Consider the following 71095-nt stretch of genomic DNA (forward strand, 5'->3'; position numbering starts at 1 on the left):
GACTGCAGAGTGCGTTACTTGTGACTGTCATGTGCGTTTCTTGTGACTGTCATGTGCGTTCCATGTGACTGCAGAGTCTGCAGAGTGCGTTCCTTGTGACTGCAGAGTGCGTTCCTTGTGACTGCAGTGTGCGTTCCTTGTGACTGTCATGTGCGTTCCTTGTGACTCCAGAGTGCGTTCCTTGTGACTGTCATGTGCGTTCCTTGTGACTGTCATGTGCGTTCCTTGTGACTGTCATGTGCGTTCCTTGTGACTGCTGTGTGCGTTCCTTGTGACTGCAGTGTGCGTTCCTTGTGACTCCAGAGTGCGTTCCTTGTGACTGCAGAGTGCGTTCCTTGTGACTGTCATGTGCGTTCCTTGTGACTGTCATGTGCGTTCCTTGTGACTGCAGTGTGCGTTCCTTGTGACTGCAGTGTGCGTTCCTTGTGACTCCAGAGTGCGTTCCTTGTGACTCCAGAGTGCGTTCCTTGTGACTGCAGTGTGCGTTCCGTGTGACTGCCGTGTGCGTTCCTTGTGACTGCAGAGTGCGTTCCTTGTGACTGTCATGTGCGTTCCTTGTGACTGCAGTGTGCGTTCCTTGTGACTGTCATGTGCGTTCCTTGTGACTGCAGTGTGCGTTCCTTGTGACTGCAGAGTGCGTTCCTTGTGACTGTCATGTGCGTTCCTTGTGACTGCAGAGTGCGTTCCTTGTGACTGCAGAGTGCGTTCCTTGTGACTGCAGTGTGCGTTCCTTGTGACTGCAGTGTGCGTTCCTTGTGACTCCCGTGTGCGTTCCTTCTGACTGCAGAGTGCGTTACTTGTGACTGTCATGTGCGTTCCTTGTGACTGTCATGTGCGTTCCTTGTGACTCCAGAGTGCGTTCCTTGTGACTGTCATGTGCGTTCCTTGTGACTGTCATGTGCGTTCCTTGTGACTGTCATGTGCGTTCCTTGTGACTGCAGTGTGCGTTCCGTGTGACTGCCGTGTGCGTTCCTTGTGACTGCAGAGTGCGTTCCTTGTGACTGTCATGTGCGTTCCTTGTGACTGCAGTGTGCGTTCCGTGTGACTGCCGTGTGCGTTCCGTGTGACTGCAGAGTGCGTTCCTTGTGACTGCAGTGTGCGTTCCTTGTGACTGCAGTGTGCGTTCCTTGTGACTGCCGTGTGCGTTCTGTGTGACTGTCATGTGCGTTCCTTGTGACTGCCGTGTGCGTTCCTTGTGACTGTCATGTGCGTTCCTTGTGACTGCCGTGTGCGTTCCTTGTGACTGCAGTGTGTGTTCCTTGTGACTGCAGTGTGCGTTCTGTGTGACTGCCGTGTGCGTTCCTTGTGACTGCAGAGTGCGTTCCTTGTGACTGCAGTGTGTGTTCCTTGTGACTGCCGTGTGCGTTCCTTGTGACTGTCATGTGCGTTCCTTGTGACTGCCGTGCGCGTTCCTTGTGACTGTCATGTGCATTCCTTGTGACTGCCGTGTGCGTTCCTTGTGACTGCAGAGTGCGTTCCTTGTGACTGCCGTGTGCGTTCTGTGTGACTGCAGTGTGCGTTCCTTGTGACTGCCGTGTGCGTTCTGTGTGACTGCAGAGTGCGTTCCTTGTGACTGCCGTGTGCGTTCTGTGTGACTGCAGTGTGCGTTCCTTGTGACTGCCGTGTGCGTTCCTTGTGACTGCCGTGTGCGTTCCTTGTGACTGCCGTGTGCGTTCCTTGTGACTGCAGTGTGCGTTCCTTGTGACTGCAGTGTGCGTTCCTTGTGACTGCCGTGTGCGTTCTGTGTGACTGCAGAGTGCGTTCCTTGTGACTGACGTGTGCGTTCCTTGTGACTGCAGAGTGCGTTCCTTGTGACTGCAGAGTGCGTTCCTTGTGACTGCAGTGTGCGTTCCTTGTGACTGCAGTGTGCGTTCCTTGTGACTGCCGTGTGCGTTCTGTGTGACTGTCATGTGCGTTCCTTGTGACTGCCGTGTGCGTTCCTTGTGACTGTCATGTGCGTTCCTTGTGACTGCCGTGTGCGTTCCTTGTGACTGCCGTGTGCGTTCCTTGTGACTGTCAGGTGCGTTCCTTGTGACTGCTGTGTGCGTTCCTTGTGACTGCCGTGTGCGTTCTTTGTGAATGTCAGGTGCGTTCCTTGTGACTGTCATGTGTGTTCCTTGTGACTGCAGTGTGCGTTCCTTGTGACTGCAGTGTGCGTTCCTTGTGACTGCAGAGTGCGTTCCCTGTGACTGTCATGTGCGTTCCTTGTGACTGCAGTGTGCGTTCCTTGTGACTGCAGAGTGCGTTCCTTGTGACTGCAGAGTGCGTTCCTTGTGACTGCAGTGTGCGTTCCTTCTGACTGTCATGTGCGTTCCTTGTGACTGCAGTGTGCGTTCCTTGTGACTGCAGTGTGCGTTCCTTGTGACTGCAGAGTGCGTTCCTTGTGACTGCAGAGTGCGTTCCTTGTGACTGCAGAGTGCGTTCCTTGTGACTGCAGAGTGCGTTCCTTGTGACTGCAGAGTGCGTTCCTTGTGACTGTCATGTGCGTTCCTTGTGACTGCCGTGTGCGTTCCTTGTGACTGCAGAGTGCGTTCCTTGTGACTGCAGTGTGCGTTCCGTGTGACTGCAGAGTGCGTTCCTTGTGACTGCAGAGTGCGTTCCTTGTGAATGCAGTGTGCGTTCCTTGTGACTGCAGTGTGCGTTCCTTGTGACTGCCGTGTGCGTTCTGTGTGACTGTCATGTGCGTTCCTTGTGACTGCCGTGTGCGTTCCTTGTGACTGCCGTGTGCGTTCCTTGTGACTGTCAGGTGCGTTCCTTGTGACTGCCGTGTGCGTTCCTTGTGACTGCCGTGTGCGTTCCTTGTGACTGTCAGGTGCGTTCCTTGTGACTGCCGTGTGCGTTCCTTGTGACTGCCGTGTGCGTTCTTTGTGAATGTCAGGTGCGTTCCTTGTGACTGTCATGTGTGTTCCTTGTGACTGCAGTGTGCGTTCCTTGTGACTGCAGTGTGCGTTCCTTGTGACTCCAGAGTGCGTTCCTTGTGACTGCAGAGTGCGTTCCCTGTGACTGTCATGTGCGTTCCTTGTGACTGCAGTGTGCGTTCCTTGTGACTGCAGAGTGCGTTCCTTGTGACTGCAGAGTGCGTTCCTTGTGACTGCAGAGTGCGTTCTTTGTGATTGCAGTGTGCGTTCCTTCTGGCTGTCATGTGCGTTCCTTGTGACTGTCGTGTGCGTTCCTTGTGACTGCAGAGTGCGTTCCTTGTGACTGCAGAGTGCGTTCCTTGTGACTGCAGTGTGCGTTCCTTGTGACTGCCGTGTGCGTTCCTTGTGACTGCAGAGTGCGTTCCTTGTGACTGTCATGTGCGTTCCTTGTGACTGTCATGTGCGTTCCATGTGACTGCAGAGTCTGCAGAGTGCGTTCCTTGTGACTGCAGAGTGCGTTCCTTGTGACTGCAGTGTGCGTTCCTTGTGACTGTCATGTGCGTTCCTTGTGACTCCAGAGTGCGTTCCTTGTGACTGTCATGTGCGTTCCTTGTGACTGTCATGTACGTTCCTTGTGACTGCAGTGTGCCTTCCTTGTGACCCCAGAGTGCGTTCCTTGTGACTGCAGAGTGCGTTACCTGTGACTGTAATGTGCGTTCCTTGTGACTGCAGTGTGCGTTCCTTGTGACTGCAGAGTGCGTTCCTTGTGACTGCAGAGTGCGTTCCTTGTGACTGCCGTGTGCGTTCCTTGTGACTGCAGACTGCGTTCCTTGTGACTGCAGTGTGCGTTCCTTGTGACTGCAGTGTGCGTTCCTTGTGACTGCAGTGTGCGTTCCTTGTGACTGCCGTGTGCGTTCCTTGTGACTGCAGTGTGCGTTCCTTGTGACTGCAGTGTGCGTTCCTTGTGACTGCCGTGTGCGTTCCGTGTGACTGCAGAGTGCGTTCCTTGTGACTGCAGAGTGCGTTCCTTGTGACTGTCATGTGCGTTCCTTGTGACTGCAGTGTGCGTTCCTTATGACTGCAGAGTGCGTTCCTTGTGACTGCAGAGTGCGTTCCTTGTGACTGTCATGTGCGTTCCTTGTGACTGCAGTGTGCGTTCCTTATGACTGCAGAGTGCTTTCCTTGTGACTGCAGTGTGCGTTCCTTGTGACTGCCGTGTGCGTTCCTTGTGACTGCCGTGTGCGTTCTGTGTGACTGTCATGTGCGTTCCTTGGGACTGCCGTGTGCGTTCCTTGCGACTGTCATGTGCGTTCCTTGTGACTGCCGTGTGCGTTCCTTGTGACTGCCGTGTGCGTTCCTTGTGACTGTCAGGTGCGTTCCTTGTGACTGCCGTATGCGTTCCTTGTGACTGCAGTGTTCGTTCCTTGTGACTGCAGTGTGCGTTCCTTGTGACTGCAGTGTGCGTTCCTTGTGACTGCAGTGTGCGTTCCTTGTGACTGCCGTGTGCGTTCTGTGTGACTGTCATGTGCGTTCCTTGTGACTGCCGTGTGCGTTCCTTGTGACTGTCATGTGCGTTCCTTGTGACTGCAGTGTGCGTTCCTTGTGACTGCCGTGTGCGTTCCTTGTGACTGCAGTGTGCGTTCCTTGTGACTGCCGTGTGCGTTCTTTGTGACTGCAGTGTGCGTTCCTTGTGACTGCAGTGTGCGTTCCTTGTGACTGCAGAGTGCGTTCCTTGTGACTGCAGAGTGCGTTCCTTGTGACTGTCATGTGCGTTCCTTGTGACTGCAGTGTGCGTTCCTTGTGACTGCAGTGTGCGTTCCTTGTGACTCCAGAGTGCGTTCCTTGTGACTGCAGAGTGCGTTCCCTGTGACTGTCATGTGCGTTCCTTGTGACTGCAGAGTGCGTTCCTTGTGACTGCAGAGTGCGTTCCTTGTGACTGCAGTGTGCGTTCCTTGTGACTGCAGAGTGCGTTCCTTGTGACTGCAGAGTGCGTTCCTTGTGACTGTCATGTGCGTTCCTTGTGACTCCAGTGTGCGTTCCTTGTGACTGCCGTGTGCGTTCCTTGTGACTGTCATGTGCGTTCCGTGTGACTGCAGAGTGCGTTCCTTGTGACTGCAGTGTGCGTTCCTTGTGACTGCAGTGTGCGTTCCTTGTGACTGCCGTGTGCGTTCCTTGTGACTGCCGTGGGCGTTCTGTGTGACTGTCATGTGCGTTCCTTGTGACTGCCGTGTGCGTTCCTTGTGACTGTCATGTGCGTTCCTTGTGACTGCCGTGTGCGTTCCTTGTGACTGCCGTGTGCGTTCCTTGTGACTGTCAGGTGCGTTCCTTGTGACTGCCGTGTGCGTTCCTTGTGACTGCAGTGTGCGTTCCTTGTGACTGCAGTGTGCGTTCCTTGTGACTGCAGTGTGCGTTCCTTGTGACTGCAGAGTGCGTTCCTTGTGACTGCCGTGTGCGTTCCTTGTGACTGCCGTGTGCGTTCTGTGTGACTGTCATGTGCGTTCCTTGTGACTGCCTTGTGCGTTCCTTGTGACTGCAGAGTGCGTTCCTTGTGACTGTCAGGTGCGTTCCTTGTGACTGTCATGTGCGTTCCTTGTGACTGCCGTGTGCGTTCCTTGTGACTGCAGAGTGCGTTCCTTGTGACTGCAGTGTGCGTTCCTTGTGACTGTTATGTGCGTTCCTTGTGACTCCAGAGTGCGTTCCTTGTGACTGCAGAGTGCGTTCCTTGTGACTGTCATGTGCGTTCCTTGTGACTGCAGTGTGCGTTCCTTGTGACTGCAGTGTGCGTTGCTTGTGACTCCAGAGTGCGTTCCTTGTGACTGCAGAGTGCGTTCCCTGTGACTGTCATGTGCGTTCCTTGTGACTGCAGTGTGCGTTCCTTGTGACTGCAGAGTGCGTTCCTTGTGACTGCAGTGTGCGTTCCTTGTGACTGCAGAGTGCGTTCCTTGTGACTGCCGTGTGCGTTCCGTGTGACTGCAGAGTGCGTTCCTTGTGACTGCAGAGTGCGTTCCTTGTGACTGTCATGTGCGTTCCTTGTGACTGCAGTGTGCGTTCCTTATGACTGCAGAGTGCGTTCCTTGTGACTGCAGAGTGCGTTCCTTGTGACTGCCGTGTGCGTTCCTTGTGACTGCAGAGTGCGTTCCTTGTGACTGCAGTGTGCGTTCCTTGTGACTGCAGTGTGCGTTCCTTGTGACTGCAGTGTGCGTTCCTTGTGACTGCAGAGTGCGTTCCTTGTGACTGCAGTGTGCGTTCCTTGAGACTGCAGAGTGCGTTCCTTGTGACTGCCGTGTGCGTTCCTTGAGACTGCAGTGTGCGTTCCTTGTGACTGCCGTGTGCGTTCTGTGTGACTGTCATGTGCGTTCCTTGTGACTGCCGTGTGCGTTCCTTGTGACTGTCATGTGTGTTCCTTGTGACTGCCGTGTCGTTCCTTGTGACTGCCGTGTGCGTTCCTTGTGACTGTCAGGTGCGTTCCTTGTGACTGCCGTGTGCGTTCCTTGTGACTGCAGTGTGCGTTCCTTGTGACTGCAGTGTGCGTTCCTTGTGACTGCAGTGTGCGTTCCTTGTGACTGCCGTGTGCGTTCTGTGTGACTGTCCTGTGCGTTCCTTGTGACTGCCGTGTGCGTTCCTTGTGACTGTCATGTGCGTTCCTTGTGACTGCAGTGTGCGTTCCTTGTGACTGCCGTGTGCGTTCCTTGCGACTTTCAGGTGCGTTCCTTGTGACTGCAGTGTGCGTTCCTTGTGACTGCCGTGTGCGTTCCTTGTGACTGCAGTGTGCGTTCCTTGTGACTGCAGTGTGCGTTCCTTGTGACTGCCGTGTGCGTTCCTTGTGACTGCAGAGTGCGTTCCTTGTGACTGCAGTGTGCGTTCCTTGTGACTGCAGTGTGCGTTCCTTGTGACTGCAGAGTGCGTTCCTTGTGACTGCAGTGTGCGTTCTTTGTGACTGCAGTGTGCGTTCCTTGTGACTGTCATGTGCGTTCCTTGTGACTGTCATGTGCGTTCCTTGTGACTGCAGTGTGCGTTCCTTGTGACTCCAGAGTGCGTTCCTTGTGACTGCAGTGTGCGTTCCTTGTGACTGCAGTGTGCGTTCCTTGTGACTGCAGTGTGCGTTCCTTGTGACTCCAGAGTGCGTTCCTTGTGACTGCAGTGTGCGTTCCTTGTGACTCCAGAGTGCGTTCCTTGTGACTGCAGAGTGCGTTCCTTGTGACTGCCATGTGCGTTCCCTGTGACTGTCATGTGCGTTCCTTGTGACTGCAGAGTGCGTTCCTTGTGACTGCAGAGTGCGTTCCTTGTGACTGCAGTGTGCGTTCCTTGTGACTGCAGAGTGCGTTCCTTGTGACTGCAGAGTGCGTTCCTTGTGACTGCCGTGTGCGTTCCTTGTGACTGTCATGTGCGTTCCTTGTGACTCCAGTGTGCGTTCCTTGTGACTGCCGTGTCGTTCCTTGTGACTGTCATGTGCGTTCCGTGTGACTGCAGAGTGCGTTCCTTGTGACTGTCATGTGCGTTCCTTGTGACTCCAGTGTGCGTTCCTTGTGACTGCCGTGTGCGTTCCTTGTGACTGTCATGTGCGTTCCGTGTGACTGCAGATTGCGTTCCTTGTGACTGCAGTGTGCGTTCCTTGTGACTGCAGTGTGCGTTCCTTGTGACTGCCGTGTGCGTTCTGTGTGACTGTCATGTGCGTTCCTTGTGACTGCCGTGTGCGTTCCTTGTGACTGTCATGTGCGTTCCTTGTGACTGCCGTGTGCGTTCCTTGTGACTGCCGTGTGCGTTCCTTGTGACTGTCAGGTGCGTTCCTTGTGACTGCAGTGTGCGTTCCTTGTGACTGCAGTGTGCGTTCCTTGTGACTGCAGTGTGCGTTCCTTGTGACTGCAGAGTGCGTTCCTTGTGACTGCAGTGTGCGTTCCTTGTGACTGCCGTGTGCGTTCTGTGTGACTGTCATGTGCGTTCCTTGTGACTGCCGTGTGCGTTCCTTGTGACTGTCATGTGCGTTCCTTGTGACTGCCGTGTGCGTTCCTTGTGACTGCCGTGTGCGTTCCTTGTGACTGTCAGGTGCGTTCCTTGTGACTGCCGTGTGCGTTCCTTGTGACTGCCGTGTGCGTTCCTTGTGACTGCAGTGTGCGTTCCTTGTGACTGCAGTGTGTGTTCCTTGTGACTGCCGTGTGCGTTCTTTGTGAATGTCAGGTGCGTTCCTTGTGACTGCAGTGTGCGTTCCTTGTGACTCCAGAGTGCGTTCCTTGTGACTGCAGAGTGCGTTCCCTGTGACTGTCATGTGCGTTCCTTGTGACTGCAGTGTGCGTTCCTTGTGACTGCAGAGTGCGTTCCTTGTGACTGTCATGTGCGTTCCTTGTGACTGCAGAGTGCGTTCCTTGTGACTGTCATGTGCGTTCCTTGTGACTGCAGTGTGCGTTCCTTGTGACTCCAGTGTGCGTTCCTTGTGACTGCCGTGTGCGTTCCTTGTGACTGTCATGTGCGTTCCGTGTGACTGCAGAGTGCGTTCCTTGTGACTGCAGTGTGCGTTCCTTGTGACTGTCATGTGCGTTCCTTGTGACTGCCGTGTGCGTTCCTTGTGACTGCCGTGTGCGTTCTGTGTGACTGTCATGTGCGTTCCTTGTGACTGCCGTGTGCGTTCCTTGTGACTGTCATGTGCGTTCCTTGTGACTGCCGTGTGCGTTCCTTGTGACTGCCGTGTGCGTTCCTTGTGACTGTCAGGTGCGTTCCTTGTGACTGCCGTGTGCGTTCCTTGTGACTGCAGAGTGCGTTCCTTGTGACTGCAGTGTGCGTTCCTTGTGACTGCAGTGTGCGTTCCTTGTGACTGCAGAGTGCGTTCCTTGTGACTGCCGTGTGCGTTCCTTGTGACTGCCGTGTGCGTTCTGTGTGACTGTCATGTGCGTTCCTTGTGACTGCCGTGTGCGTTCCTTGTGACTGTCATGTGCGTTCCTTGTGACTGCCGTGTGCGTTCCTTGTGAATGTCAGGTGCGTTCCTTGTGACTGCCGTGTGCGTTCCTTGTGACTGCAGTGTGCGTTCCTTGTGACTGCAGTGTGCGTTCCTTGTGACTGCAGTGTGCGTTCCTTGTGACTGCAGTGTGCGTTCCTTGTGACTGCAGTGTGCGTTCCTTGTGACTGCAGAGTGCGTTCCTTGTGACTGTCATGTGCGTTCCTTGTGACTGCAGTGTGCGTTCCTTGTGACTACAGTGTGCGTTCCTTGTGACTGCAGAGTGCGTTCCTTGTGACTGTCATGTGCGTTCCTTGTGACTGCAGAGTGCGTTCCTTGTGACTGTCATGTGCGTTCCTTGTGACTGCAGAGTGCGTTCCTTGTGACTGTCATGTGCGTTCCTTGTGACTGCAGAGTGCGTTCCTTGTGACTGCCGTGTGCGTTCCTTGTGACTGCAGAGTGCGTTCCTTCTGACTGTCAAGTGCGTTCCTTGTGACTGTCATGTGCGTTCCTTGTGACTGCAGAGTGCGTTCCTTGTGACTGCAGAGTGCGTTCCTTGTGACTGCATAGTGCGTTCCTTGTGACTGCAGTGTGCGTTCCTTGTGACTGCAGAGTGCGTTCCTTGTGACTGCAGAGTGCGGTCCTTGTGACTGCAGAGTGCGTTCCTTGTGACTGTCATGTGCGTTCCTTGTGACTGCAGAGTGCGTTCCTTGTGACTGCAGAGTGCGTTCCTTGTGACTGCAGTGTGCGTTCCTTGTGACTGCAGTGTGCGTTCCTTGTGACTGTCATGTGCGTTCCTTGTGACTGCAGTGTGCGTTCCTTGTGACTGTCATGTGCGTTCCTTGTGACTGTCATGTGCGTTCCTAGTGACTGCCGTGTGCGTTCCTTGTGACTGCAGAGTGCGTTCCTTGTGACTGTCATGTGCGTTCCTTGTGACTGTCATGTGCGTTCCTTGTGACTGCAGAGTGCGTTCCTTGTGACTGCAGAGTGCGTTCCTTGTGACTGCATAGTGCGTTCCTTGTGACTGCAGTGTGCGTTCCTTGTGACTGCAGAGTGTGTTCCTTGTGACTGCAGTGTGCGTTCCTTGTGACTGTCATGTGCGTTCCTTGTGACTGCAGAGTGCGTTCCTTGTGACTGCAGTGTGCGTTCCTTGTGACTGCAGAGTGTGTTCCTTGTGACTGCAGTGTGCGTTCCTTGTGACTGTCATGTGCGTTCCTTGTGACTGTCATGTGCGTTCCTTGTGACTGCAGTGTGCGTTCCTTGTGACTGTCATGTGCGTTCCTTGTGACTGCAGAGTGCGTTCCTTGTGACTGCCGTGTGCGTTCTGTGTGACTGTCATGTGCGTTCCTTGTGACTGCCGTGTGCGTTCCTTGTGACTGTCATGTGCGTTCCTTGTGACTGCCGTGTGCGTTCCTTGTGACTGCCGTGTGCGTTCCTTGTGACTGTCAGGTGCGTTCCTTGTGACTGCCGTGTGCGTTCCTTGTGACTGCCGTGTGCGTTCCTTGTGACTGCAGTGTGCGTTCCTTGTGACTGCAGTGTGCGTTCCTTGTGACTGCCGTGTGCGTTCTTTGTGAATGTCAGGTGCGTTCCTTGTGACTGCAGTGTGCGTTCCTTGTGACTGCAGTGTGCGTTCCTTGTGACTGTCATGTGCGTTCCTTGTGACTGCCGTGTGCGTTCCTTGTGACTGTCAGGTGCGTTCCTTGTGACTGCCGTGTGCGTTCCTTGTGACTGCCGTGTGCGTTCCTTGTGACTGCAGTGTGCGTTCCTTGTGACTGCAGTGTGCGTTCCTTGTGACTGCCGTGTGCGTTCTTTGTGAATGTCAGGTGCGTTCCTTGTGACTGCAGTGTGCGTTCCTTGTGACTGCAGTGTGCGTTCCTTGTGACTCCAGAGTGCGTTCCTTGTGACTGCAGAGTGCGTTCCCTGTGACTGTCATGTGCGTTCCTTGTGACTGCCGTGTGCGTTCCTTGTGACTGCAGTGTGCGTTCCTTGTGACTGCAGTGTGCGTTCCTTGTGACTGCAGTGTGCGTTCCTTGTGACTACAGTGTGCGTTCCTTGTGACTGCAGTGTGCGTTCCTTGTGACTGCAGAGTGCGTTCCTTGTGACTGTCATGTGCGTTCCTTGTGACTGCAGTGTGCGTTCCTTGTGACTACAGTGTGCGTTCCTTGTGACTGCAGAGTGCGTTCCTTGTGACTGTCATGTGCGTTCCTTGTGACTGCAGAGTGCGTTCCTTGTGACTGTCATGTGCGTTCCTTGTGACTGAAGAGTGCGTTCCTTGTGACTGTCATGTGCGTTCCTTGTGACTGCAGAGTGCGTTCCTTGTGACTGCCGTGTGCGTTCCTTGTGACTGCAGAGTGCGTTCCTTCTGACTGTCATGTGCGTTCCTTGTGACTGTCATGTGCGTTCCTTGTGACTGCAGAGTGCGTTCCTTGTGACTGCAGAGTGCGTTCCTTGTGACTGCATAGTGCGTTCCTTGTGACTGCAGTGTGCGTTCCTTGTGACTGCAGAGTGCGTTCCTTGTGACTGCAGAGTGCGGTCCTTGTGACTGCAGAGTGCGTTCCTTGTGACTGTCATGTGCGTTCCTAGTGACTGCCGTGTGCGTTCCTTGTGACTGTCATGTGCGTTCCTTGTGACTGCAGTGTGCGTTCCTTGTGACTGTCATGTGCGTTCCTTGTGACTGCAGAGTGCGTTCCTTGTGACTGTCATGTGCGTTCCTCGTGACTGCCGTGTGCGTTCCTTGTGACTGCAGAGTGCGTTCCTTGTGACTGTCATGTGCGTTCCTTGTGACTGTCATGTGCGTTCCTTGTGACTGCAGAGTGCGTTCCTTGTGACTGCAGAGTGCTTTCCTTGTGACTGCATAGTGCGTTCTTTGTGACTGCAGTGTGCGTTCCTTGTGACTGCAGAGTGTGTTCCTTGTGACTGCAGTGTGCGTTCCTTGTGACTGTCATGTGCGTTCCTTGTGACTGTCATGTGCGTTCCTTGTGACTGCAGTGTGCGTTCCTTGTGACTGTCATGTGCGTTCCTTGTGACTGCAGAGTGCGTTCCTTGTGACTGCCGTGTGCGTTCTGTGTGACTGTCATGTGCGTTCCTTGTGACTGCCGTGTGCGTTCCTTGTGAATGTCAGGTGCGTTCCTTGTGACTGCAGTGTGCGTTCCTTGTGACTGCAGTGTGCGTTCCTTGTGACTGCCATGTGCGTTCTGTGTGACTGTCATGTGCGTTCCTTGTGACTGTCATGTGCGTTCCTTGTGACTGCCGTGTGCGTTCCTTGTGACTGCCGTGTGCGTTCCTTGTGACTGTCAGGTGCGTTCCTTGTGACTGCCGTGTGCGTTCCTTGTGACTGCCGTGTGCGTTCCTTGTGACTGCAGTGTGCGTTCCTTGTGACTGCAGTGTGCGTTCCTTGTGACTGCCGTGTGCGTTCCTTGTGACTGCAGTGTGCGTTCCTTGTGACTCCAGAGTGCGTTCCTTGTGACTGTCATGTGCGTTCCTTGTGACTGCAGAGTGCGTTCCTTGTGACTGTCATGTGCGTTCCTTGTGACTGCAGTGTGCGTTCCTTGTGACTCCAGTGTGCGTTCCTTGTGACTGCCGTGTGCGTTCCTTGTGACTGTCATGTGCGTTCCGTGTGACTGCAGAGTGCGTTCTTTGTGACTGCAGTGTGCGTTCCTTGTGACTGCAGAGTGCGTTCCTTGTGACTGCCGTGTGCGTTCCTTGTGACTGCCGTGTGCGTTCTGTGTGACTGTCATGTGCGTTCCTTGTGACTGCCGTGTGCGTTCCTTGTGACTGTCATGTGCGTTCCTTGTGACTGCCGTGTGCGTTCCTTGTGACTGCAGTGTGCGTTCCTTGTGACTGCCGTGTGCGTTCCTTGTGACTGTCAGGTGCGTTCCTTGTGACTGCCGTGTGCGTTCCTTGTGACTGCAGTGTGCGTTCCTTGTGACTGCAGAGTGCGTTCCTTGTGACTGCAGTGTGCGTTCCTTGTGACTGCAGAGTGCGTTCCTTGTGACTGCCGTGTGCGTTCCTTGTGACTGCCGTGTGCGTTCTGTGTGACTGTCATGTGCGTTCCTTGTGACTGCCGTGTGCGTTCCTTGTGACTGTCATGTGCGTTCCTTGTGACTGCCGTGTGCGTTCCTTGTGAATGTCAGGTGCGTTCCTTGTGACTGCCGTGTGCGTTCCTTGTGACTGCAGTGTGCGTTCCTTGTGACTGCAGTGTGCGTTCCTTGTGACTGCAGTGTGCGTTCCTTGTGACTGCAGTGTGCGTTCCTTGTGACTACAGAGTGCGTTCCTTGTGACTGTCATGTGCGTTCCTTGTGACTGCAGTGTGCGTTCCTTGTGACTACAGTGTGCGTTCCTTGTGACTGCAGAGTGCGTTCCTTGTGACTGTCATGTGCGTTCCTTGTGACTGCAGAGTGCGTTCCTTGTGACTGTCATGTGCGTTCCTTGTGACTGCAGAGTGCGTTCCTTGTGACTGTCATGTGCGTTCCTTGTGACTGCAGAGTGCGTTCCTTGTGACTGCCGTGTGCGTTCCTTGTGACTGCAGAGTGCGTTCCTTCTGACTGTCATGTGCGTTCCTTGTGACTGCAGAGTGCGTTCCTTGTGACTGCAGAGTGCGTTCCTTGTGACTGCAGTGTGCGTTCCTTGTGACTGCAGAGTGCGTTCCTTGTGACTGCAGAGTGCGTTCCTTGTGACTGCAGAGTGCATTCCTTGTGACTGTCATGTGCGTTCCTTGTGACTGCAGAGTGCGTTCCTTGTGACTGTCATGTGCGTTCCTTGTGACTGCAGAGTGCGTTCCTTGTGAATGTCATGTGCGTTCCTAGTGACTGCCGTGTGCGTTCCTTGTGACTGCAGAGTGCGTTCCTTGTGACTGTCATGTGCGTTCCTTGTGACTGCAGTGTGCGTTCCTTGTGACTGTCATGTGCGTTCCTTGTGACTGCAGTGTGCGTTCCTTGTGACTGCCGTGTGCGTTCCTTGTGACTGTCATGTGCGTTCCTTGTGACTGCAGTGTGCGTTCCTTGTGACTGTCATGTGCGTTCCTTGTGACTGCAGAGTGCGTTCCTTGTGACTGCCGTGTGCGTTCCTTGTGACTGTCATGTGCGTTCCTTGTGACTGCAGTGTGCGTTCCTTGTGACTGTCATGTGCGTTCCTTGTGACTGCAGAGTGCGTTCCTTGTGACTGCAGAGTGCGTTCCTTGTGACTCCAGAGTGCGTTCTTTGTGACTGCAGTGTGCGTTCCTTGTGACTGCAGTGTGCGTTCCTTGTGACTGTCATGTGCGTTCCTTGTGACTGTCATGTGCGTTCCTTGTGACTGCAGAGTGCGTTCCTTGTGACTGTCATGTGCGTTCCTTGTGACTGCAGAGTGCGTTCCTTGTGACTGCAGAGTGCGTTCCTTGTGACTGCAGTGTGCGTTCCTTGTGACTGCAGTGTGCGTTCCTTGTGACTGTCATGTGCGTTCCTTGTGACTGCAGTGTGCGTTCCTTGTGACTGCAGTGTGCGTTCCTTGTGACTGTCATGTGCGTTCCTTGTGACTGCAGTGTGCGTTCCTTGTGACTGTCATGTGCGTTCCTTGTGACTGCAGAGTGCGTTCCTTGTGACTGTCATGTGCGTTCCTAGTGACTGCCGTGTGCGTTCCTTGTGACTGCAGAGTGCGTTCCTTGTGACTGTCATGTGCGTTCCTTGTGACTGTCATGTGTGTTCCTTGTGACTGCAGAGTGCGTTCCTTGTGACTGCAGAGTGCGTTCCTTGTGACTGCATAGTGCGTTCTTTGTGACTGCAGTGTGCGTTCCTTGTGACTGCAGAGTGTGTTCCTTGTGACTGCAGTGTGCGTTCCTTGTGACTGTCATGTGCGTTCCTTGTGACTGTCATGTGCGTTCCTTGTGACTGCAGTGTGCGTTCCTTGTGACTGTCATGTGCGTTCCTTGTGACTGCAGAGTGCGTTCCTTGTGACTGCCGTGTGCGTTCTGTGTGACTGTCATGTGCGTTCCTTGTGACTGCCGTGTGCGTTCCTTGTGACTGTCATGTGCGTTCCTTGTGACTGCAGTGTGCGTTCCTTGTGACTGCCGTGTGCGTTCCTTGTGACTGTCAGGTGCGTTCCTTGTGACTGCCGTGTGCGTTCCTTGTGACTGCAGATTGCGTTCCTTGTGACTGCAGTGTGCGTTCCTTGTGACTGCAGAGTGCGTTCCTTGTGACTGCAGAGTGCGTTCCTTGTGACTGCAGTGTGCGTTCCTTGTGACTCCAGAGTGCGTTCCTTGTGACTGTCATGTGCGTTCCTTGTGACTGCAGAGTGCGTTCCTTGTGACTGTCGTGTGCGTTCCTTGTGACTGTCATGTGCGTTCCTTGTGACTGCCGTGTGCGCTCCTTGTGACTGTCATGTGCGTTCCTTGTGACTGCCGTGTGCGTTCCTTGTGACTGTCGTGTGCGTTCCTTGTGACTGCAGAGTGCGTTCCTTGTGACTCCAGAGTGCGTTCCTTGTGACTGCAGAGTGCGTTCCTTGTGACTGTCATGTGCGTTCCTTGTGACTGCAGAGTGCGTTCCTTGTGACTGCAGAGTGCGTTCCTTGTGACTGTCATGTGCGTTCCTTGTGACTGCAGAGTGCGTTCCTTGTGACTGTCATGTGCGTTCCTTGTGACTGCAGAGTGCGTTCCTTGTGACTGTCATGTGCGTTCCTTGTGACTGTCATGTGCGTTCCATGTGACTGCCGTGTGCGTTGCTTGTGACTGTCATGTGCGTTCCTTGTGACTGCAGAGTGCGTTCCTTGTGACTGCAGAGTGCGTTCCTTGTGACTGCAGAGTTCGTTCCTTGCGACTGTCATGTGCGTTCCTTGTGACTGCAGAGTGCGTTCCTTGTGACTGCAGTGTGCGTTCCTTGTGACTGCAGAGTGCGTTCCTTGTGACTCCAGAGGGCGTTCCTTGTGACTGTCATGTGCGTTCGTTGTGACTGTCATGTGCGTTCCTTCTGACTGCCGTGTGCGCTCCTTGTGACTGTCATGTGCGTTCCTTGTGACTGCCGTGTGCGTTCCTTGTGACTGTCGTGTGCGTTCCTTGTGACTGCAGAGTGCGTTCCTTGTGACTCCAGAGTGCGTTCCTTGTGACTGCAGAGTGCGTTCCTTGTGACTGCCGTGTGCGTTCCTTGTGACTGCAGAGTGCGTTCCTTGTGACTCCAGAGTGCGTTCCTTGTGACTGCAGTGTGCGTTCCTTGTGACTGTCATGTGCGTTCCTTGTGACTGCAGAGTGCGTTCCTTGTGACTGCAGTGTGCGTTCCTTGCGACTGTCATGTGTGTTCCTTGTGACTGCAGAGTGCGTTCCTTGTGACTGTCATGTGCGTTCCTTGTGACTGTCATGTGCGTTCCATGTGACTGCCGTGTGCGTTCCTTGTGACTGCAGAGTGCGTTCCTTGTGACTGTCATGTGCGTTCCTTGTGACTGCCGTGTGCGTTCCTTGTGACTGCAGAGTGCGTTCCTTGTGACTGTCATGTGCGTTCCTTGTGACTGCCGTGTGCGTTCCTTGTGACTGCAGAGTGCGTTCTTTTGACTGCAGAGTGCGTTCCTTGTGACTGCAGACTGCGTTCCTTGTGACTGCAGTGTGCGTTCCTTGTGACTGCCGTGTGCGTTCCTTGTGACTGCAGAGTGCGTTCCTTGTGACTGCAGTGTGCGTTCCTTGTGACTGTCATGTGCGTTCCTTGTGACTGTCGTGTGCGTTCCTTGTGACTGACGTGTGCGTTCCTTGTGACTGCAGAGTGCGTTCCTTGTGACTGTCATGTGCGTTCCTTGTGACTGCAGAGTGCGTTCCTTGTGACTGCAGTGTGCGTTCCTTGTGACTGCAGAGTGCGTTCCTTGTGACTGCAGTGTGCGTTCCTTGTGACTGTCATGTGCGTTCCTTGTGACTGTCATGTGCGTTCCTTGTGACTGTCATGAGCGTTCCTTGTGACTGCAGAGTGCGTTCCTTGTGACTGCAGTGTGCGTTCCTTGTGACTCCAGAGTGCGTTCCTTGTGACAGCAGAGTGCGTTCCTTGTGACTGCAGAGTGCGTTCCTTGTGACTCCAGAGTGCGTTCCTTGTGACTGTCATGTGCGTTCCTTGTGACTGCAGAGTGCGTTCCTTATGACTGCAGTGTGCGTTCCTTGTGACTGCAGTGTGCGTTCCTTGTGACTGCAGAGTGCGTTCCTTGTGACTGCAGTGTGCGTTCCTTGTGACTCCAGAGTGCGTTCCTTGTGACTGCAGTGTGCGTTCCTTGTGACTCCAGAGTGCGTTCCTTGTGACTGCAGTGTGCGTTCCTTGTGACTGCAGTGTGCGTTCCTTGTGACTCCAGAGTGCGTTCCTTGTGACTGCAGTGTGCGTTCCTTGTGACTGCAGTGTGCGTTCCTTGTGACTCCAGAGTGCGTTCCTTGTGACTGCAGTGTGCGTTCCTTGTGACTCCAGAGTGCGTTCCTTGTGACTGCAGTGTGCGTTCCTTGTGACTCCAGAGTGCGTTCCTTGTGACTCCAGAGTGCGTTCCTTGTGACTCCAGAGTGCGTTCCTTGTGACTGCAGTGTGCGTTCCTTGTGACTCCAGAGTGCGTTCCTTGTGACTGCAGTGTGCGTTCCTTGTGACTCCAGAGTGCGTTCCTTGTGACTCCAGAGTGCGTTCCTTGTGACTGCAGTGTGCGTTCCCTGTGACTGCAGAGTGCGTTCCTTGTGACTCCAGAGTGCGTTCCTTGTGACTGCAGAGTGCGTTCCTTGTGACTGCAGAGTGCGTTCCTTGTGACTGTCATGTGCGTTCCATGTGACTGCCGTGTGCGTTCCTTGTGACTGTCATGTGCGTTCCTTGTGACTCCAGAGTGCGTTCCTTGTGACTGCAGAGTGCGTTCCTTGTGACTGCCGTGTGCGTTCCTTGTGACTGCAGAGTGTGTTCCTTGCGACTGTCATGTGCGTTCCTTGTGACTTTCATGTGCGTTCCTTGCGACTGCCATGTGCGTTCGTTGCGACTGCAGTGTGTGTTCCTTGCGACTGTCATGTGCGTTCCTTGTGACTGTCATGAGCGTTCCTTGTGACTGCAGAGTGCGTTCCTTGTGACTGCCGTGTGCGTTCCTTGTGACTGCAGAGTGTCTTCCTTGCGACTGTCATGTGCGTTCCTTGTGACTGTCATGAGCGTTCCTTGTGACTGCAGAGTGCGTTCCTTGTGACTGCAGAGTGCGTTCCTTGTGACTGCAGAGTGCGTTCCTTGTGACTGCAGTGTGCGTTCCTTGTGACTCCAGAGTGCGTTCCTTGTGACTGCAGAGTGCGTTCCTTGTGACTGCAGAGTGCGTTCCTTGTGACTCCAGAGTGCGTTCTTTGTGACTGCAGTGTGCATTCCTTGTGACTCCAGAGTGCGTTCCTTGTGACTGCAGAGTGCGTTCCTTGTGACTCCAGAGTGCGTTCTTTGTGACTGCAGTGTGCGTTCCTTGTGACTGTAGAGTGCGTTCCTTGTGACTGCAGTGTGCGTTCCTTGTGACTGCAGAGTGCGTTCCTTGTGACTGCAGAGTGCGTTCCTTGTGACTGCAGAGTGCGTTCCTTGTGACTGCAGAGTGCGTTCCTTGTGACTGCAGTGTGCGTTCCTTGTGACTGCAGAGTGCGTTCCTTGTGACTGCAGTGTGCGTTCCTTGTGACTGTCATGTGCGTTCCTTGTGACTGCAGAGTGCGTTCCTTGTGACTGCAGATTGCGTTCCTTGTGACTGCAGTGTGCGTTCCTTGTGACTGTCATGTGCGTTCCTTATGACTGCAGAGTGCGTTCCTTGTGACTGCAGAGTGCGTTCCTTGTGACTGCAGAGTGCGTTCCTTGTGACTGCAGTGTGCGTTCCTTGTGACTGTCATGTGCGTTCCTTGTGACTCCAGAGTGCGTTCCTTGTGACTGCAGAGTGCGTTCCTTGTGACTGCCGTGTGCGTTCCTTGTGACTGCAGAGTGTGTTCCTTGCGACTGTCATGTGCGTTCCTTGTGACTTTCATGTGCGTTCCTTGCGACTGCCATGTGCGTTCGTTGCGACTGCAGTGTGTGTTCCTTGCGACTGTCATGTGCGTTCCTTGTGACTGTCATGAGCGTTCCTTGTGACTGCAGAGTGCGTTCCTTGTGACTGCCGTGTGCGTTCCTTGTGACTGCAGAGTGTGTTCCTTGCGACTGTCATGTGCGTTCCTTGTGACTGTCATGAGCGTTCCTTGTGACTGCAGAGTGCGTTCCTTGTGACTGCAGAGTGCGTTCCTTGTGACTGCAGAGTGCGTTCCTTGTGACTGCAGTGTGCGTTCCTTGTGACTCCAGAGTGCGTTCCTTGTGACTGCAGAGTGCGTTCCTTGTGACTGCAGAGTGCGTTCCTTGTGACTCCAGAGTGCGTTCTTTGTGACTGCAGTGTGCGTTCCTTGTGACTCCAGAGTGCGATCCTTGTGACTGCAGAGTGCGTTCCTTGTGACTCCAGAGTGCGTTCCTTGTGACTGCAGTGTGCGTTCCTTGTGACTGCAGAGTGCGTTCCTTGTGACTGCAGTGTGCGTTCCTTGTGACTGCAGAGTGCGTTCCTTGTGACTGCAGAGTGCGTTCCTTGTGACTGCAGAGTGCGTTCCTTGTGACTGCAGAGTGCGTTCCTTGTGACTGCAGTGTGCGTTCCTTGTGACTGCAGAGTGCGTTCCTTGTGACTGCAGTGTGCGTTCCTTGTGACTGTCATGTGCGTTCCTTGTGACTGCAGAGTGCGTTCCTTGTGACTGCAGATTGCGTTCCTTGTGACTGCAGTGTGCGTTCCTTGTGACTGTCATGTGCGTTCCTTGTGACTGCAGAGTGCGTTCCTTGTGACTGCAGAGTGCGTTCCTTGTGACTGCAGAGTGCGTTCCTTGTGACTGCAGTGTGCGTTCCTTGTGACTGTCATGTGCGTTCCTTGTGACTGCAGAGTGCGTTCCTTGTGACTGTCATGTGCGTTCCTTGTGACTGCAGAGTGCGTTCCTTGTGACTGCAGAGTGCGTTCCTTGTGACTGCAGAGTGCGTTCCTTGTGACTGTCATGTGCGTTCCTTGTGACTGCAGAGTGCGTTCCTTGTGACTGTCATGTGCGTTCCTTGTGACTGCAGAGTGCGTTCCCTGTGACTGTCGTGTGCGTTCCTTGTGACTGTCATGTGCGTTCCTTGTGACTGCAGAGTGCGTTCCTTGTGACTCCAGAGGGCGTTCCTTGTGACTGTCATGTGCGTTCGTTGTGACTGTCATGTGCGTTCCTTGTGACTGCCGTGTGCGTTCCTTGTGACTGCAGAGTGCGTTCCTTGTGACTCCAGAGTGCGTTCCTTGTGACTCCAGAGTGCGTTCCTTGTGACTGTCGTGTGCGTTCCTTGTGACTCCAGAGTGCGTTCCTTGTGACTGTCGTGTGCGTTCCTTGTGACTGCAGAGTGCGTTCCTTGTGACTGTCATGTGCGTTCCTTGTGACTGCAGAGTGCGTTCCTTGTGACTGCAGAGTGCGTTCCTTGTGACTGTCGTGTGCGTTCCTTGTGACTGCAGAGTGCGTTCCTTGTGACTGTCATGTGCGTTCCTTGTGACTGCAGAGTGCGTTCCTTGTGACTGCAGAGTGCGTTCCTTGTGACTGCAGTGTGCGTTCCTTGTGACTGCAGTGTGCGTTCCTTGTGACTGTCATGTGCGTTCCTTGTGACTGCAGTGTGCGTTCCTTGTGACTGCAGTGTGCGTTCCTTGTGACTGTCATGTGCGTTCCTTGTGACTGCAGTGTGCGTTCCTTGTGACTGTCATGTGCGTTCCTTGTGACTGCAGAGTGCGTTCCTTGTGACTGTCATGTGCGTTCCTAGTGACTGCCGTGTGCGTTCCTTGTGACTGCAGAGTGCGTTCCTTGTGACTGTCATGTGCGTTCCTTGTGACTGTCATGTGTGTTCCTTGTGACTGCAGAGTGCGTTCCTTGTGACTGCAGAGTGCGTTCCTTGTGACTGCATAGTGCGTTCTTTGTGACTGCAGTGTGCGTTCCTTGTGACTGCAGAGTGTGTTCCTTGTGACTGCAGTGTGCGTTCCTTGTGACTGTCATGTGCGTTCCTTGTGACTGTCATGTGCGTTCCTTGTGACTGCAGTGTGCGTTCCTTGTGACTGTCATGTGCGTTCCTTGTGACTGCAGAGTGCGTTCCTTGTGACTGCCGTGTGCGTTCTGTGTGACTGTCATGTGCGTTCCTTGTGACTGCCGTGTGCGTTCCTTGTGACTGTCATGTGCGTTCCTTGTGACTGCAGTGTGCGTTCCTTGTGACTGCCGTGTGCGTTCCTTGTGACTGTCAGGTGCGTTCCTTGTGACTGCCGTGTGCGTTCCTTGTGACTGCAGATTGCGTTCCTTGTGACTGCAGTGTGCGTTCCTTGTGACTGCAGAGTGCGTTCCTTGTGACTGCAGAGTGCGTTCCTTGTGACTGCAGTGTGCGTTCCTTGTGACTCCAGAGTGCGTTCCTTGTGACTGTCATGTGCGTTCCTTGTGACTGCAGAGTGCGTTCCTTGTGACTGTCGTGTGCGTTCCTTGTGACTGTCATGTGCGTTCCTTGTGACTGCCGTGTGCGCTCCTTGTGACTGTCATGTGCGTTCCTTGTGACTGCCGTGTGCGTTCCTTGTGACTGTCGTGTGCGTTCCTTGTGACTGCAGAGTGCGTTCCTTGTGACTCCAGAGTGCGTTCCTTGTGACTGCAGAGTGCGTTCCTTGTGACTGTCATGTGCGTTCCTTGTGACTGCAGAGTGCGTTCCTTGTGACTGCAGAGTGCGTTCCTTGTGACTGTCATGTGCGTTCCTTGTGACTGCAGAGTGCGTTCCTTGTGACTGTCATGTGCGTTCCTTGTGACTGCAGAGTGCGTTCCTTGTGACTGTCATGTGCGTTCCTTGTGACTGTCATGTGCGTTCCATGTGACTGCCGTGTGCGTTGCTTGTGACTGTCATGTGCGTTCCTTGTGACTGCAGAGTGCGTTCCTTGTGACTGCAGAGTGCGTTCCTTGTGACTGCAGAGTTCGTTCCTTGCGACTGTCATGTGCGTTCCTTGTGACTGCAGAGTGCGTTCCTTGTGACTGCAGTGTGCGTTCCTTGTGACTGCAGAGTGCGTTCCTTGTGACTCCAGAGGGCGTTCCTTGTGACTGTCATGTGCGTTCGTTGTGACTGTCATGTGCGTTCCTTCTGACTGCCGTGTGCGCTCCTTGTGACTGTCATGTGCGTTCCTTGTGACTGCCGTGTGCGTTCCTTGTGACTGTCGTGTGCGTTCCTTGTGACTGCAGAGTGCGTTCCTTGTGACTCCAGAGTGCGTTCCTTGTGACTGCAGAGTGCGTTCCTTGTGACTGCCGTGTGCGTTCCTTGTGACTGCAGAGTGCGTTCCTTGTGACTCCAGAGTGCGTTCCTTGTGACTGCAGTGTGCGTTCCTTGTGACTGTCATGTGCGTTCCTTGTGACTGCAGAGTGCGTTCCTTGTGACTGCAGTGTGCGTTCCTTGCGACTGTCATGTGTGTTCCTTGTGACTGCAGAGTGCGTTCCTTGTGACTGTCATGTGCGTTCCTTGTGACTGTCATGTGCGTTCCATGTGACTGCCGTGTGCGTTCCTTGTGACTGCAGAGTGCGTTCCTTGTGACTGTCATGTGCGTTCCTTGTGACTGCCGTGTGCGTTCCTTGTGACTGCAGAGTGCGTTCCTTGTGACTGTCATGTGCGTTCCTTGTGACTGCCGTGTGCGTTCCTTGTGACTGCAGAGTGCGTTCTTTTGACTGCAGAGTGCGTTCCTTGTGACTGCAGACTGCGTTCCTTGTGACTGCAGTGTGCGTTCCTTGTGACTGCCGTGTGCGTTCCTTGTGACTGCAGAGTGCGTTCCTTGTGACTGCAGTGTGCGTTCCTTGTGACTGTCATGTGCGTTCCTTGTGACTGTCGTGTGCGTTCCTTGTGACTGACGTGTGCGTTCCTTGTGACTGCAGAGTGCGTTCCTTGTGACTGTCATGTGCGTTCCTTGTGACTGCAGAGTGCGTTCCTTGTGACTGCAGTGTGCGTTCCTTGTGACTGCAGAGTGCGTTCCTTGTGACTGCAGTGTGCGTTCCTTGTGACTGTCATGTGCGTTCCTTGTGACTGTCATGTGCGTTCCTTGTGACTGTCATGAGCGTTCCTTGTGACTGCAGAGTGCGTTCCTTGTGACTGCAGTGTGCGTTCCTTGTGACTCCAGAGTGCGTTCCTTGTGACAGCAGAGTGCGTTCCTTGTGACTGCAGAGTGCGTTCCTTGTGACTCCAGAGTGCGTTCCTTGTGACTGTCATGTGCGTTCCTTGTGACTGCAGAGTGCGTTCCTTATGACTGCAGTGTGCGTTCCTTGTGACTGCAGTGTGCGTTCCTTGTGACTGCAGAGTGCGTTCCTTGTGACTGCAGTGTGCGTTCCTTGTGACTCCAGAGTGCGTTCCTTGTGACTGCAGTGTGCGTTCCTTGTGACTCCAGAGTGCGTTCCTTGTGACTGCAGTGTGCGTTCCTTGTGACTGCAGTGTGCGTTCCTTGTGACTCCAGAGTGCGTTCCTTGTGACTGCAGTGTGCGTTCCTTGTGACTGCAGTGTGCGTTCCTTGTGACTCCAGAGTGCGTTCCTTGTGACTGCAGTGTGCGTTCCTTGTGACTCCAGAGTGCGTTCCTTGTGACTGCAGTGTGCGTTCCTTGTGACTCCAGAGTGCGTTCCTTGTGACTCCAGAGTGCGTTCCTTGTGACTCCAGAGTGCGTTCCTTGTGACTGCAGTGTGCGTTCCTTGTGACTCCAGAGTGCGTTCCTTGTGACTGCAGTGTGCGTTCCTTGTGACTCCAGAGTGCGTTCCTTGTGACTCCAGAGTGCGTTCCTTGTGACTGCAGTGTGCGTTCCCTGTGACTGCAGAGTGCGTTCCTTGTGACTCCAGAGTGCGTTCCTTGTGACTGCAGAGTGCGTTCCTTGTGACTGCAGAGTGCGTTCCTTGTGACTGTCATGTGCGTTCCATGTGACTGCCGTGTGCGTTCCTTGTGACTGTCATGTGCGTTCCTTGTGACTCCAGAGTGCGTTCCTTGTGACTGCAGAGTGCGTTCCTTGTGACTGCCGTGTGCGTTCCTTGTGACTGCAGAGTGTGTTCCTTGCGACTGTCATGTGCGTTCCTTGTGACTTTCATGTGCGTTCCTTGCGACTGCCATGTGCGTTCGTTGCGACTGCAGTGTGTGTTCCTTGCGACTGTCATGTGCGTTCCTTGTGACTGTCATGAGCGTTCCTTGTGACTGCAGAGTGCGTTCCTTGTGACTGCCGTGTGCGTTCCTTGTGACTGCAGAGTGTCTTCCTTGCGACTGTCATGTGCGTTCCTTGTGACTGTCATGAGCGTTCCTTGTGACTGCAGAGTGCGTTCCTTGTGACTGCAGAGTGCGTTCCTTGTGACTGCAGAGTGCGTTCCTTGTGACTGCAGTGTGCGTTCCTTGTGACTCCAGAGTGCGTTCCTTGTGACTGCAGAGTGCGTTCCTTGTGACTGCAGAGTGCGTTCCTTGTGACTCCAGAGTGCGTTCTTTGTGACTGCAGTGTGCATTCCTTGTGACTCCAGAGTGCGTTCCTTGTGACTGCAGAGTGCGTTCCTTGTGACTCCAGAGTGCGTTCTTTGTGACTGCAGTGTGCGTTCCTTGTGACTGTAGAGTGCGTTCCTTGTGACTGCAGTGTGCGTTCCTTGTGACTGCAGAGTGCGTTCCTTGTGACTGCAGAGTGCGTTCCTTGTGACTGCAGAGTGCGTTCCTTGTGACTGCAGAGTGCGTTCCTTGTGACTGCAGTGTGCGTTCCTTGTGACTGCAGAGTGCGTTCCTTGTGACTGCAGTGTGCGTTCCTTGTGACTGTCATGTGCGTTCCTTGTGACTGCAGAGTGCGTTCCTTGTGACTGCAGATTGCGTTCCTTGTGACTGCAGTGTGCGTTCCTTGTGACTGTCATGTGCGTTCCTTATGACTGCAGAGTGCGTTCCTTGTGACTGCAGAGTGCGTTCCTTGTGACTGCAGAGTGCGTTCCTTGTGACTGCAGTGTGCGTTCCTTGTGACTGTCATGTGCGTTCCTTGTGACTCCAGAGTGCGTTCCTTGTGACTGCAGAGTGCGTTCCTTGTGACTGCCGTGTGCGTTCCTTGTGACTGCAGAGTGTGTTCCTTGCGACTGTCATGTGCGTTCCTTGTGACTTTCATGTGCGTTCCTTGCGACTGCCATGTGCGTTCGTTGCGACTGCAGTGTGTGTTCCTTGCGACTGTCATGTGCGTTCCTTGTGACTGTCATGAGCGTTCCTTGTGACTGCAGAGTGCGTTCCTTGTGACTGCCGTGTGCGTTCCTTGTGACTGCAGAGTGTGTTCCTTGCGACTGTCATGTGCGTTCCTTGTGACTGTCATGAGCGTTCCTTGTGACTGCAGAGTGCGTTCCTTGTGACTGCAGAGTGCGTTCCTTGTGACTGCAGAGTGCGTTCCTTGTGACTGCAGTGTGCGTTCCTTGTGACTCCAGAGTGCGTTCCTTGTGACTGCAGAGTGCGTTCCTTGTGACTGCAGAGTGCGTTCCTTGTGACTCCAGAGTGCGTTCTTTGTGACTGCAGTGTGCGTTCCTTGTGACTCCAGAGTGCGATCCTTGTGACTGCAGAGTGCGTTCCTTGTGACTCCAGAGTGCGTTCCTTGTGACTGCAGTGTGCGTTCCTTGTGACTGCAGAGTGCGTTCCTTGTGACTGCAGTGTGCGTTCCTTGTGACTGCAGAGTGCGTTCCTTGTGACTGCAGAGTGCGTTCCTTGTGACTGCAGAGTGCGTTCCTTGTGACTGCAGAGTGCGTTCCTTGTGACTGCAGTGTGCGTTCCTTGTGACTGCAGAGTGCGTTCCTTGTGACTGCAGTGTGCGTTCCTTGTGACTGTCATGTGCGTTCCTTGTGACTGCAGAGTGCGTTCCTTGTGACTGCAGATTGCGTTCCTTGTGACTGCAGTGTGCGTTCCTTGTGACTGTCATGTGCGTTCCTTGTGACTGCAGAGTGCGTTCCTTGTGACTGCAGAGTGCGTTCCTTGTGACTGCAGAGTGCGTTCCTTGTGACTGCAGTGTGCGTTCCTTGTGACTGTCATGTGCGTTCCTTGTGACTGCAGAGTGCGTTCCTTGTGACTGTCATGTGCGTTCCTTGTGACTGCAGAGTGCGTTCCTTGTGACTGCAGAGTGCGTTCCTTGTGACTGCAGAGTGCGTTCCTTGTGACTGTCATGTGCGTTCCTTGTGACTGCAGAGTGCGTTCCTTGTGACTGTCATGTGCGTTCCTTGTGACTGCAGAGTGCGTTCCCTGTGACTGTCGTGTGCGTTCCTTGTGACTGTCATGTGCGTTCCTTGTGACTGCAGAGTGCGTTCCTTGTGACTCCAGAGGGCGTTCCTTGTGACTGTCATGTGCGTTCGTTGTGACTGTCATGTGCGTTCCTTGTGACTGCCGTGTGCGTTCCTTGTGACTGCAGAGTGCGTTCCTTGTGACTCCAGAGTGCGTTCCTTGTGACTCCAGAGTGCGTTCCTTGTGACTGTCGTGTGCGTTCCTTGTGACTCCAGAGTGCGTTCCTTGTGACTGTCGTGTGCGTTCCTTGTGACTGCAGAGTGCGTTCCTTGTGACTGTCATGTGCGTTCCTTGTGACTGCAGAGTGCGTTCCTTGTGACTGCAGAGTGCGTTCCTTGTGACTGTCGTGTGCGTTCCTTGCGACTGTCATGTGCGTTCCTTGTGACTGTCATGTGCGTTCCTTGTGACTGCAGTGTGCGTTCCTTGTGACTGCAGAGTGCGTTCCTTGTGACTGCAGAGTGCGTTCCTTGTGACTGCAGAGTGCGTTCCTTGTGACTGCAGAGTGCGTTCCTTGTGAATGTCATGTGCGTTCCTTGTGACTGCCGTGTGCGTTCCGTGTGACTGCAGAGTGCGTTCCTTGTGACTGTCATGTGCGTTCCTTGTGACTGCCGTGTGCGTTCCTTGTGACTGCAGAGTGCGTTCCTTGTGACTGTCGTGTGCGTTCCTTGTGACTGCAGAGTGCGTTCCTTGTGACTGCAGTGTGCGTTCCTTGTGACTGTCATGTGCGTTCCTTGTGACTGCCGTGTGCGTTCCTTGTGACTGCAGAGTGCGTTCCTTGTGACTGTCGTGTGCGTTCCTTGTGACTGTCATGTGCGTTCCTTGTGACTGTCATGTGCGTTCCTTGTGACTGCAGAGTGCGTTCCTTGTGACTGTCGTGTGCGTTCCTTGTGACTGCCGTGTGCGTTCCTTGTGACTGCCGTGTGCGTTCCTTGTGACTGCAGAGTGCGTTCCTTGTGACTGTCGTGTGCGTTCCTTGTGACTGTCATGTGCGTTCCTTGTGACTGCAGAGTGCGTTCCTTGTGACTGCAGAGTGCGTTCCTTGTGACTGCGGAGTGCGTTCCTTGTGACTGCAGAGTGCGTTCCTTGTGACTGCAGAGTGCGTTCCTTGTGACTGCAGAGTGCGTTCCTTGTGACTGCAGTGTGCGTTCCTTGTTAGTGCAGAGTGCGTTCCTTGTGACTGCAGTGTGCGTTCCTTGTGACTGCAGAGTGCGTTCCTTGTGACTGCAGAGTGCGTTCCTTGTGACTTTCGTGTGCGTTCCTTGTGACTCCAGAGTGCGTTCCTTGTGACTGTCATGTGCGTTCCTTGTGACTGCCGTGTGCGTTCCTTGTGACTGTCATGTGCGTTCCTTGTGACTGCAGAGTGCGTTCCTCGTGACTGCAGAGTGCGTTCCTTGTGACTGCCGTGTGCGTTCCTTGTGACTGCAGAGTGTGTTCCTTGCGACTGTCATGTGCGTTCCTTGTGACTTTCATGTGCGTTCCTTGCGACTGCCATGTGCGTTTCTTTGCGACTGTCATGTGCGTTCCTTGTGACTGCCATGTGCGTTCCTTGTGACTGCAGTGTGCGTTACTTGTGACTGCAGAGTGCGTTCCTTGTGACTGTCATGTGCGTTCCTTGTGACTGCAGAGTGCGTTCCTTGTGACTGCAGATTGCGTTCCTTGTGACTGCAGTGTGCGTTCCTTGTGACTGCAGTGTGCGTTCCTTGTGACTGTCATGTGCGTTCCTTGTGACTGCAGTGTGCGTTCCTTGTGAATGTCATGTGCGTTCCTTGTGACTGCAGTGTGCGTTCCTTGTGACTGCAGTGTGCGTTCCTTGTGACTGCAGTGTGCGTTCCTTGTGACTGTCATGTGCGTTCCTTGTGACTGCAGTGTGCGTTCCTTGTGACTGCAGTGTGCGTTCCTTGTGACTGTCATGTGCGTTCCTTGTGACTGCCGTGTGCGTTCCTTGTGACTGTCATGTGCGTTCCTTGTGACTGTCATGTGCGTTCCTTGTGACTGCAGTGTGCGTTCCTTGTGACTGCAGAGTGCGTTCCTTGTGACTGCAGTGTGCGTTCCTTGTGACTGCAGAGTGTGTTCCTTGCGACTGTCATGTGCGTTCCTTGTGACTTTCATGTGCGTTCCTTGCGACTGCCATGTGCGTTCGTTGCGACTGTCATGTGCGTTCCTTGTGACTGTCATGTGCGTTCCTTGTGACTGTCATGTGCGTTCCTTGTGACTGCAGTGTGCGTTCCTTGTGACTGCAGTGTGCGTTCCTTGTGACTGCAGAGTGTGTTCCTTGCGACTGTCATGTGCGTTCCTTGTGACTTTCATGTGCGTTCCTTGCGACTGCCATGTGCGTTCGTTGCGACTGTCATGTGCGTTCCTTGTGACTGCCGTGTGCGTTCCTTGTGACTGTCATGTGCGTTCCTTGTGACTGTCATGTGCGTTCCTTGTGACTGCAGTGTGCGTTCCTTGTGACTGCCGTGTGCGTTCCTTGTGACTGTCATGTGCGTTCCTTGTGACTGTCATGTGCGTTCCTTGTGACTGCAGAGTGCGTTCCTTTTGACTGCAGTGTGCGTTCCTTGTGACTGCAGAGTGCGTTCCTTGTGACTGCAGTGTGCGTTCCTTGTGACTGCAGAGTGCGTTCCTTGTGACTGTCATGTGCGTTCCTTGTGACTGCAGAGTGCGTTCCTTGTGACTCCAGAGTGCGTTCTTTGTGACTGCAGTGTGCGTTCCTTGTGACTCCAGAGTGCGTTCCTTGTGACTGCAGTGTGCGTTCCTTGTGACTGCAGAGTGCGTTCCTTGTGACTGCAGAGTGCGTTCCTTGTGACTGCAGAGTGCGTTCCTTGTGACTGCCGTGTGCGTTCCTTGTGACTGCAGAGTGCGTTCCTTGTGACTGTCGTGTGCGTTCCTTGTGACTGTCATGTGCGTTCCTTGTGACTGCCGTGTGCGTTCCTTGTGACTGCCGTGTGCGTTCCTTGTGACTGCAGAGTGCGTTCCTTGTGACTGTCGTGTGCGTTCCTTGTGACTGTCATGTGCGTTCCTTGTGACTGCAGAGTGCGTTCCTTGTGACTGCAGAGTGCGTTCCTTGTGACTGCAGAGTGCGTTCCTTGTGACTGCAGTGTGCGTTCCTTGTGACTGCAGAGTGCGTTCCTTGTGACTGCAGTGTGCGTTCCTTGTGACTGCAGAGTGCGTTCCTTGTGACTGCAGAGTGCGTTCCTTGTGACTGTCATGTGCGTTCCTTGTGACTGCAGAGTGCGTTCCTTGTGACTGTCATGTGCGTTCCTTGTGACTGCAGAGTGCGTTCCTTGTGACTGCAGAGTGCATTCCTTGTGACTGTCATGTGCGTTCCTTGTGACTGCCGTGCGCGTTCCTTGTGACTGTCATGTGCGTTCCTTGTGACTGCAGAGTGCGTTCCTTGTGACTGCAGAGTGCATTCCTTGTGACTGCCGTGTGCGTTCCTTGTGACTGCAGAGTGTGTTCCTTGCGACTGTCATGTGCGTTCCTTGTGACTTTCATGTGCGTTCCTTGCGACTGCCATGTGCGTTCGTTGCGACTGTCATGTGCGTTCCTTGTGACTGCCATGTGCGTTCCTTGTGACTGCTGTGTGCGTTCCTTGTGACTGCAGAGTGCGTTCCTTGTGACTGTCATGTGCGTTCCTTGTGACTGCAGAGTGCGTTCCTTGTGACTGCAGATTGCGTTCCTTGTGACTGCAGTGTGCGTTCCTTGTGACTGCAGTGTGCGTTCCTTGTGACTGTCATGTGCGTTCCTTGTGACTGCAGTGTGCGTTCCTTGTGAATGTCATGTGCGTTCCTTGTGACTGCAGTGTGCGTTCCTTGTGACTGCAGTGTGCGTTCCTTGTGACTGCAGTGTGCGTTCCTTGTGACTGTCATGTGTGTTCCTTGTGACTGCAGTGTGCGTTCCTTGTGACTGCAGTGTGCGTTCCTTGTGACTGCAGTGTGCGTTCCTTGTGACTGTCATGTGCGTTCCTTGTGACTGCCGTGTGCGTTCCTTGTGACTGTCATGTGCGTTCCTTGTGACTGTCATGTGCGTTCCTTGTGACTGCAGTGTGCGTTCCTTGTGACTGCAGAGTGCGTTCCTTGTGACTGCAGTGTGCGTTCCTTGTGACTGCAGAGTGTGTTCCTTGCGACTGTCATGTGCGTTCCTTGTGACTTTCATGTGCGTTCCTTGCGACTGCCATGTGCGTTCCTTGTGACTGTCATGTGCGTTCCTTGTGACTGTCATGTGCGTTCCTTGTGACTGCAGTGTGCGTTCCTTGTGACTGCAGTGTGCGTTCCTTGTGACTGCAGAGTGTGTTCCTTGCGACTGTCATGTGCGTTCCTTGTGACTTTCATGTGCGTTCCTTGCGACTGCCATGTGCGTTCGTTGCGACTGTCATGTGCGTTCATTGTGACTGCAGAGTGCGTTCCTTGTGACTGCAGAGTGCGTTCCTTGTGACTGCAGATTGCGTTCCTTGTGACTGCAGTGTGCGTTCCTTGTGACTGCAGAGTGCGTTCCTTGTGACTGTCATGTGCGTTCCTTGTGACTGCAGTGTGCGTTCCTTGTGACTGTCATGTGCGTTCCTTGTGACTGCAGTATGCGTTCCTTGTGACTGCAGTGTGCGTTCCTTGTGACTGCAGTGTGCGTTCCTTGTGACTGCAGTGTGCGTTCCTTGTGAATGTCATGTGCGTTCCTTGTGACTGCAGTGTGCGTTCCTTGTGACTGCAGTGTGCGTTCCTTGTGACTGTCATGTGCGTTCCTTGTGACTGCAGTGTGCGTTCCTTGTGAATGTCATGTGCGTTCCTTGTGACTGCAGTGTGCGTTCCTTGTGACTGTCATGTGCGTTCCTTGTGACTGCAGTGTGCGTTCCTTGTGACTGCAGTGTGCGTTCCTTGTGACTGCAGTGTGCGTTCCTTGTGACTGTCATGTGCGTTCCTTGTGACTGCAGTGTGCGTTCCTTGTGACTGTCATGTGCGTTCCTTGTGACTGCCGTGTGCGTTCCTTGTGACTGTCGTGTGCGTTCCTTGTGACTGCAGTGTGCGTTCCTTGTGACTGCAGAGTGCGTTCCTTGTGACTGTCATGTGCGTTCCTTGTGACTGCAGTGTGCGTTCCTTGTGACTGCAGAGTGCGTTCCTTGTGACTGCAGTGTGCGTTCCTTGCGACTGCCGTGTGCGTTCCTTGCGACTGTCATGTGTGTTCCTTGTGACTGCCGTGTGTGTTCCTTGTGACTGTCATGTGCGTTCCTTGTGACTGCAGTGTGCGTTCCTTGTGACTGTCATGTGCGTTCCTTGTGACTGCCGTGTGCGTTCCTTGCGACTGTCATGTGTGTTCCTTCTGACTGCAGAGTGCGTTCCTTGTGACTGTCATGTGCGTTCCTTGTGACTGCAGAGTGCGTTCCTTGTGACTGTCATGTGCGTTCCTTGTGACTGCAGAGTGCGTTCCTTGTGACTGTCATGTGCGTTCCTTGTGACTGCAGAGTGCGTTCCTTGTGACTGTCATGTGCGTTCCTTGTGACTGTCATGTGCGTTCCTTGCGACTGTCATGTGTGTTCATTGTGACTGCAGTGTGCGTTCCTTGCGACTGCCGTGTGTGTTCCTTGTGACTGTCATGTGCGTTCCTTGTGACTGCAGTGTGCGTTCCTTGCGACTGCCGTGTGTGTTCCTTGTGACTGTCAGGTGCGTTCCTTGTGACTGTCATGTGCGTTCCTTGTGACTGCCGTGTGTGTTCCTTGTGACTGTTATGTGCGTTCCTTGTGACTGCAGAGTGCGTTCCTTGTGACTGTCATGTGCGTTCCTTGCGACTGTCATGTGTGTTCCTTGTGACTGCAGAGTGCGTTCCTTGCGACTGCCGTGTGTGTTCCTTGTGACTGTCAGGTGCGTTCCTTGTGACTGTCATGTGCGTTCCTTGTGACTGCCGTGTGTGTTCCTTGTGACTGTCATGTGCGTTCCTTGTGACTGCAGAGTGCGTTCCTTGTGACTGTCATGTGCGTTCCTTGCGACTGTCATGTGCGTTCCTTGTGACTGCAGTGTGTGTTCCTTGTGACTGTCATGTGCGTTCCTTGTGACTGCAGAGTGCGTTCCTTGCGACTGTCATGTGCGTTCCTTGTGACTGCAGAGTGCGTTCCTTGTGACTGTCATGTGCGTTCCTTGTGACTGCAGAGTGCGTTCCTTGTGACTGTCATGTGCGTTCCTTGTGACTGCAGAGTGCGTTCCTTGTGACTGTCATGTGCGTTCCTTGTGACTGCCGTGTGTGTTCCTTGTGACTGTCATGTGCGTTCCTTGTGACTGCAGAGTGCGTTCCTTGCGACTGTCATGTGTGTTCCTTGTGACTGCAGAGTGCGTTCCTTGTGACTGTCATGTGCGTTCCTTGCGACTGTCATGTGTGTTCCTTGTGACTGCAGTGTGCGTTCCTTGCGACTGCCGTGTGCATTCCTTGTGACTCCAGTGTGCGTTCCTTGTGACTCCAGAGTGCGTTCCTTGTGACTGCAGTGTGCGTTCCTTGTGACTGCCGTGTGCATTCCTTGTGACTCCAGTGTGCGTTCCTTGTGACTGCAGTTTGCGTTCCTTGTGACTGTCGTGTGTGTTCCTTGTGACTGTCATGTGTGTTCCTTGTGACTGCCGTGTGCGTTCCTTGTGACTGCCGTGTGTGTTCCTTGTGACTGTCATGTGTGTTCCTTCTGACTGTCATGTGTGTTCCTTGTGACTGTCATGTGTGTTCCTTGTGACTGCCGTGTGCGTTCCTTGTGACTGCCGTGTGCGTTCCTTGTGACTGCCGTGTGCGTTCCTTGTGACTGCCGTGTGCGTTCCTTGTGACTGTCGTGTGTGTTCCTTGTGACTGCCGTGTGCGTTCCTTGTGACTGTCATGTGTGTTCCTTGTGACTGCAGTGTGCGTTCCTTGTGACTGTCATGTGCGTTCCTTGTGACTGCAGAGTGCGTTCCTTGTGACTGTCATGTGCGTTCCTTGTGACTGCAGTGTGCGTTCCTTGTGACTGCAGTGTGCGTTCCTTGTGACTGTCATGTGCGTTCCTTGTGACTGCAGTGTGCGTTCCTTGTGAATGTCATGTGCGTTCATTGTGACTGCAGTGTGCGTTCCTTGTGACTGTCATGTGCGTTCCTTGTGACTGCAGTGTGCGTTCCTTGTGACTGCAGTGTGCGTTCCTTGTGACTGTCATGTGCGTTCCTTGTGACTGTCATGTGCGTTCCTTGTGACTGTCATGTGCGTTCCTTGTGACTGCAGTGTGCGTTCCTTGTGACTGCAGAGTGCGTTCCTTGTGACTGTCATGTGTGTTCCTTGTGACTGTCATGTGCGTTCCTTGTGACTGCAGTGTGCGTTCCTTGTGACTGTCATGTGCGTTCCTTGTGACTGCCGTGTGCGTTCCTTGCGACTGTCATGTGTGTTCCTTCTGACTGCAGAGTGCGTTCCTTGTGACTGTCATGTGCGTTCCTTGTGACTGCAGAGTGCGTTCCTTGTGACTGTCATGTGCGTTCCTTGTGACTGCAGAGTGCGTTCCTTGTGACTGTCATGTGCGTTCCTTGTGACTGCAGAGTGCGTTCCTTGTGACTGTCATGTGCGTTCCTTGTGACTGTCATGTGCGTTCCTTGCGACTGTCATGTGTGTTCCTTGTGACTGCAGTGTGCGTTCCTTGCGACTGCCGTGTGTGTTCCTTGTGACTGTCATGTGCGTTCCTTGTGACTGCAGTGTGCGTTCCTTGCGACTGCCGTGTGTGTTCCTTGTGACTGTCAGGTGCGTTCCTTGTGACTGTCATGTGCGTTCCTTGTGACTGCCGTGTGTGTTCCTTGTGACTGTTATGTGCGTTCCTTGTGACTGCAGAGTGCGTTCCTTGTGACTGTCATGTGCGTTCCTTGCGACTGTCATGTGTGTTCCTTGTGACTGCAGAGTGCGTTCCTTGCGACTGCCGTGTGTGTTCCTTGTGACTGTCAGGTGCGTTCCTTGTGACTGTCATGTGCGTTCCTTGTGACTGCCGTGTGTGTTCCTTGTGACTGTCATGTGCGTTCCTTGTGACTGCAGAGTGCGTTCCTTGTGACTGTCATGTGCGTTCCTTGCGACTGTCATGTGCGTTCCTTGTGACTGCAGTGTGTGTTCCTTGTGACTGTCATGTGCGTTCCTTGTGACTGCAGAGTGCGTTCCTTGCGACTGTCATGTGCGTTCCTTGTGACTGCAGAGTGCGTTCCTTGTGACTGTCATGTGCGTTCCTTGTGACTGCAGAGTGCGTTCCTTGTGACTGTCATGTGCGTTCCTTGTGACTGCAGAGTGCGTTCCTTGTGACTGTCATGTGCGTTCCTTGTGACTGCCGTGTGTGTTCCTTGTGACTGTCATGTGCGTTCCTTGTGACTGCAGAGTGCGTTCCTTGCGACTGTCATGTGTGTTCCTTGTGACTGCAGAGTGCGTTCCTTGTGACTGTCATGTGCGTTCCTTGCGACTGTCATGTGTGTTCCTTGTGACTGCAGTGTGCGTTCCTTGCGACTGCCGTGTGCATTCCTTGTGACTCCAGTGTGCGTTCCTTGTGACTCCAGAGTGCGTTCCTTGTGACTGCAGTGTGCGTTCCTTGTGACTGCCGTGTGCATTCCTTGTGACTCCAGTGTGCGTTCCTTGTGACTGCAGTTTGCGTTCCTTGTGACTGTCGTGTGTGTTCCTTGTGACTGTCATGTGTGTTCCTTGTGACTGCCGTGTGCGTTCCTTGTGACTGCCGTGTGTGTTCCTTGTGACTGTCATGTGTGTTCCTTCTGACTGTCATGTGTGTTCCTTGTGACTGTCATGTGTGTTCCTTGTGACTGCCGTGTGCGTTCCTTGTGACTGCCGTGTGCGTTCCTTGTGACTGCCGTGTGCGTTCCTTGTGACTGCCGTGTGCGTTCCTTGTGACTGTCGTGTGTGTTCCTTGTGACTGCCGTGTGCGTTCCTTGTGACTGTCATGTGTGTTCCTTGTGACTGCAGTGTGCGTTCCTTGTGACTGTCATGTGCGTTCCTTGTGACTGCAGAGTGCGTTCCTTGTGACTGTCATGTGCGTTCCTTGTGACTGCAGTGTGCGTTCCTTGTGACTGCAGTGTGCGTTCCTTGTGACTGTCATGTGCGTTCCTTGTGACTGCAGTGTGCGTTCCTTGTGAATGTCATGTGCGTTCATTGTGACTGCAGTGTGCGTTCCTTGTGACTGTCATGTGCGTTCCTTGTGACTGCAGTGTGCGTTCCTTGTGACTGCAGTGTGCGTTCCTTGTGACTGTCATGTGCGTTCCTTGTGACTGTCATGTGCGTTCCTTGTGACTGTCATGTGCGTTCCTTGTGACTGCAGTGTGCGTTCCTTGTGACTGCAGAGTGCGTTCCTTGTGACTGTCATGTGCGTTCCTTGTGACTGCAGTGTGCGTTCCTTGTGACTGCAGAGTGCGTTCCTTGTGACTGCAGTGTGCGTTCCTTGTGACTGCCGTGTGCGTTCCTTGCGACTGTCATGTGTGTTCCTTGTGACTGCCGTGTGTGTTCCTTGTGACTGTCATGTGTGTTCCTTGTGACTGCAGTGTGCGTTCCTTGTGACTGTCATGTGCGTTCCTTGTGACTGCCGTGTGCGTTCCTTGCGACTGTCATGTGTGTTCCTTGTGACTGCAGAGTGCGTTCCTTGTGACTGTCATGTGCGTTCCTTGTGACTGCAGAGTGCGTTCCTTGTGACTGTCATGTGCGTTCCTTGTGACTGCAGAGTGCGTTCCTTGTGACTGTCATGTGCGTTCCTTGTGACTGCAGAGTGCGTTCCTTGTGACTGTCATGTGCGTTCCTTGTGACTGCCGTGTGTGTTCCTTGTGACTGTTATGTGCGTTCCTTGTGACTGCAGAGTGCGTTCCTTGTGACTGTCATGTGCGTTCCTTGCGACTGTCATGTGTGTTCCTTGTGACTGCAGTGTGCGTTCCTTGCGACTGCCGTGTGTGTTCCTTGTGACTGTCATGTGAGTTCCTTGTGACTGCAGTGTGCGTTCCTTGCGACTGCCGTGTGTGTTCCTTGTGACTGTCATGTGCGTTCCTTGCGACTGTCATGTGTGTTCCTTGTGACTGCAGAGTGCGTTCCTTGCGACTGCCGTGTGTGTTCCTTGTGACTGTCAGGTGCGTTCCTTGTGACTGTCATGTGCGTTCCTTGTGACTGCCGTGTGTGTTCCTTGTGACTGTTATGTGCGTTCCTTGTGACTGCAGAGTGCGTTCCTTGTGACTGTCATGTGCGTTCCTTGCGACTGTCATGTGCGTTCCTTGTGACTGCCGTGTGCGTTCCTTGCGACTGCCGTGTGTGTTCCTTGTGACTGTCATGTGCGTTCCTTGTGACTGCAGAGTGCGTTCCTTGCGACTGTCATGTGCGTTCCTTGTGACTGCCGTGTGCGTTCCTTGCGACTGCAGTGTGCGTTCCTTGTGACTGTCATGTGCGTTCCTTGTGACTGCAGAGTGCGTTCCTTGTGACTGTCATGTGCGTTCCTTGTGACTGCAGTGTGCGTTCCTTGTGACTGCAGTGTGCGTTCCTTGTGACTGTCATGTGCGTTCCTTGTGACTGCAGTGTGCGTTCCTTGTGAATGTCATGTGCGTTCCTTGTGACTGCAGTGTGCGTTCCTTGTGACTGTCATGTGCGTTCCTTGTGACTGCAGTGTGCGTTCCTTGTGACTGCAGTGTGCGTTCCTTGTGACTGTCATGTGCGTTCCTTGTGACTGCCGTGTGCGTTCCTTGTGACTGTCATGTGCGTTCCTTGTGACTGTCATGTGCGTTCCTTGTGACTGCAGTGTGCGTTCCTTGTGACTGCAGAGTGCGTTCCTTGTGACTGTCATGTGCGTTCCTTGTGACTGCAGTGTGCGTTCCTTGTGACTGCAGAGTGCGTTCCTTGTGACTGCAGTGTGCGTTCCTTGTGACTGCCGTGTGCGTTCCTTGCGACTGTCATGTGTGTTCCTTGTGACTGCCGTGTGTGTTCCTTGTGACTGTCATGTGCGTTCCTTGTGACTGCAGTGTGCGTTCCTTGTGACTGCCGTGTGCGTTCCTTGCGACTGTCATGTGTGTTCCTTGTGACTGCAGAGTGCGTTCCTTGTGACTGCCGTGTGCGTTCCTTGCGACTGTCATGTGTGTTCCTTGTGACTGCAGAGTGCGTTCCTTGTGACTGTCATGTGCGTTCCTTGTGACTGCAGAGTGCGTTCCTTGTGACTGTCATGTGCGTTCCTTGTGACTGCAGAGTGCGTTCCTTGTGACTGTCATGTGCGTTCCTTGTGACTGCAGAGTGCGTTCCTTGTGACTGTCATGTGCGTTCCTTGTGACTGCCGTGTGTGTTCCTTGTGACTGTTATGTGCGTTCCTTGTGACTGCAGAGTGCGTTCCTTGTGACTGTCATGTGCGTTCCTTGCGACTGTCATGTGTGTTCCTTGTGACTGCAGTGTGCGTTCCTTGCGACTGCCGTGTGTGTTCCTTGTGACTGTCATGTGCGTTCCTTGTGACTGCAGTGTGTGTTCCTTGTGACTGTCAGGTGCGTTCCTTGTGACTGTCATGTGCGTTCCTTGTGACTGCCGTGTGTGTTCCTTGTGACTGTTATGTGCGTTCCTTGTGACTGCAGAGTGCGTTCCTTGTGACTGTCATGTGCGTTCCTTGCGACTGTCATGTGTGTTCCTTGTGACTGCAGTGTGTGTTCCTTGCGACTGCCGTGTGTGTTCCTTGTGACTGTCATGTGCGTTCCTTGCGACTGCCGTGTGTGTTCCTTGTGACTGTCAGGTGTGTTCCTTGTGACTGTCATGTGCGTTCCTTGTGACTGCCGTGTGTGTTCCTTGTGACTGTTATGTGCGTTCCTTGTGACTGCAGAGTGCGTTCCTTGTGACTGTCATGTGCGTTCCTTGCGACTGTCATGTGTGTTCCTTGTGACTGCAGAGTGCGTTCCTTGCGACTGCCGTGTGTGTTCCTTGTGACTGTCATGTGCGTTCCTTGTGACTGCCGTGTGTGTTCCTTGTGACTGTTATGTGCATTCCTTGTGACTGCAGAGTGCGTTCCTTGTGACTGTCATGTGCGTTCCTTGCGACTGTCATGTGCGTTCCTTGTGACTGCCGTGTGCGTTCCTTGCGACTGCCGTGTGTGTTCCTTGTGACTGTCATGTGCGTTCCTTGTGACTGCAGAGTGCGTTCCTTGCGACTGTCATGTGCGTTCCTTGTGACTGCCGTGTGCGTTCCTTGCGACTGCCGTGTGTGTTCCTTGTGACTGTCATGTGCGTTCCTTGTGACTGCAGAGTGCGTTCCTTGCGACTGTCATGTGCGTTCCTTGTGACTGTCATGTGCGTTCCTTGTGACTGTCATGTGCGTTCCTTGTGACTGCAGAGTGCGTTCCTTGCGACTGTCATGTGCGTTCCTTGTGACTGCCGTGTGCGTTCCTTGCGACTGCCGTGTGTGTTCCTTGTGACTGTCATGTGCGTTCCTTGTGACTGCAGAGTGCGTTCCTTGCGACTGTCATGTGCGTTCCTTGTGACTGCAGAGTGCGTTCCTTGTGACTGTCATGTGCGTTCCTTGTGACTGTCATGTGCGTTCCTTGTGACTGTCATGTGCGTTCCTTGTGACTGCCGTGTGTGTTCCTTGTGACTGTCATGTGCGTTCCTTGTGACTGCAGAGTGCGTTCCTTGCGACTGTCATGTGTGTTCCTTGTGACTGCAGAGTGCGTTCCTTGTGACTGTCATGTGCGTTCCTTGCGACTGTCATGTGTGTTCCTTGTGACTGCCGTGTGCGTTCCTTGCGACTGCCGTGTGCATTCCTTGTGACTCCAGTGTGCGTTCCTTGTGACTCCAGAGTGCGTTCCTTGCGACTGCAGAGTGCGTTCCTTGTGACTGCCGTGTGCATTCCTTGTGACTCCAGTGTGCGTTCCTTGTGACTCCAGAGTGCGTTCCTTGCGACTGCAGAGTGCGTTCCTTGTGACTGCCGTGTGCGTTCCTTGTGACTGCAGTGTGCGTTCCTTGTGACTGTCGTGTGTGTTCCTTGTGACTGTCATGTGTGTTCCTTGTGACTGCCGTGTGCGTTCCTTGTGACTGCCGTGTGTGTTCCTTGTGACTGTCGTGTGTGTTCCTTGTGACTGCCGTGTGCGTTCCTTGTGACTGCCGTGTGCGTTCCTTGTGACTGCCGTGTGCGTTCCTTGTGACTGCCGTGTGCGTTCCTTGTGACTGTCGTGTGTGTTCCTTGTGACTGCCGTGTGCGTTCCTTGTGACTGTCATGTGCGTTCCTTGTGACTGCGGTGTGGTGAAGAGGCTGTTCTTCTCTCAAGGACGTCCTTTTATATTGTTTTTACTAATAGGATATAGGATTGGAGGCGTGTCATTCTTTTTGTCCCATTGCTCCATGTTGTTATGCCTCAATCATTAACATACCTCAATGATTGACAGTTTAGGCTTTGATCATGTGACTGGAGACCCTTTGATGTAGAAAAGACCATGTGCTCGAACCATTGAATATGAAAGGCCCCTTTATTAACTCTTTATGTTTATGGCCTTTCATGTAGAGATAGCCCCTTTCATTTCTATGCACAAACCTTGTTAATGGTCCTGATGTCTCCAATTTTGATTGCTTCAGTGGTTTCAAATCCATTCCCTGGACCATTTGATCACTTGCTGGATGCAATACTGTTTGACATTTTACAAATCCCAGTTCTTTGAACATATTACCAGATAGGAATGAAAGGCCCATGCTTTTTTCATGCTTTCCTGATCCGAAGCCTTTGATGTATGCCCTTGTTGCCTTTTCTTACATTACCCCCTGCTGTGTTGAAAAGCTTGTGCTTCCAAATCCCCATGTGTTTTAAAAGCCTTGATGTGGAGATGCCGGTGATGGACTGGTGTTGACAAATGTAAACAATCTTACAACACCAAGTTATAGTCCAACAAGGAAAAGCTTGTGATTTTCAAATAAAATTGTTGGACTATAACTTGGTGTTGTCAGATTGTTTACATTTTAAAAGCCTGACAATGCTTTAAGCTCAATATTATCCATCTAGCTTAATTACTTAATAATTTATCTATCTATCCGCAGTACAATATCTTCGATCCTGAAACTCATACTTTTCCAATCCCATCCACGTCACTGAAGGAAAAGTAGGGTTTGTGAGATCACAGTTTACTACATTACTGTTTGCAGGTTTCCAACTGTCTTTGTTTAAAAAGGATTTTGAACCTCACACTTTTGGCTTACTTAAATGCTATTGATGCATTTCAGGAAATTGTGCACACTGCACATGCTCAGACTACAGAACCTGCCTTCAGTTATGTGTCACAGCTCTGGCCAAAAAAGATGTTTGTGAAAGGCTGAGGCTTCAAGTAAATAATGCATTAAAATATACACAAAAAAACAATTGGATGGATAAACTTAATCGTGTTAATGTGAAATATGTCATTTAATTTTTTTGTTGTTTAAAGCCCTATTTTTGGGCATTAGAAATTTCAGTTACTGAGAAACAAAATGGAAGTTGATTTGGAGTGATTTGTGGGGGAAAGATAACACAGCACTATATGGCAGTGTGACAGGGAACCACACCAGGCAACTGTGACAGGCAAGTCACAAAATTAGCATTGAAATTCCTATTAGAGTGCCAACTACTGGCGTCACAGTGACATGTAACACAGAAGGTAAATGTGGGCATTTTAACATGGAATCCCCATAGGAAATGTTTACATAATAGTTTCAATGGAGCACGCAGACAAATATTCTCCTGCAAACATCATGTCAAAAATATACAAGTGCACCAATGGGTAATTCCGTTTTTTTTAACTGAAGAAAACAAAGACATAAAGTTGTCATTAACAGAAATCACTCCTTTTAATAGTCACTTTCTCACTAGATTTCAGAAGTACATATTTTAAATAAATCCCTAGAATGTCAATTACATACTCCTACTAAAGGCTCTAGTTTTCTTAATCGTTAAGGGCTGAATGGGGAGAATGTGACACAGGATTTGTGTGTTGCAAAATGTCTGCATTATGAAATGTGGCGTGTATACATTTTTGCAGCAATCCAACACAAATAAATTAAAATAGTAAGGAAAATTCAGGAGCAAGTCAATATCACCCAGATAGTAGTATATTGGAGAGTGTCTAGCAGCACTTAATGAACAACAGATTCATTCCAAGTTTGAGAGATAAGTATTGAATCTATAGCACAACAGTTGGTTTTCTGGTGATGATGTAATATTGACATTGAGCCTCACACTTTATCTTCGAAGAGCTCTAAGCGTGAGCTGGGACTGCTGATCCTTGGCTCTGCTGTATTAGCTAATCATTTGCACTATAGTTACCTGCTGCAACACAAACTTCCTCCAAGCAATTTTTACTGCAGTAACTTCTTTTTTTCCATTTTTAATATTTGACTAAATACACATTTAAAGTAGCATAATACCATCACAGCATAACACTGCCAAGGCTTTCGATAAACACTGGTATGGCAGCAACATGCCTTTGACACTAAATCTTCGATCTCCAGAAATATTTATGTGACAAGTTGATAATATATCGAAGTTAATTACTATAGCGAATTAACAAGTTTTTTTTTAAACATTCAAATGGGGAACATGCTCTCACACCCGGTCGATCTAGATCAAAGCATTTGTGTGGGCATCAAATCTTTCACCAAATCCTGAAATTACTGCAGTGTGTTCATTCATTTATCTTGTTCTTGCTATACCTAAACACACTGATATATGGTTCACCACTGGTAGCCAGAGCTGAGAAGTAGCTGTAATCAACAGACACAACCGTCTGTGCCACACATTTTACTCACAGTGTTCTAATATTTCCTGAAATACACACTATGCTTAAGGCTACCAGCAATTGAATGGTGCTATTTATTATAACCCACACAAACAGGCTTCACAGAGAGATAGAAAATGCAAAGATGATTTTGATTAAGAAAATCTAATTTACCTGAACTGTTGAGAATTGACAGGGTTTTGACTTAAGTTTTGTTCACTTTAAAGGCAGATCTTTAAAAGTCTTGAATCTTTCCTGCCACCTTCTTTAAAACATTCTGCTGTGCTCGATGTCAGCTGCTGAAATTGGTATCACAGAATCCCCAGTTCTTGGCTTCAGGTCTCCACCAAGTAGAAGATCATTTAGAAAATGTGGCATGTATGGTATCTATGTGGATCTGGAGTGACAGGATAAGAAAATGCTGGGGGGAAATCTCTATTTGTTACAGAATAGAAGTTCTAATTAGTGCAGCTCACATACAAATGTTTAACATGCTCGTTCTACATTCTTATGTGCACGGTTTTTACACAATTATCAACCATTCAATCCTAAACATGCTCGCACTACATTTCTAGTGTGCTGTATCTGCACCATTACAACACTTAACATACTCCACACAAACACTTAACATACTCCTCTCTATAAAAAGGTTATAGAGGCACTGGAGAAGGTGCGAAAAAGATTTACCAGGATGATACCAGAACTGAGAGGTTATACTTATCAGGAACGATTGAACAGGCTGGGGCTCTTTTCTCTAGGAAAGGGAAGACTGAGGGGTGAGAAGAAGAAAAAAAAGAAAAAAAGAGGCATGACCTGATAGACATCTTCAAGATTATGAAGGGGTTTGATAGGGTAGACGTAGAGAAGATGATTCCACTTGTGGGGGAGACCAGAACTAGGGGCCATAATTACAAGATAGTCACTAATAAATCCAATAGGGAATTGAGGAGAAACTTCTTAACCCAGAATGTGGTTAGAATGTGGAACTCACTAGTACAAGGAGTAGTTGAGGTGATTAGCAGAGATACATTTAAGCGGAAGCTTGAGGGAGAAAGGAATAGAAGGATATGTTAATAGGGTTAGATGAAGAAGGGTGGGAGGAGGCTCGTGTGGAACATAAACACCGGCATGGACCTGTTGGGCCGAATGGCCTGTTTCTGGACTGTACATTCTTTGTAATTCTTTGTAATTCTCGTTCTACATTCTTACCTGCACGGTTTTCACACAAACATTAACCACATAAACACTTAACATGCTTGCATAAACATTCCTGTGCACACTTCATTTACACAAACATTAACTACACAAACGCTTAACATGCTTGCACTAGTATTCCTGTCCACATAGCGTTTAGACAAACATGATGAACCTTTATAAAACACTGGTTCGACCACAACTGGAGTATTGTGTCCAGTTCTGGGCACTGCACTTTAGGAAAGATGTGAAGGCCTTAGAGAGGGTGCAGAAGAGATTTACTAGAATGATTCCAGGGATGAGAGACTTTAGTTATGTGGATAGACTGGAGAAGCTGGGGTTGTTCTCCTTGGAACAGAGGTGGTTGCGAGGAGATTTGATAGAGGTATTCAAAATCAGGAAGGGTCCAGACAGAGTAGAGAGAGAAACTGTTCTCATTGGTGGAAGGGTCAAGAACCAGAGGGCATAGATTTAAGGTGATTGGCAAAGGAACCAAAGGTGACATGAGGAAAAACTTTTTTACACACCGAGTGGTTAGGATCTGGAATGCACTGCCTGAGGGGGTGGTGGAGGCAGATTCAATCATGGCCTTCAAAAGGGAACTGGATAAGCACTTGAAAGTAAAAAATTTGCAGGGCTACGGGGAAAGGGTGGGAGAGTGTGACTAGCTGGATTGCTCTTGCATAGAGCCGGCATGGACTCAATGGGCCGAATGGCCTCCTTCCATGCTGTAACCTTTCTATGATTCTATGATTCTATGAAACATTAACCACACAAACGCTTAACATGCTCGCACTAAAATTCTGGTGCACACAGGCGTCAACCACATAAACACTTAACATAAAATCATAGAATCATAGAAACATAAAAATCTACGGCACAGAAGGAGGCCATTCGGCCCATCGTGTCTGTGGCAGCCGAGAAAGAGCTATCCAGCCTAATCCCATTTTCTAGCTTTTGGTCCGTAGCCCTGTAGGTTACAGCACTTCAAGTGCACATCCAAGTACTTTTAAATGAGTTGAGGGTTTCTGCCTCTACCACCCTTTCAAGCAGTGAGTTCCAGACACCCACCACCCTCTGGGTGAAAAAATTTCTTCTCAGCTCCCTCTAATCCTTCTACCAATTACTTTAAATCTATGCCTCCTGGTTATTGACCTCCCTGTGAAGGGAAATAGGTCCTTCCTATCCACTCTATCTAGGCCCCTCATAATTTTATACACCTCAATTAAATCACTCCTCAACTCCCTCTGTTCAAAAGAGAACAACCCCAATCTTTCCTCATAGCTAAAATTCTCCAGTCCTGGCAACATCCTCGTAAATCTCCTCTGCACCCTCTCTAGTGCAATTACATTCTTCCTGTAATGTGGTGACCAGAACTGTACGCAGTACTCAAGCTGTGGCCTAACTAATGTTTTATACAGCTCTAGCATAGGGTCCCTGCTCTTATATTCCATGCCTCGGCTAATAAAGGAAAGTATCCCGTATGCTTCTTTACCACCTTATCTACCTGTCCTGCTACCTTCAGGGATCTGTGGACATGCACTCCAAGGCCCCTCACTTCTTCTACACCTCTCAGTATCCTCCCATTTATTGTGTATTCCCTTACCTTGTTTGCCCTCCCCAAATACATTACCTCACACTTCTCTGGATTGAATTCCATTTGCCATTTTCTGCCCACCTGACCAGTCCATTGATATCATCCTGTAGTCCACAGCTTTCCTCCTCACTATCAATCACATGGCCAATTTTTGTATCATCTGCAAACTTCTTAATCATGCCCCCTACATTTAAGTTGAAATCGTTAATATATAGCACAAAAAGCAAGGGACCTAGTACTGAGCCCTGCGGAACCCCACTGGAAACAGCCTTCCAGTCACAAAAACACCCATTGACCATTATCCTTTGCTTCCTGCCACTGAGCCAATTTTGGATCCAACTAGCCACTTTCCCTTGGATCCCATGGGCTTGTACTTTTTTGAGCAGTCTGCCATGTGGGACCTTGTCAAAAGCCTTGATAAAATCCATGTGCACTACATCAAATGCATTACCCTCATCGACCCTCCTTATTACCTCCTCAAAAAATTCAGACAAGTTAGTCAGACACGACCTTCCCTTAGCAAATCCATGCTGACTGTCCTTGATTAATCCGTGCCTTTCTAAATGACGATTAATACCTTCCCTCTGAGTTTTTTCAATAATTTAGGCTAACTGGCCTGTAATTACTCAGTCTATCCCTTTCTCCCTTTTTGAACAACGGTACAACGTTTAGCAGTCCTACAGTCCTCCAGCACCACGCCTGTAGCCAGGAGGCATTAGAAAATGATGGTCAGAGCCTCTGCTATTTCCTCCCTAGCTTCTCCAAACAGCTTGGGATACATTTCATCCGGGCCTGGCGATTTATCTACTTTCAGAGATGCTAAACCCCTTAATATTTCCTCTCTCACTATGTTTAACCCATCCAATATTTCACACCCCTCCTCCTTAACTACAATGTCTCCACGTGCTTGTACTACATTCTTATGCATGCTGTTTGCACATGGGCATTAACCATGGTTTAACACCCAGATAAGCATATTGCACACAGAACCATAGTACGACTATGGTAACTGTTCATTCGTGAACTGTTCGCCTTAGAAGCTCTAATCCTTTGGACAGGCAGTGGGAAGCTTGCCAGTGTTCATTATCTCTAGCAAAATTATAATTGCATTTTAAAGAACATGTTTCACCAGAAGTAGTCATCAAAAAAAATCTGCTGTATCAACACCTAACAATTACAGATAATCTCAACTCCCCTTCCCAGCTTCAAGAAGGCAATGACTTCGCTGCACAGCTATGGGTCAAAGAGTCGGGATCCACAATCACTCGGCTGACACCACACTCTTCTGAGGCTTGTCCAACAACACTCCCTGCAATATCGCATTAAATTCTGGACAAGTTCTGCTCCAGTTTAGCACCTCAATGATAAATAAAAATGAATCTCCTTTTTACAAACTGGTCAGGGTCTTGTAAATATCAGCAGTTTTTTACATCAAGGTTAGATCTCCTGGTTAGACTTTACTGGAGTTTCAGCCCCGATTTTAACTCGAGGTGGGAATCAGGAGGGCAGGGGACGTGGCGAGTGACAAGTTCCCATGACATCACCAACGTGAGGCCCGAGTAATTTTAACTCATTATAATATGATTGACAGGCTGCCTACCCAATCATGTCTGGAAACGGGCAGTCTGTCACAATCTCCAGCAGGTTGTCCGAGGCCTACTTAAAGGGGAATGCACCTCTTAAAGTGAGGTTGCATTCCCTGATGAGATGTTTTGCTGTTTAATGCTGGAAGGAGGACTATTCGGAGAATAAGTCAAAGGACTGCTCCAGATGTTCTGATGTCTCCCTGGGGGTCTTCATGGAGGAGGTCAGGGCAAGGAGGGAGGTGCTGTTCCCCAGAGAATGCCATTATTCAGCAGTCTGGGCACAGGTGGTTGAGAGGGCGAGTGCCAGCAGCATCACCCCAGGACCTGGTGTCGGTGTAGGAAGAGGTTCAATGATCTCACAAGAGCAGCAAGGGTGAGTACAGCTCTTCATCTCTCCACATATCAGCAACATCTGACAACACTCCTTTCACCCTCTCCCCCACCACTCTCAACAAGTCCCTCCCCTCCATCACATCCTTTAACATACAATCACAAAGGCACACTGCAACACCTCTCTTTCTCATTCCAAACACACTCACCTCTTCCTTTGCTCTCCGCACGCCGCTCACTAACACCATTCTCTTCTCACATCCTCGCACTTGCACAACCAGCAGCTCCTCCCAGAACTCCTTCCTCACCTCACATTCCACACACTTGGCTTTCCATTCATCACCTGCCCATCCTGATTCCACTGTGCTTCTCTCCAGCTCTCAGCACACGCACTATGTGCACAAACCCTACACATCTCCACTTTCCTTTTCAACAGCCTCTCATTAACACTCACCCTCTCTTTCTGCAGCACATAATGCCAGGGAGAGAAGCAAGACCAGGGGAGGAGTGCCTGACATCATAGCCCTCACCCAAATGGAGCAAGAGGCCCTAGAGATTAGTGGCCCGGCAAAGTCATGAGCATCGGGGAAGACGAGGCTGGCGACCTGTATGAGCAGGATGTCCGCAGATTACTTGTAACCTTCATTCACCTCAATAAATATTCAGCCAACTTCACAACTTCAAGCTACATTCTGAAGACTGCCACCTGCTAAATGTCCAGCCTCTCAGTGCCATCCCAACTCTTGTCCCTTTTCCCTTTCCTCTAGGTCCTTCTCAGTACCTGGACCGTGCTGGAGAAGATACCTCAGAGGAGGACAATCTCCCTGAGGATGACCATCACGTGCTCCACCCCTCCCAGGTACCAGCTCAGACCCTGGAATTCCGTGTGAGTTAGACAGTGAGCTAAAGGGATCGGCACGTAGTGAAACACCCAGTACAAGTGAGCAGCAGCAGGTACTGGTGGCGGGGACAGCGCTGGAGACAGCTCAACAGGGGGCAAGGTCCTCTCCCAGCTCAGCTGAGCAGGACAGGGATGAGGACATCAAGGGCCCAGCCATGGAAAGGCAAGTGCTTGGCCTAGAAATTCGATCGCGCCCTGCGTACTGCAGACTTGGAGGTGCAGGAGATGTCCCCTGCAAGAGATAATCTTAAGGAATGACCAAGGAGGAGTCTCTTTGTGAAGGGTGCAGCAGGTGAGCACGGGTAACTTTTGCGAAGCTGCATGCTGACAGCAGGGCCTCACGTACGGCTACAGCACCAAGAAAATGGCGAGCAATGCAGCCATGACTTTTCCGACATGCGCTGGCCAGGTGCAAGATCCCTCCAGCAACGCGGGACTCCACAAGAGTGATCCTAGAGCCTCAAGACTCTTTGGGGCAGTTTGAAGCAGGAAGCAGCGGACGATGATGGCCTGGTAGGCTCAAGAGCATAGGACGTCGACATTCAAGGCACATTACAACACAAGGCAGCCTCAGTACTGAGTGTATTCCAGCTACTTGGACTTCAGTAAGGAATAGTGTGTGTGAAGGTTACCACCTACCAAGGATGTGATCTCAGGCCTGCACCAGCTCCTGGAACCAGACCGGTAACCAAGGAGCAACACCCGAATGGTGAATAACAGAAATGAAATCTCCACTGCATTTAACATCTTCACTGGGGTTCTTCCAAGGAAGAGCAAGAGACATCAGTGGAATGAGGCAGATACAGTTCGCTCCATCACTGAGTTAACAGGCATCCTCTTTTGTTATGCACCTTCATACATAGATTGCAAAATCAGATATGGCACCAGCTGGAATGGTAGACTTCATTCTTTGAGATGTGTGCCATTCTTCGGGTACAAGGCATCACTGATGGTACTCAAATCATCATTAGGGACCTTTATCAACAGAAAAGGTGTCTACTCCTTGAATACATATATGGCACAGACCAACAGCAAATAATTATGCAAATAAACACTCAATGTCCAGGGCATGTTCATTATATATACATGAATTAATGGAATGAAAATGCAGCAGCAACAAACCAGGCCTAGGAAGAGGATCAAAGGAACATGAACTCCTTATAATACTCAACAAACACGTGTGATAAGTACTCAACAAACATGTATGATAAGTACTCAACAAACACGTGTGGTAAGTACTCAACAAACACGTGTGATAAGTACTCGACAAACACGTGTGATAAGTACTCAACAAACACGTGCGTTAAGTACTCAACAAACACGTGCGTTAAGTACTCAACAAACATGTATGATAAGTACTCAACAAACACGTGTGGTAAGTACTCGACAAACATGTGTGATAAGTACTCAACTAACATGTGTGATAAGTACTCAACTAACACATATGATAAGTACTCAACTAACATGTGTGATAAGTACTCAACTAACACATATGATAAGTACTCAACTAACATGTGTGATAAGTACTCAACTAACACATATGATAAGTACTCAACTAACATGTGTGATAAGTACTCAACTAACACATATGATAAGTACTCAACTAACATGTGTGATAAGTACTCAACTAACACATATGATAAGTACTCAACTAACACGAATGATAAGTACTCAACAAACACGTGTGATAAGTACTCAACAAACACGAATGATAAGTACTCAACAAACACGTGTGATAAGCACTCATCAAACACGTGTGATAAGCATTCAACAAACACGTATGATAAGTACTCAACAAACATGTGTGGTAAGTATTCAAAAAACGTGTGTGAAAAGCACTCATCAAACACGTGTAATAAGCATTCAACAAACACATGTGATAAGCACTCATCAAACACGTGTGATAAGCATTCAACAAACACGTGTGATAAGCACTCATCAAACACGTGTGATAAGCATTCAACAAACACGTGTGATAAGCACTCAACAAACACGTGTGATAAGCACTCAACAAACACGTGTGATAAGTACTCAACAAACACGTGTGATAAGTACTCAACAAACACATGTGATAAGTACTCAACAAACACATGTGATAAGTACTCAACAAACACGTGTGCTAAGTACTCAACAAACACGTGTGATAAGTACTCAACAAACACATGTGATAAGTACTCAACAAACACGTGTGATAAGTACTCAACAAACACATGTGATAAGTACTCAACAAACACGTGTGATAAGTACTCAACAAACACGTGTGATAAGTACTCAACAATCACATGTGATAAGTACTCAACAAACACGTGTGATAAGTACTCAACAATCACATGTGATAAGTACTCAACAAACACGTGTGATAAGTACTCAACAAACACATGTGATAAGTACTCAACAAACACGTGTGGTTAGAACACAGCAAACACATGTGATAAGCACTCACTCATGCTTTATTTTTTACGCACTGAGTCTGGACAAATCCCTCCTGCAGACAGGACAGGATTTAGAACGTTGTAAATATTCTCTTTCTGAATGCTCAATACCTTTTTTTCATTTTTCGCACAACGCTAAGGGGTTCCTTTTGTAATGAAGGAATGCAAAATGACTATAGCTTTGCAGTGTTGCATTTGTGTTATTAATGCAAGACTGTGTGAGCAATGTGATGTGCTGTGATGCTGTCCCTAGTGCACTAGGTACTAAACTGCCATCTTCTTTCTTTTGTACCACTCTTAAATGATGCCCATAGAAGCTCTAGACATGGAGACTTAATTGGTCCTCTGAGAACCTGATTGTGATTTTTCTGGTTACTTACCTCTACGTGTTACAAACTCAAAAGATCACACTTTGTGCGTCAGGAAGACTCGGTCCTATTCTGGATGCAAGGGCCTACGTGCTTAGGTGTACTTCTCCTGTCAGTTGCCCAGAGGTACCTGCTGCCAAAGGACTGGTGTCAGCTTGAGATCCACCTGCCTCTTCCTGTGCTTCCACATGCTTGCCACTGTTGGCAGCCACTGATCTCTGAGTCAGGTGCACTTTTATGACGTCTGGAAAGTCCTCCTTCATTTTTGTCCTATATGTGTTTCTAAAGACATCAAAACTAGCGGTTATCACATCTGGATTTTGCACCCCTCACATCTCCACATGCGAGCATTCCTGACTTGATGATGATGTGCCTGAGGTAGGTACCATTGTTATTGTTGGCTGTTTAGTGGCTGTCTACAGAGCAGATAACACTTGCTGCACTGCATTGCCCAATTGACTGGTAGATTCATCAAAACGGTATTAAATTGTGCAATGCGACAAATGACTCTGCCACCAGTTGATGCTCGTTAGAATCACTCAGTAGAACTCAGTAGAACCCCTGGCCATGCTGAATCACTGCAGATCAGCACCTCTGCCACTCCCTCTGCCATGATTAGTAATTCACCCATCTGTGTTCCATCCCCAAACTCATTAAGACACTCTGAAGTATCTGTCCGGCCTGATGCCTGCCTCAAGTGATGTGGGTGATGCAGAATGCTGAGACAGAGGTTGCTGGACTATCGACTTCATCCCCCTGGTCTTACTGCCTGTATGTGAAACAAAAGGATGGCACATGAGTGTCATTACATATATTGATGTTACGATGGCAGTGTGCTTTGTTTTGCAGCGGAGAACGAACACCACTTTGAAGCTGGTGACAATCAAAATCATTGCCCAAGTCAAAGCATGTGAGTAACATTGTACAACAGGACCATCGTCCGTTCAATCTTCAATCTATAATTTCCACTTCAGCTCCTTCGTCGAGGGTCAGGGGTTTTATTTGCTGTCACACTGCGTCACACTGTTAAACACTATGCATTACCAGAGAAAATTTCCCACAGAGAAGTGACGGTCACCTGCCTCTATTTGTTGCAAATTCAGAAGATCGAGTTTGTGCTTCAGGAATTCTCGGTTCTATTTTGACTGCAGGGCGCACTGCATGGTTAATCTAAAGCAAAATACTGCAGATGCTGGAAATCTGAAATAAAAACAGAGAATGGTGGAAATACTCAGCAAGTCAGGCAGCATCTGTGGAGAGAGAAACAGAGTTAATGTTTCGGGTTGAAGACCTTTCCTCAGAACTGGAAGATGTTAAAGTGTTAATAGTTTTTGAGCAAGTACAGAGCCAGGGAAAGTGGGGGGAGGGGAGGAAAGAACAAAAGGAAAGGTCTGTGATAGGGTGGAGGGCAGGAGTGATTAAATGATATAAGGAATGGTGGTGCAAGACAGGGAAGGTGGTAATGGGACAAGTAAAGAAACAAAAGATGGGTCTAGAGGAGCTGTAAATGTCAAAGTCAGAACCATTACCAACACCTGCTGTCTGAAAAAATGGGAGCAGTGGTTATGATCTGAAGTTATTGAAATCAGTGTTGAGTCCAGAAGGTTGTAAGCTGCCTAATCGAAAGATGAGGTGCTGTTCCTCGAGCTTCCATTGAGCTTCATTGGAACAGTGTAAGAGGCCGAGGACAGAGAGGTCAGAGTGGGAGTGGGATGGGGAATTAAAATGGCAAACGACCGGCAGGTTAGGGTCACGCTTACGGACTGAGCTGAGGTGTTCAGCAAAGCGATCACCCAGTCTGCGTTTGGTCTCCCCAGTGCAGATTAAACTGCATAGTGAACAGTGAATACAGAATAGTAAATTGAAAGAAGTACATGTAAATCACTGTTTCACCTGGAAGGAGTGTTTGAGGCCCTGGACGGTGGGAAGGGAGGAGGTGAAAGGGCAGATGTTGCATCTCCTGTGCTCGCACGGGAAGGTGTCGTGGGAAGGAGAGCGGGTATTGAGGGTGATGGAAGAGTGGACCAGGGTCGCAGAGGGAGCTGAAAGGGGCGGGGAAGATGTGTTTGGTGGTGGGATTGTGCAGGAGGTGCGGAAATGGTGGAGGATGATATGTTGAATGTGGAGGCTGATGGGGTGGAAGGTGAGGACAAGGGGGACCCTATCATGGTTCTAGGAGGGAGGGAAAGGGGTGAGGGTAGAAGTGCGGGAAATGGGACGGAAACGGTCGAGGGCCCTGTCAACTACAGTGAGGGAAATTCTCAGTTGAGGAAAAAGGAAGCCCTATCGGAAGCACTGGTGTGGAAGGTGGCACCATCGGAACAGATACGACGGAGAGGGAGAAACTGGGAGAAGGGAATAGAGTCCTTACAGGAAGCGGGGTGGGAGGAAGTGTAATCGAGGGAGCTGTGGGAGTCGGTGGGCTTATAGTAGATATTGGTCGACAGTTGTTGACAGCCTGTTCTTGCCCCATGAACTTATTTCCTCCTATCTTGACTCTATTTTTTCTCCCCTTGTCCAGTCTCTTCCGACCTACATCCGCGATTCTTCCGACGCCCTCCGCCACTTTAACGGTTTCCAGTTCCCCGGCCCTAACTGTCTCCTTTTCACCATGGACGTCCAGTCTCTCTACACCTCCATTCCCCACCAGGACGGCTTCGGCTGTAAGCATCGGCACAGGCCCCAGGGATTTACAAACAGACATTTTGTGGACTTTTGTGTTTTAAGATTTTTCTGCTGAGAAAAAACAGCAGCCCGTTTGAAAAGTGGGTGTGGCCGAGGTGTGTGTAATGGACAAGGGATTCCGACCAGATCCCTAGGCCAATTAAGGGAAATGTCTGAGTGGACAGAGTTTCTCTGGGAGCACAATGAGCGCAATGCATACGGTAATTGGCAGGAGACGGAGACACCATTGTTAATCAATGTTAAACCACTTAACCCCGGACTGGGTACGAAGTGAAACCCACTGTCAGCCATTACCACCATTGCCTCGATGAGGTAACCCTGAAGGGCGGGAAACCAAACAAAGGAGGGCCATCAAAATCCCAGACTGGTTGGAAACAAAAGGACATCACTGTAAGATTACTGACTACACAAGAACAGCAGGCTGCAAAAACAGCACCGCAGGAAAAGGAACGTTTCGTTTTTTTGGCGGGAAGAAGTTTGGAACTTTGGGGGGTATAAGAGGAGGCAGTTTTGGGACTTTTCTCTCTCTTGCTTCCTCGCCTGCTCTCGTCTTCGCTTGTCCTCACCTTCACAACAAGAACCGAGCACTCCGCCTGGGGCAGAGAGAAGAAACCACCACGAGAAGCAGAGCCTCGCTCTTCAACTGTATGGACAAACCTCAAACTGAGACTTGAATACAGCGTCGGCGGTACGGAACCAGGAGACACGTTTTCTACAATGGGGAAGCAGCGAGAAAGTCAAGGGACAATCGGGGTGAGCATTGTCCAAGTCCACATCCTTAAGACCACCGGTATTGTGTGAAGGGGTGTTGTGTGTTCCCAACCAAACTATAGGGATTTAATGGGAAGGTTCTGCGGGTGGGGTATAGTGTATACTCTACTCTGGGTACTGACGTAGTTTACTGTATTGTCTTACGTCACCGTTTTTTTTGATATATTGAAGACGGCAGTGTGTGTTAACCTTAATAAACACTGTACGATTGAGTCCGAGAAACTTGTCCGTGAGTCAATTCTGTTCACTGTAATTCCTGTGTAAGGGAGGTGATTCAAACCACCAAGGCAAACCACTTACAGGGCCCTCCGCTTCTTCCTTGAATGGAGGCCCAACCAGTCCTCATCCACCATCATCCTCCTCTGCCTGGCTGAACTTGCTCTTACATTGAACAACTTCTCCTTTGACTCCACTCACTTCCTCCAAATCAAAGAAAGTTACGTCACAGAAGGAGGCCGTTTGGCCCATCGTGTCCATGCCGGCCGAAAAAGAGGTACCCAGCTTAATCCCACTTTCCAGCACTTGGTCCGTTGCCCTGTAGGTTACTGCACTCCAAGTGCTCATCCAAGTACTTTTTAAATGAGTTGAGGGTTTCTGCCTTTACCACCCTTTCAAGCAGTGAGTTCCAGACCCCCACCACCCTCTGGGTGAAAAAAAATTCTCTTCAGCTCCGCTCTAATCCTTCTACCAATTACTTTAAATCTATGCCCCCTGGTCACTGACCCCTCTGCTAAGGGAAATAGGTCCTCCCTATCCACTCTATCTAGGCCCATCATAATTTTATATACATCAATTAAATCTCCCCTCAGCTGCCTTTGTTCCAAAGAAAACAACCCCAGCCTATCCAATCTTTCCTCATCGCTAAAATTCTCCAGTCCTGGCAACATCCTCGTAAATCTCCTCTGTACCCTCTCGAGTGCAATCACTTCTTTCCTGTCATGTGGTGACCAGAACTGTACGCAGTACTCAAGCTGTGGCCTAACCAATGTTTTATACAGCTCTAGAATAACCTCCCTGCTCTTATACTCAAAAAGCAGGACAAAACCAATCCGGCCAATTACTGCCCCATCAGTCTATTCTCAATCATCAGCAAAGTGATGGAAGGTGTCGTCGACAGTGCTATCAAGCGGCACTTACTCACCAATAACCTGCTCACCGATGCTCAGTTTGGGTTCCGCCAGGACCACTCGGCTCCAGACCTCATTACAGCCTTGGTCCAAACATGGACAAAAGAGCTGAATTCCAGAGGTGAGATGTGAGTGACTGCCCTTGACATCAAGGCAGCATTTGACCGAGTGTAGCACCAAGGAGCCCTAGTAAAATTGAAGTCAATGGGAATCAGGGGGAAAACTCTCCAGTGGCTGGAGTCATACCTAGCATAAAGGAAGATGGTAGTGGTTGATGGAGGCCAATCATCTCAGCCCCAGGACATTGCTGCAGGAGTTCCTCAAGGCAGTGTCCTAGGCCCAACCATCTTCAGCTGCTTCATCAATGACCTTCCCTCCATCATAAGGTCAGAAATGGGGATGTTCGCTGATGATTGCACAGTGTTCAGTTCCATTCACAACCAATCAGATAATGAAGCAATCCGTGCCCGCAAGCATCAAGACCTGGACAACATCCAGGCTTGAGCTGATAAGTGGCATGTAACATTCATGCCAGACAAGTGCCAGGCAATGACCATCTCCAACAAGAGAGAGTCTAACCACCTCCCCTTGACATTTAACGGCATTACCATCGCCGAATCCCCCACCATCAACATCCTGGGGGTCACCATTGACTAGAAACTTAACTGGACCAGCCATATAAATACTGTGGCTACAAGAGCAGGTCAGAGGCTGGGTATTCTGCGGCAAGTGACTCACCTCCTGACTCCCCAAAGCCTTTCCACCATCGACAAGGCACAAGTCAGGAGTGTGATGGAATACTCTCCACTTGCCTGGATGAGTGCAGCTCCAACAACACTTAAGAAGCTCGACACCATACGGGGTACGGTAGCATAGTGGTTATGTTACTGGGCTAGTAATCCAGAGGCCTGGACTAAAATCCAGAGTCATGAGTTCAAATCCCGCCACGGCAGCTGGTGAATTTAAATTCAATTAATTAATTAAATTCAATTAATTAAATAAAAATCTGGAATTAAAATACTAGTATCAGTAATGATGGCCATGAAACTACCGGATTGTCGTAAAAACCCATCTGGTTCACTAATGTCCTTTAGAGGAAGGAAGCCTGCCGCCCTTACCCGGTCTGGCCTACATGTGACTCCAGACCCACAGCAATGTGGTTGATTCTAAATTGCCCTCTGAAATGGCCTAGCAAGCCACTCAGTTGTAAAATCTCGCGACGAAAAGTCATAATAAGAATAAAACCGGACGGACCACCCGGCATCGGACCACGAGGCACCGGACACGACGAATGGCAAACCAAGCCCAGTCGACCCTGCAAGGTCCTCCTTACTAACATCTGGGGACTTGTGCCAAAATTGGGAGAGCCGACCCACAGACGAGTCAAGCAACAGCCTGACATAGCCACACTCACAGAATCATATCTTTCAGCCAACGTCCCAGACTCTTCCATCACCATCCCTGGGTATGTCCTGTCCCACCGGCAGGACAGACCCACCAGAGGTGGTGGTACAGTGATATACAGTCAGGAGGGAGTGGCCCTGGGAGTCCTCAACATTGACTCTGGACCCCATGAAATCTCATAGCATCAGGTCAAACATGGGCAAGGAAATCCTCCTGCTGATGAATCAGTCCTCCTCCATGTTGAACACCACGTGGAGGAAGCACTGAGGGTAGCAAGGGCACAAAATGTACTCTGGGTGGGGGACTTCAATGTCCATCACCAAGAGTGGCTCGGTAGCACCACTACTGACCGAGCTGGCCGAGTCCTGAAGGACATAGCTGCTTGACTGGGCCTGCGGCAGGTGGTGAGCGAACCAACACGAGGGAAAAACTTACTTGACCTCGTCCTCACCAATCTACCTGTCGCAAATGCATCTGTCCATGACAGTATTGGTAGGAGTGACCACCGCACAGTCCTCGTGGAGATGAAATCCCGTCTTCGCACTGAGGACACCATCCAACGTGTTGTGTGGCACTACCACCGTGCTAAATGGGATAGATTCAGAACAGATCAAGCAGCTCAAAACTGGGCATCCAAGAGGCGCTGTGGGCCATCAGCAGCAGCAGAATTGTATTCCAGCACAATCTGTAACCTCATGGCCCGGCATATTCCTCACTCTACCATTACCAACAAGCCAGGGGATCAACCCTGGTTCAATGAGGAGTGTAGAAGAGCATGCCAGGAGCAGCACCAGGCGTACCTAAAAATGAGGTGCCAACCTGGTGAAGCTACAACTCAGGACTACATGCATGCCAAACAGCGGAAGCAACATGCTATAGACAGAGCTAAGCGATTCCACAACCAACGGATCAGATCAAAGCTCTGCAGTCCTGCCACATCCAGTCGTGAATGGTGGTGGACAATTAAACAACTAACGGGAGGAGGAGGCTCTGCAAACATCCCCATTCTCAATGATGGCGGAGTCCAGCACGTGAGTGCAAAAGACAAGGCTGAAGCGTTTGCAACCATCTTCAGCCAGAAGTGCCGAGTGGATAATCCATCTCAGCCTCCTCCCGATATCCCCACCATCACGGAAGCCAGTCTTCGGCCAATTCGATTCATTCCACGTGATATCAAGAAACGGCTGAGTGCACTGGATACAGCAAAGGCTATGGGCCCTGACAACATCCCAGCTGTAGTGCTGAAGACTTGTGCTCCAGAACTAGCTGCGCCTCTAGCCAAGCTGTTCCAGTACAGCTACAACACTGGCATCCACCCGACAATGTGGAAAATTGCCCAGGTATGTCCTGTCCACAAAAAGCAGGACAAATCCAATCCGGACAATTACCGCCCCATCAGTCTACTCTCAATCATCAGCAAAGTGATGGAAGGTGTCGTCGACAGTACTATCAAGCGGCACTTACTCACCAATAACCTGCTCACCGATGCTCAGTTTGGGTTCCGCCAGGACCACTCGGCTCCAGACCTCATTACAGCCTTGGTCCAAACATGGACAAAAGAGCTAAATTCCAGAGGTGAGGTGAGAGTGACTGCCCTTGACATCAAGGCAGCATTTGACCGAGTGTGGCACCAAGGAGCCCTAGTAAAATTGAAGTCCATGGGAATCAGGGGGAAAACTCTCCAGTGGCTGCAGTCATACCTAGCACAAAGGAAGATGGTAGTGGTTGTTGGAGGCCAATCATCTCAGCCCCAGGGCATTGCTGCAGGAGTTCCTCAGGGCAGTGTCCTAGGCCCAACCATCTTCAGCTGCTTCATCAATGACCTTCCCTCCATCATAAGGTCAGAAATGGGGATGTTCGCTGATGACTGCACAGTGTTCAGTTCCATTCGCAACCCCTCAGATAATGAAGCAGTCCGAGCCTGCATGCAGCAAGACCTGGACAACATCCAGGCTTGGGCTGATAAGTGGCAAGTAACATTCGCGCCAGATAAGTGCCAGGCAATGACCATCTCCAACAAGAGAGAGTCTAACCACCTCCCCTTGACATTCAACGGCATTACCATCGCCGAATCCCCCACCATCAACATCCTGGGGGTCACCATTGACCAGAAACTTAACTGGACCAGCCATATAAATACTGTGGCTACGAGAGCAGGTCAGAGGCTGGGTATTCTGCGGCGAGTGACTCACCTCCTGACTCCCCAAAGCCTTTCCACCATCTACAAGGCACAAGTCAGGAGTGTGATGGAATACTCTCCACTTGCCTGGATGAGTGCAGCTCCAACAACACTCAAGAAGCTCGACACCATCCAAGATAAAGCAGCCCGCTTGATTGGCACCCCATCCACCACCCTAAACATTCACTCCCTTCACCACCGGCGCACTGTGGCTGCAGTGTGCACCATCTACAGGATGCACTGCAGCAACTCGCCAAGGCTTCTTCGACAGCACCTCCCAAACCCGCGACCTCCACCACCTAGAAGGACAAGGGCAGCAGGCACATGGGAACAACACCACCTGCACGTTCCCCTCCAAGTCACACACCATCCCGACTTGGAAATATATCGCCGTTCCTTCATTGTCGCTGGGTCAAAATCCTCGAACTCCCTTCCTAACAGCACTGTGGGAGAACCGTCACCACACGGACTGCAGCGGTTCAAGAAGGCGGCTCACCACCACCTTCTCGAGGGCAATTAGGGATGGGCAATAAATGCCGGCCTTGCCAGCGACGCCCACATCCCGTGAACGAATAAAAAAAAAAAAGGACAAAGCAGCCCGCTTGATTGGCACCCCATCCACCACCCTAAACATTCACTCCCTTCACCACCGGCGCACTGTGGCTGCAGTGTGTACCATCCACAGGATGCACTGCAGCAACTCGCCAAGGCTTCCTTGACAGCACCTCCCAAACCTGTGACCTCTACCACCTAGAAGGACAAGAACAGCAGGCACATGGGAACAACACCACCTGCACGTTCCCCTCCAAGTCACACACCATCCCGACTTGGAAATATATCGCCGTTCCTTCATCGTCGCTGGGTCAAAATCCTGGAACTCCCTTCCTAAAAGCACTGTGGGAGAACCTTCACCACACGGACTGCAGCGGTTCAAGAAGGCAGCTCACCACCACCTTCTCAAGGGCAATTAGGGATGGGCAATAAATGCCGGCCTCACCAGCGATGCCCACATCCCATGAACGAATTTTTAAAAATACTCTATGCCTCGGCTAATAAAGGAAAGTATTCGTTATGACTTTTTAATCACCTTATCTACCTGTCCTGCTACGTTCAGGGATCTGTGGACATGCACTCCAAGATCCCTTTGTTTGTCTACAACTCTCAGTATCCTTCCATTTATTGTGTACTCCCTTGCCTTGTTTTTGCTCCTCAAATGCATTACCTCACACTTCTCTGGGTTGAATTCCATTTTCCTGTGTGACGTGCGCCAGACGCCATTTTGGTATAGGAGTTAGCGCAGGTGCAGATAACGAACACTGGAATCATGTAAAGGAGGGAGAAAATGGCTTCAATCAGCGTGCAACGCTGATTTAAAGTGATAGACACCGTTTTGGGACTTAACGCTCAATGCACTGTCTTCTTAATCCCGACCATCTGAATGTGTCTTAGAGTGCCTGGAGGACCCCCCACCATCGCTATTTAAATGGACCATGCAGGATATACAGGTTAGTGGCTGGATTATTGTTTCTGGCTGCCGAGAAATTTGTAACGGAAGCTCGAGGAACAGCACCTCATCTTTTGATTTACAAACTTCTGGACTTAACATTGATTTCAATAACTTCAGATCATAACCACTGCTCCCATTTTTTCCAGACAGCGGGTGTTGGTAATGGTTCTACTGTTTACAGCTCCTCTAGACCCATCTTTTGTTTCTTAACCTGTCCCATTACCACCCTCCCTGTCTTGCACCATCATCCCTTTTTGTCATTTAATCACTCCTGCCCTCTACCCTATCACAGGCCTTCCCTTTTGTTCTTTTCTCCCTCCCCTCCCTCCCCCTATTCCTTGGCTCTGTACTTGCTTAAAAATTGTTAAATCTTTAACATCTTCCAGTTCTGACGAAAGGTCATTGACCTGAAACATTAACTCTGTTTCTTTCTCCACAGATGCTGCCTGATTTGCTGAGCTTCTCTCGCATGTTCTGTTTTTATTACTGCATGCTAGGTGTACGTCTCCTGTCAGCTGCCCAATATGTATGTATTGATTGATGTAATAGATTAAGCTGTCACATATTTTGCTTAGTGAAGTTCAAAAAGTAAAGTGAGCCTTTTAAGATTGTGATAGCTGTTGATGAGTCTCTCTCAGCTGTAACTTCACATGTCTCATTTTGTACCTTACTCTATTACTTCTGAAATACCCTCATCACTTCTCTTTTGTGATCCACTTTGAACAGGCAACTTGGTGAGGGGTGAAATTGGTACTGGACGCAGTGTAAAACGGGCTGTCGATTCACTAGTGCCAGTTTTGTGCTTCTGCCCAAGACCAGTTTCACCCCTGATAAATTTGGGTGAATAAAAATGTTTCGTGAAACTACAAAAACAAGCACGTTTGACAACCTGCAACCTCTTTGGTTAGACAGTTATAACAATGCAAGGTCATTGACGTCATCCTCATTGCTTACCTTGGCACTTTTCAAATTGGACATCATCTTCCACACGTTCCCCCAGGCACAATCACCGTCTGCACTATAATATCCCACACCTGCTAAGAAACAGACCTTTCTAAACCCCCTCGCCCTACAAAATTCAAACAGAATCAACCGAAGAAATACAAAGGCAAATTCAGATAGGGTCTCAAGCACCTTCCTTTATACCTTACCATTGTTGGAGCCTGTTAGTGGCAGGAGTATGTTAATGAGTTTGAAGAACATGATACATAAAACATGTTGCTGAACTAGTTTGAGGGATATCGGAAATATACAGTCAGTCCATCAGTAGCTGAAAATAGAGAAGATCTAATAGATTGGAGCTCATCATCCGAAAACACAACATCAGATTCCACATGTACGCTGATGACACCCAGTTCTACCTCACCACCACCTCTCTCGACCCCTCCGCTGTCTATGATTTATCACACTGCTTGTCTAACATCCAGTATTGGATGAGCAGAAATTTCCTCAAACTAAATATTGGGAAGATCGAAGCCATTGTCTTCGGTCCCCACCCCAAACTCCGTTCCCTAGCCACCGACTCCGTCCCTCTCCCTGGCCACTGTCTGAGGCTGAATCAGACTGATCACAACCTCAGCGTCCAACTTGACCCCGAGATGAGCTTCCGAACACATATCCTCTCCATCACTAACACCGCCTACTTTCACCTCCGCAACATCGTCCGTCTCCATTTCTGCATCAACTCATCTGCTACTCAAACCCTCATCCACAGCTTTGTTACCTTCAGAATTGACTATTTCAATGCTCACCTGGCCGGCCTCCCATCTTCTACCCTCCATAAATTTCAGCTCATTCAAAACTCTGCTGCCCGTATCCTAACTCACACCAATGATCTACATTGGCTCCCGGTCGATTTTAAAATTCTCATCCTTGTTTTCAAATCCCTCCATGGCCTTGCCCCTCCCTATCACTGTAACCTCCTCCAGACCTACAACCCTCCAAGATCTCTTCGCTCCTCCAATTCTGGCCTCTCGCCCATTTTCATCGCTGCACCATTGGCGGCCATGCCTTCAACTGCCTAGGCCTTAAGCTCTGGAATTCCCTCCCTAAATCTCACTGTCTCTCTACCTCCTTTAAGACTGTCCTTAAAACCTACCTTTTTGACCTGTTCAAATATGTGGCTCGGGTGTTTGACAATGCTCCTATGAAGTGCCTTGTCATGTTTTACTATGTTAAAGGCACTATATAAATGTGATATAAATTGTTGTTGTTGTTATTGTTTCTGCTTACTTTTGGTTCATTTTAGTAATTGGATCTCAATCTAACCCTGGGCTGCTCCATAGACAGCCCTGCCTGGAGGGTCTCGTTCGAAGTCACTTATAGTATTCATGTTGCCCAAATACAGATTTATAAATTAAAAGCAAAATACTGCGGATGCTGGATATCTTCAACTTCTGACGAAGACTCATCGATCTGAAATGTTAACTCTGTTTCTTTCTCCACAGGTGCTGTCTGACTTGCTGAGTATTTCCAGCCTTTTCTGTACAGGTTTATAAATTGTGCCTGATATAACAACGGACGACTGCGACATGTGGGAAGTATTTTAGACGTGGCTGTTGTTTAAATATATAAAATGCATCACTTAAACCATTAAAGACCTGTCACTAGCACATCTTTCAGTGTTTCCCTAATGTCTTCAGTTTAATGCCCAGTCCTTGCCTTTACTATTTATTACAGCAAAACAATGTGAGTACTTTGTAAATATTTGTCAGTTATCGAGATTACTGGATTAACAAATTGCGCAGTACGTTCAAAGAACCACCGTTCTCGTTTTTTCTCTCGGACAGTAGGTGCTGGTTATGGAGGACGGCTGCACCAGAGCCACTGGGAGTGGAAGAGGAGGTGTGGACTGGTGTTTGGGGTGGGATCCCCTATCGGTACACGGCCAGGGTGGTCCACAATCCCTTTCTCCGTCACATTCCCGGGACATGGGAGCCTTCTCCTCTTTGCTATATTTTCCCTGCTTCCCTCCACCTCAGCTATTCTGCTGTTACCACTTAAACCATCTCTGGATCCATCTTTTGTTTCTTTACTTGTCCCATTATCACCCCCTTTGCCTTGCACCATTTTTGACATTTAATCACTCCTGCCCTCTACACTATCACAGACCATCCCTTTTGTTCTTTCCTCCTCCCTGCCCCCTCCCCCTTCTCCCCCTCCCCCCCCAGGCTCTGTACTTGCTTAAAAACTGTTAACTCTCTAACTTCTTCCAGTTCTGATGAAAGGTCGTCAGCCTGAAACGTTAACTCTGTCTCACTCTCCACAGATACTGCCTGACCTGTTGAGTGTTTCCAGCATTGCCTGTTTTTATTTCAGATTTCCAGCAGCTGCAGAACGTTGCTTTTGTTTAAGTTCAAAGAGCATTTAGCGTTATGGGTAATTCAATCCAGATCTGCTTCAGTGATGCTTTCACCACTTGTCTTTGGGTTGGATTTTTTGACCCACAGCTGGAATTTTTTCTTTCAAATCTTATAATTAGATGTGAAATCTGACCGAGAAGCTGAATGTTGTTAACTGAAGAACGTTCAGCCCTTGTAGGGTAGAAGTGACTTGGCAATATCATGGTGAATCTTTTTTGACAGTTATTGAGTCGTCTGCAACAGTACAACTTGTACAGGATACCATAAGTTTTTAAATATTTATGACCTCTGCTTTTAAACAACAGACAACTTGCCAGTAGATCCACTCACCCATGTCTGAGGCCAAATCCCAGACTAGGAAGTACAGAGAGTTTAGAACTTTGCGGAGTTGGAACTTCAAATCCTACATTTCCTACGTTACAACAGTGAGTACACTTCAAAAGTACTTAATTGGCTGTAAAGCGTTTGGGACGCCCTGAGGCCATGAAAGGCGCTATATAAATGCAAGTCAGTCTTTCTTTCTCTCTTCCTCATACACTTTGTCCATCTATACCAAGTTCAAGAGATTCCTTGCTATCTGTTCAGGCTCATGAGTCTTAGCAGTCAGATGAATCAGTGAGGTATAGCAGGTTCAAGCCTGCAATCCGTGCTCGCTCCTCCTGCTTGTCTCAAGAGGTAATGAGATGAATGTGGTTTCACATGGTATAGAGAATTTCAGTGACCTCCCTTATACTGCAGTGCACTACAAACTGCGAGATGTTGCTTATATCTCCAGCAGCAGCCTGAAAGGATCCAGAGGCATAAAAATTAAGAGCCATGGTCACTTTGACAGCCACAGGCAATGCTGTCCTTGCCCTCCTTTGTGGCTGCAGCAGTTGACAAATTTCAGTCACAACCTCTTTTGTGAACCGAAGATGTCTGATGTACTGGCCGTCGCCAAAGTTGAGGTAAGAGAATTGCTCCCTGAAGACCCTCCGTAGATATGGTCTCCTGCTGAGTGCCCTGCACCTCCTCCCTCTTCTAGCAGCTTGTCCTGCTCAGCGTGGCCTCCCTTCATTCTCCCAGTCATGTTCAATTCCCAGAGGAAGCCCTACCAGGCCACTCATGTCTGGAAGTAACTTTTTTCAGCACAGTCTTTTAAATGACACTAAAAGCACTGCAAGACTTACTTAAACTATAGGCTGAGTATAGGAAACCTCCAAAAACACGTACGATTACACCAACAGACAGAAGAAATAATCCAGCAACTAACCTGTAAGTACTTCATGATCCCTTTAAATAACACTGGTAGGGGGTCCTTCATGCCATTTAATGTCGTGTTCAGCTGTGCAAGGTTCAGACAGTGCATTGGCTGGAGTGTGGAGTTCCAAAATAGCAGCATTGCCTTTAAATCAGCGTTGCAAACTGATTTGCGTCATAATCTCCCTACGTTGCATGCTGCTGGCGGTCGTTAAGCACACACAATCCCCTTTACCAACATGGTGTCCTGCGCACGTCCCATCGGAAGTGTGCGCACGCATCTCGGACCCCATTTTCCAGTTTTAGTTGGCAGCGTAACGCTTGAAAAAGGGGCACTAATTGGCCCAATTTAACCCCCCCCCCCATACCCTTAACTATATGTAGGTGGCACTTTGACTCAGTTGGCAGCACCCTAACCTTCTGAGTTAGAAGGTCGTGGATTCGTGAGCACAAAATCTAGGCTGATATGGTTCAGTACCGAGGGAGCGCTGCACTGTCAGAGGTGTCATCCTTTGGGTAAGATGTTCAAGCAAGCCCCTGTCCATCTTATCAGGTAGAGGTAAAAGATCCCATGGCACTATTTCAGGAAGAGCAGGAAGCTCTCCTGGTGTGGAGGCCAACAGTCCTTCCCTCTCTGCCACCAACAAACAGATTAACTGGTTATTTATCGTCTGCTGTCTGTGGAACCATGGCTACAGGTTCATTGATTAAAAAGTGCTATGGGACACCCTTAGAACATGAAGATTGCTGTATAAATGCAAGTATTTTTTTTACATATACTTATTCAATGGCCCGTTCTTAATCTAGCTGCAAACTGGAAATGAGTGTCTTTTAGTGTCTTTATAGCATGATCCGGAAATCAGCTCTCGTCAAAATTGTAGACAAGCTGCAGAAAATCCTGATAACGTACTCAGGGCTATTGACTGAAAGCTGTGAAGTGATAAGCCTGAACGTGAAAGCAATGTTGTCGTACAATGTTAGAATTGAATTCTGCTGTCATTTTTTATTAGCTCATTAAATAACGAGACAATGACATGGCTGACAGTAACTTCTAGGCAAGTGTTCTTTCGGGGTTACTGTGAGAAATATAAAAAGATAGCAAATGCCACTTTTAAACGGCTGTATTATTAATTTGGACAAATTTGAAGAAAGATAAGCTCCTGGAACAGTCCACGTCACAAATCTGTCCTTTTCCTGTGGGAAGAAGCAGATCAAACAGCACCAGATGTGTTCCCTGTTACAGCTGTTTCAATACCAATTCATTGAATTTCAAGAAATATAATTTTAGATTCTCAGGTTGTGCATCAAAATTGCAATAAGATCATTGTGTACACATACAGAGCATGTCTCGCAAGATTTAGGCACCTCATTGAAAGACACTGTCACTTCTACTTAGTTTCTTTTCCCAACAATCCACTTACCTTTTTAGTTATAATAAAAACAGAAAATGCTGGAGAAGCTCAGCAAGTCAGGCAGCATCTGTGGAGAAAGGAACGGAGTTAACCTTTCAGGTCAATGACCTTTCATCAGGTCTTCTTCCAGCATCGGCAGTATTTTGCTTTTGATTTACCGAGTTGGATGCCTCCATGCATAACTGTCTATATTTGGCCCTTCTACTCAGCTTGATTCTTTAGTTAGATTACAATATACTCACTGGTTTCCTGATTTGTTATTAGGAATATGCTTTGCTTTTTAGCAAGTCAAATCTAGATTGATGAGAAGCTGTCTAGTTCAAGATTTTCCCATTTCCTACTTCTACATAAGGTCCCTTTGAGGCCCAGAGCTGCACCCCATGAGACTCTTTGATAATTAATTGGCTTGCTGGATTTAGCTGAGTGCTTCCCTTGGAATACTTAAAATCTCTTCATCAATCAATTGTTACTTTGGTGGGTATTGAATTATTACTGTGTTTTGACTTTAAATTCTGATTGACAACATAACCTTCAAAAGGCTATTAAATATTGAAAGCGAATGTTTGTTTTCCAGTCAGGTTTGCTTTGGTTTTGATGAGGTGCAGTGTTGTTGGGAAGATGTACATGATAAGAACACAGCAAACCTACAGACTGACCATTGTGAGTTCCTTGTTGGGTAAATCCTCCAGCATGGTGTATTAGTCAGTCCTGATACAGAATCTACGATAGGTTTCAGCTCTACCTGCAAAAATAAAACTCAATTTGCCCTATTTTTAACTCAACACATAGAACGAAAGAACTTGCATTTCTATAGCACATTTCATGCCCTCAGGAGGTCCCAAAGAGTTTCACAGCCGAAGAAGTTCTTTTGAAGTGTAGTCAGTTGTAGTGTAGGAAACGTGAGAGTTAATTTGCACACAACAAGGTCCCACAAACAGCAATGACATAAATGACCATTTATTCTGTTTTTCTTTTAGTGATGTTGATTGAGGGATAAATATTGGCCAGGACACCGGAAAAGCTCCCCCGCTCTTCTTCGAAAAGGTGTCATGGGATCTTTTACATTCCTGAGTGGGGAGATGGGGCCTTGGTTTAAAGTCTCATCTGAAAGACAGCACCTCCAACAGTGCAGCACTCCCTCAGTACTACACTGAAGGGTCAGCCTGGATTATATGCTCAAGTCTCTGGAGTGGGGTTTGAACCCACAACCTCCAACTCAGAGGTGAGAGTGTTACCAACTGAGCAAAGGCTGACATTTAAACAGATTAATTGTTCATGCCTCACCCCACGCTTGAAATGGGAACATTTGGCAATTAGAACATTCCATCTCAAAGATTGAGGACTAAGACTAAGGGGGTTAAATTGGGCCACGCACTGACCATTTCTCAGATGCTGCACAACCACCTCAGGCACCAAACTGCCAAGCAGAAAGTGTGTGGACACTTCCATTCAAGTAAATAGAAATAAAAACCGGGAGAGATGTAAAACTGGGTGCCGATTCGCTATCACCTGTTTCAACTATCACAAAAAATCAAGATCTACCCCAGTGTGTTTTAATACCGTCCAATACACACACACAGGGTTCAGGTATCGAATCTAGTTAGGTTCTTGCAAATGGCTAAAACTCAACAACTCCAACAACGATACTGAGCACAACACCAAATTATTTCATACGCCAACTGGAACGTGAATAATTGCTCCCTAAGCATATTTTTGGCCAAAAGATGATATTAAAGAGGTGGAAAGAAAAGATTTCCCCAGATGTTGAAATGCAGATTTATCTGTTGTTCGACAACAGATTAGAAAAATTGCATTCTTGTTAAAAGGGAAATGTGAAGAATATTGAATTATCCTGAAAGCAATACAAAAGGCAATAAGACCAAAATTGTACAAATGTTTAAGGAATATTTAAAGAATGCATGAATACTCTTTGGAAGAATATGGGATGATAAAAATAGATACTTCCCTGTGTATTGGTTCAGGATCTTTTGACCACTTTTCAAAAAAAAACAAGTGTTTCTTTTTATGATGGGTCTTTCCAGCAAAGTGGATTCCTAGAAGTTTAAAAAAGGGGCATTTAGTCAAAAGGTGGTTAATAAGGAAGTTGTTCTGCCCAGAGTCTAAGCAACAAGCATTACTTTAGCATGCCTAGATAGGCAGAAAACACCTCACACCCATTGTGTTAAAAAGTCCTTTGTTCCCTCTCTGTGAACAGAGGGAGACATGGGGGGTAATTTCAACCCCCGAGAACGGGTGGGAGGTTAAAATAATAACTTTTTGGAATGAGGCCGCATCCCGGCTCCAACATGCCCACTTCCGGGTTTAACCCAGGCAGGTTTGTGTGCGTGTGGACAGCAGACACCAGGAAACCCCATCCCCACTTAAAGCTGGCAGGCCGATACTTAAAGGGGCACTGTACCTCATTGAAAAACTTGAGGTATTTAATATTTTGTGTATTAGAAAACTTGCTTGTTCAGGTTTCCCATCGCAGGGACAGAATTAACAGTCACTTGGACAAGTGTGGATTGATTGATTAAGGAAAGCCAGCATGGATTTGTTAAAGGCAAATCATGTTTAACCAACTTGGTAGAGTTTTTTGATGAGGTAACAGAGAGGGTTGATGAGTGCAATGTGGTTGATGTGTATATGGACTTTCAAAAGGCGTTTGATAAAGTGCCGCATAATAGGTTTGTCATCAAGATTGAAGCCCATGGAATAAAAGGGGCAGTGGCAGCATGGATACAGAATTGGCTAAGTGACAGGAAACAGAGAGTAGTGGTGAACGGTTGTTTTCGGACTAGAGGGAGGTAAACAGTGGTGTTCCCCAGGGGTCAGTGCTGGGACCACTGCTTTTCTTGATATATATTAATGACTTGGACTTGGGTGTACAGGGCATAATTTCAAAATTTGCTGATGATACAAAACTTGGAAGAGTAGTGAACATTGAGGAGGACAGCGATAGACTTCAAGAGGACATAGATAGGCTGGTGGCATGGGTGGACACGTGGCAGATGAAATTTAATGCAGAAAAATGCGAGGTGATACATTTTGGTAGGAAGAATGAAGAGAGGCAATATAAACTAGAGGGCACAATTCTTAAAGGGGTACAGGAACAAAGACACCTGGGGGTATAGGTACACAAATCTTTGAAGGTGGCAGGACAGGTTGAGAAAGCAGTTAAAAAAGCATATGGGATCCTGGACCTGAGGCATACAGTACAAAAGCAAGGAAGTCATGATGAACCTTTATAAAACACTGGTTCGGCCACAGCTGGAGTATTGTGTCCAATTCTGGACACTTCACTTTAGGAAGGTTCGGAAGGCCTTAGAGAGGGTGCAGAAGAGATTTATTAGAATGATTCCAGGGATGAGAGACTTTAGTTACATGGATAGACTGGAGAAACTGGGGTTGTTCTCCTTGGAAGAGAGAAGGTTGAGAGGAGATTTGATAGAGGTATTCAAAATCATGAAGGGTCTACAAAGGGTAGATAGAGAGAAACCTTTCCCATTGGCGGAAGGATCAAGAACCAGCGGTCATAGATTTAAGGTAATTGGCAAAAGAACTAAAGGTGATATGAGGAAAAACTTTTTTACACAGCGAGTGGTTAGGATCTGGAATGCACTGCCCGAGGGGGTGGTGGAGGCAGATTCAATCATGGCCTTCGAAAGGGAACTGGATAAGTACTTGAAAAGAAAAAATTTGCAGCGCTACAGGGAAAGGGCGGGGGAGTGTGACTAGCTGGATTGCTCTTGCATAGAGCCGGCACGGACTCGATGGGCCGAATGGCCTCCTTCCGTGCTGTAACCTTTCTATGATTCTATGATTCTATAATCGCTTCCGATTCATGTCCGGTGAAAGCAGGCGGGAAGGGCCGGATCCATGACGTAAGTGCCTTTATTGCACTGCTTGTGGGCCCGGAGGAGCAGGAGTGCTTCATCCAGGTCCAACAAGCTCACCCCCGTGATCAACCGACCTCCCCCACCCCCTCCCACCCCAATGCAGGACCCTCCCCCCTGATCTCCAATGTTGGATGACCCCCCGATCGCCGATGCTGGCTGGACCTCCCCGTGTCGTTCACGTCCCCCCACCTCCCCCCAGCTTGTCAACCTGGCACATGGGAACCCGGAAGCTCAAATACTTACCCTCAATTGAGTTGCGATCGCAGATTGCGACGCACTCAATTCACTTCTGGGTTCCCCGCGGGAATATTTGCAGACATGCTGGGTATACGGTTCAGAGTGAAAATCATGACCATGGAGACAGGAAAAGAGACTTTTTGAAACCATAAGACCATAAGAGAAAGGAGCAGGAGTAGGCCATTCGGCCCTTCGAGCCTGCTCTGCCATTTAATGAGATCATGGCTGATCTGATTTTTACCTCAACTCCACTTTCCCGCCTTTTCCCCATATCCTTTGACGCCCTTGATGATCAAAAATTTGTCCTGCTACTACTTCCTTAATAATGGTTTCTAGCATTTTCCCAATGACAGATGTTAGGCTAACTGATCTATAGTTACCTGCTTTCTGTCTTACTCCCTTCTTGAATAGGGGTGTTATGTCCGCTGGGACCTTTCCAGAATCTAGTGAATTCTGGAAGATTACAACCAATGCATCCACTATCTCTGTAGCCACTTCCTTTAAGACCCTTGGATGCAAGCCATCAGGTCCAGGGGACTTGTCAGCCTTTAGAGCCATTAGTTTACCTAGTACTTTTTCTCTAGTGACAGTGATTGTTTTTAGTTCCTCCCTCCCCTTTGCCCCTTGATTTTCTACTATTATTGGTATGTTATTAGTGTCTTCTACTGTGAAGACAGATACAAAATATTTGTTCAATTCCTCTGCCGTTTCCTTGTTTTCCATTATTATTTCCCCAGTCTCATCCTCTAAGGGACCAATGTTTACTTTAGTTACCCTCTTCCTTTTTATATACTTGTAGAAGCTTTTACTGTCAGTTTTTATATTTCTTGCTAGTTTACTCTCATAATTTATTTTCTCCCTCTTTATTACTCTTTTAGTCATCCTTTGCTGGTTTTTAAAGTTTTCCCAATCTTCGGGCTTACCAGCAATCTTTGCCATGTTGTATGCTTTTTCTTTTAACCTGATACCATTCTTGACTTCCTTAGTTAGCCATGGTCGGTTCACCCTTTTTGTGGAGTCTTTCCTCTTCACAGGGATATATTTTTGTTCCAATTCATAAAATATCTTTTTAAATGTTTGCCACTGCTTATCCAGCATCATACCATCTAATCTGTTTACCCAGTCCACTTTAGCCAATT

Source organism: Heptranchias perlo, chromosome 11 (genome assembly GCF_035084215.1).
Source record: "Heptranchias perlo isolate sHepPer1 chromosome 11, sHepPer1.hap1, whole genome shotgun sequence".
NCBI classification, from domain to species: domain Eukaryota; kingdom Metazoa; phylum Chordata; class Chondrichthyes; order Hexanchiformes; family Hexanchidae; genus Heptranchias; species Heptranchias perlo.